Consider the following 64,579-nt stretch of genomic DNA (forward strand, 5'->3'; position numbering starts at 1 on the left):
ATCCTAGACCTAGTGTAAGATCCTAGTAATATCCTAGACCTAGTGTAAGATCCTAGTAATATCCTAGACCTAGTGTAAGATCCTAGTAATATCCTGGACCTAGTGTAAGATCCTAGTAATATCCTAGACCTAGTGTAAGATCCTAGTAATATCCTAGACCTAGTGTAAGATCCTAGTAATATCCTAGACCTAGTGTAAGATCCTAGTAATATCCTAGACCTAGTGTAAGATCCTAGTAATATCCTGGACCTAGTGTAAGATCCTAGTAATATCCTAGACCTCGTGTAAGATCCTAGTAATATCCTAGGCCTAGTGTAAGATCCTAGTAATATCCTAGGCCTAGTGTAAGATCCTAGTAAGATCCTAGACCTAGTGTAAGATCCTAGTAAGATCCTAGACCTAGTGTAAGATCCTAGTAATATCCTAGACCTAGTGTAAGATCCTAGTAATATCCTAGACCTAGTGTAAGATCCTAGTAATATCCTAGACCTAGTGTAAGATCCTAGTAATATCCTAGACCTAGTGTAAGATCCTAGTAAGATCCTAGACCTAGCGTAAGGGTAGCCTATGGAGGGCTCGATATGAAATGGAAAACAAGCTATCTGTTTTTTTAAAGCTATAATCCTTAGTTGCTACATCCATTTTTGGACTTATAAATTCATGATATATGCCCATAGACTTTTGAAGAATATAACTTACAAATGCCTAATGAGCTCAGTTCAACTTTCGCACACAGAAAACACTGAGTGTGCAAAACATGCTCTTTCCATGGCATAGACTGACCAGGTCAATCCAGGTGAAAGCTATGATCCTTTATTGATGTCACTTGTTAAATCCACTTCAATCAGAAGGGGAGGAGACAGGTTAAATACGTTTTTTTTAAGCCTTGAGACCATTGAGACATGGATTGTGTATGTGTGCCATTCAGAGGGCAAGACAAAAGATTTAAGTGCCTTTGAACGGAGCATGGTAGTAGGTGCTAGGCGCACCGGTTTGTGTTAAGAACTGCAACGCTGCTGGGTTTTTCACGGTCAACAGTTTCCCATGTGTGTCAAGAATGGTCCACCACCCAAAGGACATCCAGCCAACTTGAAAGAACTGTGGGAAGCATTGCCGTCAACATGGACCAGCATCCCTGTGGAACGCTTTCGACACCTTGTAGTCCATGCCTAACGAATTGAGGCTGTTCTGAGTGCAAAAGGAGGTGCAATATTAAGAAGGTGTTCGTAATGTGTTGTTTACTTAGTGCATAAGCTTGTTTTACTGTAAGCAATGTAGGCCTAAATGTAAACAAACGTTGTATAGCCTCAAAACATGTTTAAAACTATAATTTTGATATAATGGATGGTCAATCATTGCATCCATAGCTCTGTCTATGAATTTGAGAATGGTTAAATTTTTCCAGGCCCATCCCTCAGCTTAAAACCAAAACAATTTCAATTAAGGACTAACTTTAAAACAACAACAATATTTCTAAATAGTTAGAAAGATAAACACACAACACAGAGGACTAGATGGCAAGAAGGAATTAACGATCAATGGAAATAGTTATTTTTCTGTAATAGGGAATTAATGATTAATGGGTCAGAGACATAGGAGGAATTTCAGTCCGGGAGTCAAAGCTACATAGCAAGTTCTCATTGGTCAAAATGTTCTATACATTGAGCCTGAAATGGGATACTTGTTATCTGGCCACTGGCCAGGAATTATAATTGGTCAACCACAGGCTAGGGTTGGGGGTTTAAAAATAAATCTTGTCTCTTTGTTCTGTGGAGAGAATCACTGAGGACAGGGGAGAATGAACATCTACCTCTCAGCATATCATCTATGATTTGTCCTCTTTGAATAAACCTATTTTTCTCCCCATGATTTGCTTTGAGGTCTGTGTTATTGAAGAGTAACATCAAGTGCTAACACAGCTTAAAACCAAAACAATTTCAATTCAATTCAACTTTAAAATAACAACAATATTTCTAAACGGGATAGGGTCAGAAGCATGATATCATAAATCGCTTCTCTCATTCCATGGCACTGTGTGCAAATATAGGGCCAAATAAAATAAAATCTATTTTTATTTGTCACATGTGCCGAATACAATGGAATGCTAACTTACAAGCCCTCAACCAACAATGCAGATCAAGAAATAGAGTTAAGAAAATATTTACGAAATAAACGAAAGTAAAAAGTTAAATAAAAAGTAACACAAAATTACATAACAATAACGAGGCTATATACAGGGGGTACCGGTACCGAGTCAATGTGCGGGGCTACAGGATAGTCAAGGTAAGGTAGGGGTAATGTGACTATGCAAAGTTAATAAACAGCAAGTAGCAGCAGTGTAAAAACAAAAAAGTCCAGGTGGCCATTCGATAAATTGTTCAGCAGTCTTGTAGCTTGGGGGTAGAAGCTGTTAAGGAGCCTTTTGGACCTAGCCTTGGCACTCCGTTACCGGTTGCCATGCGGTAGAAGACAGAACAGTCTATGACTTGGATGACTGGAGTCTTTGACAATTTTTTGGGCCGTCCTAGCATATAGGCCCAGGATGGCAGGAAGCTTGGCCCCAGTGATGTATTGGGCCACACGCACTACCCTCTGTAGCACCTTACTATCGGATGCCGAGCAGTTGCCATACCAGGTGGTAATGGAACCCATCGGGATGCTCACAATGGTGCAGCTGTAGAACATTTTGAGTATATGGGGACACATGCCAAATCTTTTCAGTCTCCTGAGGGGGAAAAGGTGTTGTTCATGTCCTCTACACGACTGTCTTGGTGTGTTTGAACCATGATAGTTTGTTGGTGATGCGGACACCAAAGAACTTGAAATGTTTGACCCGCTCCACTACAGCCCCGTCGATGTTAATGGGGGCCTGTTCGGCCCTCTTTTTCCTGTAGTCCAAAATCATCTCCTTTGTCTTGCTCACATTGAGGGAAAGGTTGTTGTCCTGGCACCACACGGCCAGGTCTCTGACCTCCTCCCTATAGGCTGTCTCATTGTTGTCGGTGATCAGGCCAACCACTGTTGTGTTGTCAGCAAACATAATGATGGTGTTGGAGTCGTGCTTGGCCATGCAGTCATGGGTGAATAGGGAGTACAGGAGGGAACTAAGCACACACCCCTGAGGGGCCCCGGTGTTGAGGATCAGCGTGGCAGATCCGTCAGGAAGTCCAGGATCCAGTTGCAGAGGAAGGTGTTTAGACCGAGGGTCCTTAGCTTAGTGATGAGCTTTGTGGGCACTATGGTGTTGAACGCTGAGCTGTAGTCAATGAACAGCATTCTCACATAGGTGTTCCTTTTGTCCAGGTGGGAAATGGCAGTGTGGAATGCAATTACGATTGCATCATCTGTGGATCTGATGGGGCGGTATGCGAATTAGAGTTGGTCTAGGGTTTCCGGGATGATGGTGTTGATGTGAGCCATGACCAGCCTTTCAAAGCACTTCATAGCTACCGAAGTGAGTGCTACGGGGCGGTAGTCATTTAGACAGGTTACCTTCGCATTCTTGGGCACAGGGACTATGGTCGTCTGCTTGAAACGTGGGTATTACGGACTCGGTCAGGGAGAGGTTGAAAATGTCAGTGAAAACACTTGCTAGTTGGTCCGTGCAAGCTCTGAGTGTACAACCTGGTAATCCATCTGGCCCTGCGGCCTTGTGAATGTTGACCTGTTATAATGTCTAACTCGCATCAGCTACAGAGAGCGTGATCACACAGTCGTCCGGAACAGCTGGTGCTCTCATGCATGCTTCAGTGTTGCTTGCCTCGAAGCGAGCATAGAAGGCATTTAGCTTGTCTGGTAGGCCTCGTCACTGGGCAGCTCGTGGCTGGGTTTCCCTTTGTAGTCCGTAATAGTTTGCAAGCCCTACCTCATCTGACGAGCTTCAGAGCCGGTGTAGTAGGATTCAATCTTAGTCCTGTATTGACGCTTTGCCTGTTTGATGGTTCGTCTGAGGGCATAGTGGGATTTCTTATAAGCATCCGGATTAGTGTCCCACTCCTTGAAAGGCGCAGCTCTAGCCTTTAGCTGAGTGTGGATGTTGCCTGTAATCCATGGCTTCTGGTTGGGATATGTACAGTTGAAGTTGGAAGTTTACAAACACTTAGGTTGGAGTCATTAAAACTCATTTTTCAACCACTCCACAAATTTCTTGTTAACAAACTATAGTTTTGGCATGTCTGTCAGGTTTTGGCCAGGACTGTTCAGGTTTTGTTCACTAGATGTCCCCCTTGCACCTTTGTACCTTTTGTTTTTCTTGCCCTAATTATTGTTTGCACCTGTAAGTAATTCCCTTGTTAGTATTTAAACCCTGTGTGTTCCTTAGTTCCTTGCTCAGTGTTTGTATGTTAGCACCCAGCCCCAGCCCAAGCCTTGTTGTGATCTTATATTTTCTCTTGTTGGATTTTCCAGAGGTTCTCTGGTTTTGTTCTCGTGTATTTTTGGATTAGTCTTTTGAGGTTTGTTTTTTCCCTTGCTGTTTTTACCACTTTGTGGATTTTCTTTGTATTTTGGAAGATATCTATTTTTATTAAACCACCATCTCTAGTACTGCTGTGTCTGCCTCATCTTCTGGGTTCTGCCAATTATTAGTGACTGTTTCTCGCACCGGGTCCTGACAGAAACACTGAGCCATTAATATGAACCCAGAGGCAGCCAGTACCCAGGACTTTTTTCCCATGCTGTCCCACCACGAGGGGACTGTCCAACGTCACGAAGCTGCTCTGGTTCAGCAAGAGGCCTTACTGGCTGGACATTCTCAACTTCTGTCGGAGATGATGACTTCCATAAAGCAGATTTCTGATCAACTTTCTCCTGCAACCGCTTCTGCTCCAGTTCATCAGATTCAAGTGCCCGTGGCAGTTAACCCCCTGGCTGAACCTCGTCTGCCGCCTCCCCAACGGTTCTCAGGTGATCCGAGTGTTTGTAAGGGGTTTTTCACCCAATGTTCTCTCTCCTTCGAGCTGCAACCCTCGTCGTTTCCCACCGACCGGTCCAAGATAGCATATATCATCACCCTGCTGTCGGAAAAAGCCCTAGCCTGGGCTACTGCTGTGTGGGATGCCCAAAGTCCCTGCTGTGCCAGCTACTCTACCTTTGCTGAAGAGTTCAAGCGAGTGTTTCAAGGTCCTATCAGCGGTCCTGACTCAGCCAAACAGCTCCTGACTCTTCGCCAAGGTCGGCGCAGCGTGATGGACTATGCCATCCAGTTCCACACGGTGGCAGCAGCGAGTGGCTGGAACGACGAGGCGCTCATAGTGTGCTTTTTGAAGGGTCTTTCCGACACCATCCAAGATGAACTGGCCACTCGGGAACCACCAGACAACCTCGAGTCCCTGATCAAGTTGGCTTCACGCATAGACCAGCGTCTGAGAGAGAGAGAGCTCAACCGTAGATCTCTCACCCTAGCTCCTATCGGTCCCAGCTCCGAGTCTCCACCTTTATCCTCGCTGACTCCACCGGAACCCATGCAGGTTGGACGCATCTCCCAGGCTGAGAGAGACCGCCGGATGAGGGAGCGATGCTGTCTATATTGCGGCAAACCGGGCCATTTCCTCTCCACATGTCCCGGGCTCCAGGGAAAACGCACTCTCCCGTGCAGGCCTGGGAGGACTGTAACGGGAAACATAACCTCCTCCCATCCATCCAATTCCCGCCTGCTCATTCCAGTTACCCTTTCCTGGGACAACCACGAGCTTCCCCTTCAAGCCTTGGTAGACTCTGGAGCCGCAGGTAACTTCATGGATGGTGTCTGGGCGAAGGAGAATGGCGTTCCCTCTGAACCTCTAAGTGACCCCATAAGGGTTACTACGTTGGATGGAAGCCCTTTGGGATCTGGACTTGTCACTCGTGTCACTACCCCCTTGCGACTTTCAGTTTCCCAACACCAGGAAGTGATGAACTTTCATCTGACCTCGTGTTCCGAGTTCCCTCTCGTCCTTGGATACCCCTGGCTTCACAGCCATAACCCTCACATCGACTGGTCTGTGGGCACTATCAAGCAGTGGGGTCCTACGTGCCAAGCCACTTGTATCTTCCCAAGTTCCCCGAGTTCCCCTCCCGAGTCTCTAGAATCCATCGACCTGTCCCGAGTTCCCGAGTGTTACCATGACCTCAAACCAGTATTTAGCAAACAGAGGGCCACCAAACTACCACCCCATAGACCTTACGATTGCCCCATCGACCTGTTTCCGGGCACCTGCCCCCCCAGGGGTCGGATCTTTTCCCTATCTCCTCCCGAACGAGCTGCTATGGATACCTACATCAAGGACGCTCTGGCAGCAGGCCTCATGCGTCCATCCACCTCGCCGGCGGGAGCAGGGTTTTTCTTTGTGGCCAAAAAAGACGGGGGATTACGTCCTTGCATCGACTACCGGGGACTTAATGCCATAACCGTCCGTAACCGCTACCCGCTACCCCTTATGGCCACAGCCTTTGAGCTGCTCCAGGAAGCAGTTGTCTTCACTAAGCTTGACCTGCGGAACGCATACCATCTTGTGCGGATCAAACCCGGTGACGAGTGGAAGACCGCTTTCAACACGCCTACTGGTCACTACGAATACTTGGTGATGCCCTTCGGCCTGACCAACGCCCCGGCTGTGTTCCAAGCGCTCATAAACGATGTGCTTAGGGATATGCTTAACATCTTCGTGTTTGTTTACTTGGATGACATCCTCATCTTTTCGAGCTCCCTTCAAGAACACACTAAGCATGTCAGACAAGTACTCAAACGCCTCCTTGACAGCCATTTGTACGTTAAGCCGGAAAAATGTGAATTCCATTCCTCCCGAGTACAATTCCTGGGATTTGTAGTGGAACCCGGTCGAGTCCAGATGGACCCCAAGAAGGTAGGGGCGGTAGCGGATTGGCCCACCCCCAAGTCCGTTAAGGAAGTTCAGCGTTTCCTGGGCTTCACCAACTTTTACCGCAAGTTCATCAAGAACTTCAGCTCGGTGGCAGCCCCTCTCTCAGCTGTAACCAAGGGTGGCAACACAAGGTTTCTGTGGGGAAGAGAAGCGGAGACGGCCTTCCAAGGACTCAAGCAGCGCATCCTCTCTGCTCCCATTCTGACACTACCAACGGCGGATGAACCTTTTGTGGTGGAGGTAGACGCATCAGAGGTTGGGGTTGGAGCTGTCCTGTCTCAGAGGGGTGAAGACAAGAAGCTTCATCCTTGCGCCTTCTTCTCTCACCGGCTTACCCCGGCCGAGAGGAATTACGATGTGGGGGATCGTGAACTCCTAGCGGTTAAGATGGCATTGAAGGAATGGAGACACTGGCTCGAGGGGGCTTCTCAACCGTTTCAAGTGCTTACGGACCACAAAAATCTGGAGTATATCCAGCAGGCGAAGCGGTTGAACTCCAGACAAGCTCGATGGTCTCTTTTCTTCAGCCGATTTCAGTTTATCCTCACCTATAGACCCGGGTCGAAGAATCTCAAACCGGACGCCTTGTCACGAATCTACTCTCCTGCCATTCGAGAAGATACTGACATGACTGTCCTTCCGGCCGCTAAGATCGTGGCTCCGATCTCGTGGCAAGTGGAGGATACCGTGAAACAAGCCCAAGCCATCGAACCGGGCCCTGGAGGAGGTCCTGCCAATCGGTTGTTTGTTCCCAAGGCAGCAAGGTCCCAAGTCCTTCTGTGGGGGCACTCCTCTCGCCTCACCTGTCACCCGGGCGTAGGTCGCACCTTGGAGGTCATCCAGCGTAAGTTCTGGTGGCCCACCATAAAAGAAGACGTTGCCACTTTCGTCAAGGCCTGTTCCGTGTGCTGCCAGGGCAAATCTTCTCACCTCCGCCCTCAAGGACTCCTTCACCCTCTATCTATTCCCCACCGACCCTGGTCCCATATCTCATTGGACTTTATTACTGGCCTTCCTCCGTCCCATGGTAATACTACTATCCTAGTCATCATCGACAGGTTTTCTAAGGCGGCCAGGTTCGTTCCCTTGACTAAGTTACCTTCTGCCAAGGAAACGGCTGAGTTGGTGATTAACCATGTGTTCCGAGTCTTCGGCATTCCGCAAGATATGGTTTCCGACAGAGGTCCCCAGTTCGCCTCAAGGTTTTGGAAGGCCTTCTGCCAACTCATAGGGGCCACTGCCAGTCTATCTTCAGGGTACCATCCGGAGTCCAATGGCCAAACCGAGAGGATGAATCAAGAGCTGGAAACCACCCTCAGATGTATGGTCTCCAACAACCCGTCCACATGGTCATCCTTCATGGTTTGGGCCGAGTACGCGCACAACACCTTGTGCTCCTCCTCCACTGGTATGTCCCCGCACGAGTGTCAGTTTGGCTATGCTCCTCCATTGTTCCCGGACCAGGAGGCAGAAGTCAGTGTGCCTTCAGCCTCGAGGTTCATCAGACGCTGTCGGCTTACGTGGAAGAAGGCCCGTCTTAATCTTCTGCGTTCCTCACAGAGGTACCAACAACAAGCCAACAGACGTCGCCGTCCCGGGCCTACCCTGCGCCTCGGTCAGAGAGTATGGCTCTCAACCAAGAATTTACCGCTACGGGTGGAGTCTCGCAAACTGTCCCAGAAATTCATCGGTCCCTTTAAGGTTGCCAGAAGAGTGAACCCCGTTACTTTTCGCCTGCACTTACCCAGATCCCTTAAAATTAATCCCACGTTTCACATTTCTTTATTAAAACCTGTTGTTTTTTCTCCCCTTATCCCGGCAGGCAGACCTCCCCCTCCGCCCCGTATCATCGGAGGCCAGTCGGCTTATACCGTCCATCGGATACTGGATTCCCGCCGGGTGTAGCGGTCCTGGCAGTATCTGGTGGACTGGGAAGGCTACGGTCCCGAGGAGCGCTCCTGGGTTCCTGCCAAGGACATACTGGACCCTGACCTCATTCGTCAGTTCAGGGTCCTCCACCCTGAGAAGGCTGGTAGGAACGTCAGGAGCCGTTCCTAGGGGGGAGATTCTGTCAGGTTTTGGCCAGGACTGTTCAGGTTTTGTTCACTAGATGTCCCCCTTGCACCTTTGTACCTTTTGTTTTTCTTGCCCTAATTATTGTTTGCACCTGTAAGTCATTCCCTTGTTAGTATTTAAACCCTGTGTGTTCCTTAGTTCCTTGCTCAGTGTTTGTATGTTAGCACCCAGCCCCAGCCCAAGCCTTGTTGTGATCTTATATTTTCTCTTGTTGGATTTTCCAGAGGTTCTCTGGTTTTGTTCTCGTGTATTTTTGGATTAGTCTTTTGAGGTTTGTTTTTTCCCTTGCTGTTTTTACCACTTTGTGGATTTTCTTTGTATTTTGGAAGATATCTATTTTTATTAAACCACCATCTCTAGTACTGCTGTGTCTGCCTCATCTTCTGGGTTCTGCCAATTATTAGTGACTGTTTCTCGCACCAGGTCCTGACAATGTCGGTTAGGACATCTACTTTGTGCATGACACAAGTAAATTTTCCAACAATTGTTTACAGACAGATTATTTCACTTATAATTCACAGTATCACAATTCCAGTGGGTCAGAATTTTACATACACTAAGTTGACTGTGCCTTAAAACAGCTTTGAAAATTCCAGAAAATTATGTTATGGCTTTAGAAGCTTCTGATAGGCTAATTGACATCATTTGAGTCAATTGGAGGTGTACATGTGGATGTATTTCAAGGTCTACCTTCAAACTCAGTTCCTCTTTGCTTGACATCATAGGAAAAATAAAAAGAAGAAAAAAAATCAGCCAAGACCTCAGAAAAAAAATTGTAGACCTCCACAAGTCTGGTTCATCCTTAGGAGCAATTTCCAAATGCCTGAAGGTACCATGTTCATCTGTACAAACAATAGTACACAAGTATAAACACCATGGGACCACGCAGCCGTCATACCGCTCAGGAAGGAGACGTGTTCTGTGTCCTAGAGATGAACGTACTTTGGTGCGAAAAGTGCAAATCAATCCAGAACAGCAAAGGACCTTGTGAAGATGCAAAAAAACTAAAATAGAACTGTTTGGCCATAATGACCATCGTTGTGTTTGGAGAAAAATTGTGAGTCTTGCAAACCGAAGAACACCATCCCAACCGTGAAGCACGGGGGTGGCAGCATCATGCTGTGGGGGTACTTTGCTGCAGGAGGGACTGGTGCACTTCACAAAATAGATGACATAATGAGGCAGGAAAATTATGTGGATATATTGAAGCAACATCTCAAGACATCAGTCAGGAAGTTAAAGCTGGGTCACAAATGGGTCTTCCAAATGGACAATGACCCCAAGCACACTCCCAAAGTTGTGGCAAAATGGCTTAAGGTGAACAAAGTCAAGGTATTGGAGTGGCTATCACTAAGCCCTGACCTCAATCCCATAGACAATTTGTGGGCAGAACTGAAAAAGCATGTCTGAGCAAGAAGGCCTACAAACATGACTCAGTTACAACAGCTCTGTCTGGAGGAATGTGCCAAAATTCACCCAACTTATTGTGGGAAGCTTGTGGAAGGCTACCCGAAACGTTTGACCCAAGTTAAACAATTTAAAGGCAGTGCTATCAAATACTAATTGAGTGTATGTAAACTTCTGACCCACTGGGAATGTGATGAAAAAAAGAAAAAGAAAAGCTGAAATAAATCATTCTCTCTACTATTATTCTGACATTCCACATTCTTAAAATGAAGTGGTGATCCTAACTGACCAAGACAGGGAATTTTTACTATGATTAAATGTCAGGAATTGTGAAAAACTGAGTTTAAATGTATTTGGCTAAGGTGTATGTAAACTTCCGACTTCAACTGTACGGTTACTGTGGTGAGGACGTTGTCGAAGCACTTATTGATGAAGCCGGTGACTGAGGTGGTACACTCCTCAATGCCATTGGATGAATCATGAAACATATTCCAGTCTGTGCTTGCAAAACAGTCCTGTAGCGTAGCATCCGCGTCATCTGACCACTTCAGTATTGAGCGAGTCACTGGTACTACCTGCTTAAGTTTTTGCTTGTAAGCAGGAATCAGAAGGATAGAATTATGGTCAGATTTGCCAACTGGAGGGAGAGCTTTGTATGCGTCTCTGTGTGTGGAGTAAAGGTGGTCTAGAGTTTCTTTTCCCTCTGGTTGCACATGTGACATGTTGGTAGAAATGAGGTAAAACAGATTTCAGTTTTCCTGCATTAAAGTCCCCGGCCACTAGTAGCGCCACTTTTGGATGAGCATTTTCTTGTTTGCTTATGGCCTTCATATAGCTCGTTGAGTTTGGTCTTTGTGCCAGCATCGGTTTGGGGTGGTAAATAGATGGCTACAAATAATGTAGACGAGAACTCTCTTGGTAGATAGTGTGGTCTACAGCCTATCATGAGGTACTCTACCTCGGGTGAGCAATACCTCGAGACTTCTTTAATATTAGACGTCACGACTTCCGCCGATGTCGGTCCCTCTCCTTGTTCGGGCGGCTTTCGGCGGTCGACGTCACCGGTCTTCTAGCCAACACTGATCCACCTTTCATTTTCCATTTGTTTTGTCTTTGTTTTCTACACACCTGGTTTCATTCCCCAATGACATGTTCATGTATTTAACCCTCTGTTTCCCCCATGTTTTTGTGCGTGATTGTTTCTATGTTCATTCGGTACGTTATGGCTGGTTTTTGACTGGTGCTGTTTTCACCCGTGCGTAATTGATTAGCGTTTATTGTTGGTCTAGTATATTGTTACCTTGTGCCTTTATTTTGAGTAAAGTACGATGCTCACTCATTCTGATCTCCTGCGCCTGACTTCATGCACCAGCTACACCCATCTTCTGACACACGCACCTTTAGTTAATGACAAATAGACACACACTCCTGCTCCTCGTCTTACCAGACGCAGCTGCTCTGTCCTGCCGATGCACAGAAAACCCAGCCAGCTCTATGTTATCCGTATCGTTGTTCAGCCACGACTCGGTGAATAAGATATTTTAATGTCCTGTTGATAGGATAGTCTCGGCCGTAGATCAAAACAATCGCACATCAATACAATATACTAGGTTCCTGTCAATTGATATGTAATTATAGGAGGTTTAGTTTGGAGGAGCATCTTTGTAATCGGACGAGGGATGCTCTATGAAAATGGGGATGGATAGCCCGCTCGAACAAGTGAAATAAGGTATGCAGGTATGTGAATTGTGAATAATGAAAAAGCATGACGCCAAAAACCAAATACTTCGAAGCACTCTTAGTATTAAAACCCCTTAATTCATAGGCTACTTGGCTAATGGCCGAGATAATAAGACGAACCTATGCAATGCTGTTAAACCAGCCTCGATTAAGGGAAGGGTAGGCTATGCTTGGTTTGTAATCAAATAAAAAAAATCAGGGCAAACTATACTCTTTTTAATGTTTGTAAATATGAGATTCACCGGTACAAAAGGCACATCTATCTTCCATGGGCACTGTGCATCATGGCTGGTTCGGCTGCACTTCCGCTCTCAAAATCCATGCCATAATCAACTGCGTTACCCTATAAGACCAGCGTTTTTTTTGTGGAACTTCCCATTAGTGCTGCATCAAATTGTCACTTTAGCTCTTGTTTTACCTCAAATATTGTCACCCCTCCCACCTTAGCGTAAGCGAGCTGATTAGAAAGATATATTGCCGAACCTGGCGTTAGGGCTGGAAAATGCCCGTGCGCAGGTTTTTACATGACGAAATTGTCACTTGTGCCTCAGCGTCAGCCGAAAATGGAGCCCTGAGATTGATCAGATCTTCTGGAGTCAGTGATTTTTTTTTTTTTTTAAGAATGTGTTTTCAGAATACCTCTTTAAATTCCTTCTTATAGGCTACTCTAGCATCCATTTTAGGTAGGCCTACCCCATCTGCAGAATTCCTGCCATACTCACTGTATCCATGGAAACTATGATCAGTGCGTGGGAGGAGAGACTTGCCCAGAGTGTGTGGCCTAGCCCTCATCTGGTGTGTGTGTGTGTGTGTGTGTGTGTGTGTGTGTGTGTGTGTGTGTGTGTGTGTGTGTGTGTGTGTGTGTGTGTGTGTGTGTGTGTGTGTGTGTGTGTGTGTGTGTGTGTGTGTGTGTGTGTGTGTGTGTGTGTGTGTGTGTGTGTGTGTGTGTGTGTGTGATGGAACAATGGCAGGAAGACATTTGGTTTGTTTTACTGGCCTCAGTGCTCACATACAACACTAGGTCTGACTGACTGAAGTGTCTGCAGAGAAATCTAAAGGGAAACGAAAACAAAAACAGGATGCTGGACAGAATTCTATCTGTCCAGTTGAAAAGATAGATTATTCTATAGGCCAACTGTACAGTGGCGTTCAGAGTTATTGTAGGCCCATATAGCACAATCTGTTTTGTGTTGTATCTGACCTTCAGATAATGGTACTTTTTAATTAATAAAAGTGTGTTTATGATATATAAAACAGAACATTGTATCATTTTATTATATTCTATGGTACAGTAGTATGCTACCCTCACAACAACAATGACATGGTATTGTAATCAATATTTCAAAATCAAATATCTATTCTATAGCCTATTAATATATGAATATGTTTAAAACGAATTGATATCATATTTCTTTACTTTGAGTTGAGATATGAAATTATCTTGGAGCTGATAGGCTGCGCCACTCTTGAGTATTTCATGATTCTGATTTTAAAAAATGTCATATCCATGGAATGCACAACCACAGCTGAAGAAATGCACGGAGAGGCAATCCTCCAGCAATCCTCAACTCTACAACAAATTGTCAGGGGGGGTTGTTTTTCACCCATACTGTAACTGTAGTGATGACATCGCAAGCAAGGTGAGTAGGATAACGTGGATGGCAGCAGCCTCATACCATCTGTTACATTCTACAGCATCATTTCATTGCTGTCAGATCCTGTCGCTTCTCCATTACTGACATACACTACCCATATTAACCAGAGACCGAGTCGCAGCATCACACAGGAGGTTTGAATGTTTCTTTAAAAGGTAAGAATGATACAGACTAGCCTATTTATTAGCCTATGTCTAATTCCACTTCATTCCAATAGTTTATCAATTCATCATTTCACAGCATGTTTTTAAGCGATGTGCATTCATTTTAGAGTTCAAATGTGTTTTAAATGTTGTTGGGCTTGCTTACATGCATTTTGCAGTTGTGTTTCTGTAATCCTGCGTCTTGTCGTGCAAGGGTTGCAGGTTGCTAGGGTGTTGAGACCTGTTGCTATGGGCGCATCATGCTCAAGTGCCTGTAGTATAGGCTGCTACACACTGCAGCAAACGTATTTGACTGTTACACTGCCATTCCATAATTGCTGCTGTGGCTACTGCTAGCTAGCATGAGGAAAACTGGCATTATTTCAATCTTCTCGATGTATCAGCGTGGATAAGGGTAAAATGTGGAGTATAGTGGCAGATCGCATCCCTGCATTGAGGTATGTTTTCCGACCCATATCACGCACCAGCTCCACGGTGTCTTGATGTAACCGTGACTGTGTTCAGACCCCAGTGCAGCCCAGTGTAAACAAGTGTAGCGGGTAGGGTCGGTTATCTTCTGGCGAATCTGTTGAATCAGCCTTTGTTATAGCCTATGTGCCTATTGTAAGGGTAGCCGGAGGGCTCGGTTTTTAATCCTATTTAACAGAAAACAAGCAATTCGTGAAGGAAAATAAGAGTTCTAAATACATTGGTCACCAGCATCATCTCATCTCTCGTTTCATGATGGGCGTATGGACACATGTAGCCTACATGGAGTTTTTTTTTACACACGTTCAAAACGGGAGCTGGCTCAAATAATGTATGCATATGCAACACACGGATAAAAAGGGATGTCCACTCACTGTTTTGCCGCGCCCAAACTTGATATTTTTAATGAAGCGATCTCAAAGGGAGATAGAGATATCCCAATTCCTGTGATTAGTTTTTAATGTTTCTAGTGTTGTTGATCCGGTCATCTGCTCAGTGGACAGAAGAAGATTCCCTGGTGACACTTTCTCACTCCTCTCTCTCTCTCTCTCTCTGATTGGATTGAAGAGATCAGCTACCTCAAACCCTGATCAGATCAACCTCAGGCCCTTCTGGCCTTTCAGGATCTCTTGCACACCTGGGAATCATGACCTGAATTAGAGTAGGCTACAATCCCATAGGCTACATTATGTTGTCACGCTCACAATTCAAATGACACACTTGGGGGTGCCCAACATCTACTGGGGGTGGCCAAAGTTTTTTAATCAATCTACATTGATATTTCAATTATTACAGGGGAGACCTGATTTGTTATGGGGGTGCCTATGATGTAAGGCTTCCTCTATGAACCCTGGAGACAATATGATATGCTCAACCTGCACTGCAAAAATTCCACATTGTGTGCGAGTGATGATGACCATTGTAATGCAGGGCAGTGGGTCTACTATACCTCTAATTACAGGTAGGCTATGGGTTGTGACAGTGGTGCGGCGTGATCCACTTGGCTCCGTATGGCGTGAAGGGCGGGAAGGTTTACAAGAAGGGCTTTCATTGCTCGTTGTCGTCAACTCGAGCCAGATTATCTGACCGACAGGGAGGGAATGTGGTTGGGTTGGGAGGAACGGCATGGCATAGACAGCAGGTGTTTACAATGGGACAGTGTTACTGTGTTTGATGCTTTGCTGCAGAACGTGTACGTCAGACGTGTGTGGTTGGTTATGTATTGTATTAATGCCAGGACAGGGATTGGGAGAGGATCTGATCACCTCAAGGGAACTGTTTAATACACTACACCCAGGAAACGAAAGATGTGGTGGTTGAAGCTACAGGTCTAGGACGCAGGGAAACTGATCACTGCAGGTGAACCAGTTAAAGCATTACAACCAGGAAATGAGTAGAGCACGTTTTTAAAAAATACCTCTAATGTTTAAAAAAAATAAATGTTTTTTGGGGGGTCCGATACCGATTCCGATTTTTGGGGACAACATTTGCAGATAGCGATATACAGCTCGGAAATTGAAAAAGTGGCATTTTCCCACACTGACTTCTCCTAAACGGCCATCCTAAAGAGCAATTATCCAAGAAATATGCTTAAAATGTTGATTTCTTACATTGTGACAATAAAGACAAATCATGAGAATAGCCAAACGTTTTCATCCTATTTATTGAATATTGGTAATGGTGGAATTCATTATTGGCCGATATTTTGGTAAAAGGCCAATATCAGCCGATAATATTGGTAAAATGACATATCGGTCGGCCTCTAGAAATTAGAACAGAAAGTTAAAGCTACACTGTCTGGGAGGAGAACTGATCAGTCAGGTGAACTGGATAATACACTACACACAGGAAATGATATGTGGTTGGTTGAAGCTATGGATCCGTCCAATGCTGAGCAATTATCTGATAGGCATTATCTGATAGGCATGTTAGGCATTGTGTCTCATGTGAGTAAGGGCCAAAAGGACCGTTTGAAACCAAAATAAACTCATCAAGGCCATTCCTTTTTCAGCTGTGGGAGATGAATGTTTTGTTTGGCATATTCTGGAATTTAGTTTACTGTACCAGTTATGATGTAATATTATGGCCCTAAATGTGTTGGATATGTTTTAAAAGAATACACAGGAATCTCTCTGTCTTGTCCACATCCCTTCCCACATGTATTTCCATGACACATAAAGAACTAACTGCAGCTGGGTGGGTACATAACCTACATCTCTATTACAATACCGTGGGAAGAAGATAATAAATCAATTTGCGCCATGTATAGCAACAACTATAACCTCTTGTCAACATTTGGAATTTGGAAACAGTGAAGGTAAATTCCATTTGACTTGCGTGACAAAGAAATGGAATGTAGATGACTCCGTGTGTTGTCATGCCCACTCAGTCAGTGAATGTAACTTGCCTTTGTTATAGGAATACCAACGGCTATACCTCACTCTGTCATGTTCCTGACCTGTTTTCCCTTGTTTTTGTATTTATTTAGTATGGTCAGGGCGTGAGTTGGGTGGGTTGTCTATGTGTGATTTTCTATGTTGGGATTTTGTGTTCGGCCTGGTATGATTCTCAATCAGAGGCAGCTGTCAATCGTTGTCCCTGATTGAGAATCATACTTAGGCAGCCTGGGTTTCACGTGTGTTTTGTGGGTGTTTGTCTACCGTGTTAGTGTTTTCACCACACGGTACTGTTTCGGTTTTCTGCACTTCGTTTATTGTTTTGTATTTCAGTGTTCAGTTTCGGTTTTAATAAATCATCATGAGCACGAACCACTCTGCATATTGGTCCGATCCTTCTCGCCTCTCCTCGTACGATGAGGAGGACGAAATAGACAATCGTTACACACTCTCTCTGTTTTATCTTTTCCTATATTTCCTTTAGATGTCTTGAACGTTTAATGTATGTGCTTAATACTTTAACGCACTTTTTTTCACACTAACATGCTGACCAATGTTCCCTCTGAAACAGCTTGCAGCTCACCTCGTACTGCCATGCAGAAATATGAGCCTGAGCAGAGAAGCACTAGATTGAACTTCACTCAACATTCTACAGTTAGTTATCACTATCAACGTTTCGCTCTACTGTAGCAGCTGTGATCGAATCAATGCAATAATAGCCACTTTCAATGGAATAACCAAAACAAAACGAACTATGCAATATTTTGTATGCAAAACTAATTATGGAAGAGATTTTCTTGCAGGCAGAGTGCATTGGATTAGGATTCTATTGCATTGTCAGGCACGACTCAGGCCCGTACTCTACACAGACCGGTGCGCCATAACCAATCAGAGCTGCAGTAGGCCTATATGCAAATAGGCCATTTACATATATGGATCTGTGCCATTTACTTTGAACTGGACTATGTATAGGCTACAGTATGAGCGGTTGCGAGTAGTTGCGCGTGTTTTGAGATCAAAGTGAGAGCTGCATGTAGCCATGTGTGCACATTTCGTCATATTCTTTGCTAGTTAGTGAGTTATTACCACCCGCCAACCCCTCTTTTACACTACTGCTACTCTCTGTTCATCATATATGCATAGCCACTTGAACCATATCTACATGTACATACTACCTCAATCAGCCTGACTAACCGGTGTAGGTATGTAGCCTCGCTGCTTTTTATAGCCTCGCTACTGTATATAGCCTGTCTATTTACTGTTGTTTTATTTCTTTACTTAGCTATTGTTCACCTAATACCTTTTTTGCACTATTGGTTAGAGCCTGTAAGTAAGCATTTCACTGTGAGGTCTACACCTGTTGTATTCGTCGCACGTGACAAATACACTTTGATTTGATTATTAGCCAGTTATAGCTCATTTCTAGTCAACAATGGAGGAGGGGTTGCTTCCAACAAGAGCACAAAATGAGAGAGAGAGAGAGAGAGACCTCAATGTCACCAGGGAACATTGGTGCAGAACCAAAGTGTTCTATGTCAGCCCAGATATTTTATTTTCATATTGTCTGGCTTTCCAGCACGGTTCCAGCCACCTGGCGTGGCTTGGCTCGACTCGGTTCAGTTTGGCTCGATTCAGTAGTGTGAAAAGGTCAAGTGTTTACCTCTGAGCCAGAGTGTGCCATGTGGCGCCCCCTCGGCTGAGCGTCATGGTTTCTACAGATTAGCATCATCTACTCGTCGCCATCAGGGCCTGGATGAATACACTGCTGCTTTTAAATCCTTTCAGAGAGAGACAAACAGGTCTCTCCTCCCTCTCTCTCTCTCCCTCGCTCTACATCTCTCTCCTCACTGGCCCTGGCCTGTCACTGACCCTTAGAGGTGAGGTGAGGTGGGGTGTGAGGTTCTTACCAAGCCAGGGGGCCAAGAGAAGATCAGATGGGCAGGGTGCAAAGCTCAACCAGATCTGTCTCCCTCGCTCAGATCACTGTCACATGCCAAGGTCACCGGGGTCGGGTCACCAAGCAACACAAGGCACTCATCATGTTCTGCTCTTCCATGGCTTAGCCTAGCTATCCATCTGTTGCTTTAAACAAGTTGGAACAAAAGCACCACACCTGACATCTCAGAATTTTCCCCACATCTCCTGACTAGCAATTTAGACCAATAAGAAAAGCAATTGTGAATGCAAACGAGGTGTGATACCAGGTAGGGGCGATGATATATTCAGATTCAGCTAGGGAAGACTGCTCAGAACTATGTAATCAGTCCCAAGTCGGTTGTATAGTGTAAATCTACTTTAAGGCTAAGGATGATTCCCAGGAGAGAAAGGGCTTGGTCTAGGCCTTGCAGGGAGACAATAGGAGGGAAAGGAGTGAGAAGGTGGGATGGAGGAGAAAGAAGAGAAATATGGAGTGAAATGAGGGAGGTATGGATGCCTTGGCCAGGAGGTGAAAGCCTCAGGGTGTCCTCATAATCGGGTGTGATCTGAGCTGGTTATACAATACATTCGGAAAGTATTCAGGCCCCTTGACTTTTTCCACATTTTGTTACGTTACAGGCTTATTCTAAAATGTATTGAATTGTTTGTTCCCCTCATCAATCTACACACAATACCCCATAATGACAAAGCAAAAACAGGTTTTTATATATTTTTGCAAATATATAAAAAAAAATATAACTGAAATATCACATTTATACTTTACTCAGTACTTTGTTGAAGCACTTTTGACAGCTTTGCGTCTTCTTGTGTATGACAAGCTTGGAACACCTACAATTAGGAGAGTTTCTCCCATTCCTTCTCTTCAAAACCTCTCAAGCGCTGTCCGGTTGGAAGGGGAGCGTCGCTGCACAGCTATTTTCAGGTCTCTCCAGAGATGTTCGATCAGGTTCATGTCTGGGGTCTGGCATGGCCACTCAAGGACATTCAGAGATTTGTCCTGAAGACACTCCTGTATTGTCTTGACTGTTTGCTTAGGGTCGTTGTCCAGTTGGAAGGTGAACCTTCGCCCCAGTCTGAGGTCCTGAGCACTCTGAAGGATCTTTCTGTACTTTGCTCCTTTCATCTTTCCCTCAATCCTGACTAGTCTCCCAGTCCCTGGCTCTGAAAAACATCCCCACAGTATGATGCTGCCACCACCATTCTTCACCGTAGGGATGGTGCCAGGTTTCCTCCAGACGTGACGCTTGGCATTCAGGACAAAGAGTTCAATCTCGGATAATTTTTTACAAATTTAACCTTTATTTAACTAGGCAAGTCAGTTAAGAACAAATTCTTATTTACAATGATGGCCTACCGCGGCCAAACCTGGACGATGCTGGGCCAATTGTGCGCCGCCCTATGGGACTCCCAATCACGGTGACGCCTCTTGCACTGAGATGCAGTGCCTTAGACCACTGTGCCACTAGGGAGCCCAGGTTTCATCGGACCAGAGAATCTTGTTTCTCATGGTCTGAGTCCTTTAGGTGCCTTTTGGCAAACTTCAAGCGGGCTGTCATGTGCCTTTTACTGAGGAGTGGCTTCCGTCTGGCCACTCTACCATAAAGGCCTGATTGGTGGAGTGCTGCAGAGATGGCTGTCCTTCTGGAAGATTCTTCCATCTCAACAGAGGAACTCTGGAGCTCTGTCAGAGGGACTATTGGGTTCTTGGTCACCTCCCTGACCAAGGCCCTTCTAACCCGATTGCTCAGTTTGACTGGGCGGCCAGCCCTAGGAAGAGTCTTGGTGGTTCCAAACTTCTTCCATTTAAGAATGATGGGGGCCACTGTGTTCCTGGGGACCTTCAATGCTGGAGACATTTTTGGTACCCTTCCTTAGATCTGTGCCTCGACACAATCCTGTCTCGGAGCTCAACGGACAATTCCTTTGACCTCATGACTTGGTTTTGGTCTGACATGCACTGTTAACTGTGGGACCTTATATAAACCATTGTGTTCCTTTCCAAATCATGTCCAGTCAATTGAATTTACCACAGGTGGACTCCAATCAAGTTGTAGAAACATCTCAATAATGATCAATGGAAACAGGATGCACCTGAGCTCAATTTCGAGTCTTATAGCAAAGGGTCTGAATAATTATGTAAATAAGGTATTTCTGTTTTAGATTTCTTATACATTTGCAAACATTTATAAAAAACTGTTTTTGCTTTATCATTATGGGGTATTGTGTGTGTGTGTACATTGATGAGGGAAAAAAACAATTGAATCAATTTTAGAATAACGTAACGTAACAAAATGTGGAAAAAGTGAAGAGGTCTGAATCCTTTACGAAAGCACTGTTGATGGACAAGTGACCGTTTAGGATCCAGGAGGCAGGAGGTTGCTGGGCCAGTTGCCCATGGGCGTTTACCTACACTGTACATGGAACCCAAAAGGGTTCGACCTGGACCAAAAGGGTTCCATCTGCAACCAAAAAGGGCTATTCAAAAGGTTATCCTATGGGGACAGCCGAAGAACCCGTTATGGTTCTTGATAACACCTTTTGTTGCAAAAGTGTATAGCCTAATTCCAACGCAATAGCAACGCAATAGCAACGTTCCACCTCCTACTTACAGCAGAATCATGAGCTGTGACTTTCTTTTCTTGTCTTGAACTCTGGTGGGTGGTGTGCTTGGACTGTGGGTGGTCTAACACATATAAGCCCAGTGGTTGTGTCTTTACCTTTTACTTTTAAATCAATTCAAAAAAGTTTTAAAAAAGAAAAACAACAAAGTCAATACAAAAGTCTATATTATAGTCATTTAGCTGATGCTCTTATCCAGAGCAATGACCTACAATAAATGCTCTCGATGTCGTACATCAGTGAAGGAACTGTCCTGCAGTAACCTTGAAGGCGTTTCACATGAGGAATGCATTCTTCCCATATACCGGTATACATAATCGTGTTTTCTGAGCTGGCCACAACATTACTTTTTGTCACAGTACTTTGCTACAACACATTTCATTAAGATGTCTAGTTCCTTAGAATGTGAGCTAAGAACAAGCTCGTAACTTTCACATGCATGTTCATGACTGTTGTGTCAAAACTGATTCCCATATATTAGCCTATAATACATTGGTTATGATGTCCGAGTATTATTGAGCAAATGGCCTCTTATACACATGTTTGGAGTACTGAGATTTCCCACCAAAAACCAGTGAAATTAATGGGAAGATCATGATGCCCATAAACAATGGAACTCAGTTAGACACCAACCCTTTTGTGGGGAAAGAATGAAAGGTGATGAAAATGGTGACACACTTGGGTGGGCAATAGTGGTCTAGACTTGAGCCTGGGTTCACTTGACCAGGTCTCAGAGCATTTCGTATTATTCTGTACGTAAATCTGAGACACTCATTTATGATTTATGAATGAAATGAAATTCAAATAGTCGAACCGACATTGGTCAATTAGTTATTTAAATAACTGACATTTCGGTTAATCGCTCAGCACTACTTTACGTTAGGATACATTACATTGGCCTACCAATGTAATAGCGGTCGTAGTACATATAGATCACATTTGACCTGTTCAGTATGATATATTATGTTCGACTGCTTTAATATGTATGATATGCTACATTTGACTGCTGTAGTATGATATGCTATGTTAGGTTAGGGGTTAAGGTTAGGGTTAGGGGAAGGGTTAGCTAGCATGCTAAGTAGTTGCAAAGTAGCTAAAATGTTGCTAATTATCTAAAATGCTAAAGTTATACGCCCACCCATACACCCCAGCTAACCATCCTCCTTTCCTCCAAAGAGCCCTCTCGTGGTCTCAGAGCTGTCCTTAGAGCTATGAGACAGGATTGTGTCGAGGCACAGATCTGAGGAAGGGTACCAAAAAATGTCTGCGGCTTTGAAGGTCGCCAAGAACACAGTGGCCTCCATCATTCCTTTTCACACATACCAACAAATGGCTGTGATCATTCTACAGTGGTCCCTGCAGCGTACGCTCAAACCGGTGTGATTAGAATGCTTATTTAGAATGTCCAGTTTCGATTGACGCAACAATCAGCATTAGAGCTGGCCACACTGTTTTTTTCACAGAAACATTTTGCACAAACGCAGTCCTTACAAAGTTATGTCCAGAATGTGACCAGTTTATTTTTGGATGCAATGTTCAGACATTCACAGAAGTTCAGACATAACACAATCATCCAAACCGGAAAATGTACGCTACATTTGTCCTAGCGTTAACTGAGGAAAGATTGATGTAACAAGCGGTCATATTTTTAAAACTCTCGGCTGACATAAACTACAATATGAATTAGCTAATAGCAATTACTATTTATAATTCATCACATCACGGGTGAGCTCACCATTTATCGAAATAATTGAGTAAAACACTTTCTAGAAATCGAAAGTAATCCGACAATTGGTTGTTTGTGCGCGCCGGAATGTTTGTTTTTTCGCATCAACCAAAGATAATAAGAGGAGACAAGATGAGTTTGATCTGTTTATAGTATGCATGTTGAAGGGGGAGTGTCATCTACGATCATCCACTTCCCTTCATTCACTTCCGGGAAGTTTACCTGAAAGATAAGTGAACCATAATTCCTTCACCTCATTTATAACATATTTGGTCTTTTATTTTTATTTTTTTTATTTAACCTTTATTTAACCAGGTAGGCAAGTTGAGAACACGTTCTCATTTACAATTGCGACCTGGCCAAGATAAAGCAAAGCAGTTCGACACATACAACAACACATAGTTACACATGGAGTAAAACAAACATATAGTCAATAATACAGATGAAAAAAAATAAGTCTATATACAATGTGAGCAAGTGAGGTGAGATAAGGGAGGTGAAGGCAAACAAATATATGTATAAATAAATAAAAATATAAAAAGGCTATGGAGGCGAAGTGAGTACAACACAGCAAGTAAAATAAAAACTAAAAAACACTGGAATGGTTGGTTTGCAGTGGAAGAAAGTGCAAAGTAGAGACAGAAATAATGGGGTGCAAAGGAGCAAAATAAATTAATAAATAAATACAGTAGGTAAAGAGGTAGTTGTTTGGGCTAAATTGTAGATGGGTTATGTACAGGTGCAGTAATCTATGAGCTGCTCTGACAGCTGGTGCTTAAAGCTAGTGAGGGAGATAGGTGTTTCCAGTTTCAGAGATTTTTGTAGTTCGTTCCAGTCATTGGCAGCAGAGAACTGGAAGGAGAGGCGTCCAAAGGAAGAATTGGTTTTGGGGGTGACTAGAGAGATATACCTGCTGGAGCGCGTGCTACAGGTAGGTGCTGCTATGGTGACCAGCGAGCTGAGATAAGGGGGGACTTTACCTAGCAGGGTCTTGTAGATGACCTGGAACCAGTGGGTTTGGCGACGAGTATGAAGCGAGGGCCAGCCAACGAGAGTGTACAGGTCGCAGTGGTGGGTAGTATATGGGGCTTTGGTGACAAAACGGATGGCACTGTAATAGACTGCATCCAATTTATTGATTAGGGTTTTGGAGGCTATTTTGTAAATGACATCACCGAAGTCGAGGATTGGTAGGATGGTCAGTTTTACAAGGGTATGTTTGGCAGCATGAGTAAAGGATGCTTTGTTGCGGAATAGGAAGCCAATTCTAGATTTGACTTTGGATTGGAGATGTTTGATGTGGGTCTGGAAGGAGAGTTTACAGTCTAACCAGACACCTAGGTATTTGTAGTTGTCCACATATTCTAAGTCAGAGCCGTCCAAAGTAGTGATGTTGGACAGGCGGGCAGGAGCAGGCAGCGATCGGTTGAAGAGCATGCATTTGGTTTTACTTGTATTTAAGAGCAGTTGGAGGCCACGGAAGGAGAGTTGTATGGCATTGAAGCTCGCCTGGAGGGTTGTTAACACAGTGTCAAGAGAAGGGCCAGAAGTATACAGAATAGTGTCGTCTGCGTAGAGGTGGATCAGAGAATCACCAGCAGCAAGAGCGACATCATTGATGTAAACAGAGAAGAGAGTCGGTCCAAGAATTGAACCCTGTGGCACCCCCATAGAGACTGCCAGAGGCCCGGACAACAGACCCTCCGATTTGACACACTGAACTCGATCAGAGAAGTAGTTGGTGAACCAGGCGAGGCAATCATTAGAGAAACCAAGGCTGTCGAGTCTGCCAATGAGGATGTGGTGATTGACAGAGTCAAAAGCCTTGGCCAGGTCAATGAATACGGCTGCACAGTATTGTTTCCTATCGATGGCGGTTACGATATCGTTTATGACCTTGAGCGTGGCTGAGGTGCACCCATGACCAGCTCTGAAACCAGATTGCATAGCGGAGAAGGTGTGGTGTGATTCGAAATGGTCGGAAATCTGTTTGTTGACTTGGCTTTCGAAGACCTTAGAAAGGCAGGGTAGGATAGATATAGGTCTGTAGCAGTTAGGGTCAAGGGTGTGTCCCCCTTTGAAGAGGGGGATAACCGCAGCTGCTTTCCAATCTTTGGGGATCTCAGACGACACGAAAGAGAGGTTGAAGAGGCTAGTAATAGGGGTGGCAACAATTTCAGCAGATAGTTTTAGAAAGAAAGGGTCCAGATTATCTAGCCCGGCTGATTTGTAAGGGTCCAGATTTTGCAGCTCATTAAGAACATCAGCTGACTGTATTTGGGAGAAAGAGAAATGGGGAAGGCTTGGGCGAGTAGCAGAGGGGAGGGCAGTGCTGTTGTCCGGGGTAGGGGTAGCCAGGTGGAAAGCATGGCCAGCCGTAGAAAAATGCTTATTGAAATTCTCAATTATAGTGGATTTGTCGGTGGTGACAGTGTTTCCTATCTTCAGAGCGGTTGGAAGCTGGGAGGAGGTGTTCTTATTCTCCATGGACTTTACGGTGTCCCAGAACTTTTTTGAATTTGTGTTGCAGGAAGCAAATTTCTGCTTGAAAAAGCTAGCCTTGGCTGTTCTAACTGCCTGTGTATATTGGTTTCTGGCTTCCCTGAAAAGTTGCATATCACGGGGGCTGTTCGATGCTAATGCAGAACGCCATAGGATGTTTTTCTGTTGGTTAAGGGCAGTCAGGTCAGGAGAGAACCAAGGGCTATATCTGTTCCTGGTTCTAAATTTCTTGAATGGGGCATGCTTATTCAAGATGGTGAGGAAGGCATTTAAAAAAAATGACCAGGCATCCTCTACTGACGGGATGAGATCAATATCCTTCCAGGATACCCCGGCCAGGTCGATTAGAAAGGCCTGCTCGCTGAAGTGTTTCAGGGAGCGTTTGACAGTGATGAGTGGAGGTCGTTTGACCGCTGACCCATTACGGATGCAGGCAATGAGGCAGTGATCGCTGAGATCTTGGTTGAAAACAGCAGAGGTGTATTTGGAGGGCAAGTTTGTTAGGATGATATCTATGAGGGTACCCGTGTTTACGGAATTGGGGTGGTACCTGGTAGGTTCATTGATAATTTGTGTGAGATTGAGGGCATCAAGCTTAGATTGTAGGGTGGCTGGGGTGTTGAGCATGTTCAAATTTAGGTCGCCTAGCAGCACGAGCTCTGAAGATAGATGGGGGGCAATCAGTTCACATATAGTGTCCAGAGCACAGCTGGGGGCAGAGGGTGGTCTATAGCAGGCGGCAACGGTGAGAGACTTGTTTTTAGAGAGGTGGATTTTTAAAAGTAGAAGTTCAAATTGTTTGGGAACAGACCTGGATAGTATAACAGAACTCTGCAGGCAGTCTTTGCAGTAGATTGCAACACCGCCCCCTTTGGCCGTTCTATCTTGTCTGAAAATCTTGTAATTGGGGATGAAAATGTCTGAATTTTTGGTGGTCTTTAAAATAAAATGCAAATGAATTACTTAAAAATCATACAATGTGATTTTCTGGATTTTTGTTTTAGATTCCGTCTCTCACAGTTGAAGTGTACCTATGATAAAAATTACAGACCTCTACATGCTTTGTAAGTAGGAAAACCTGCAAAATCGGCAGTGTATCAAATACTTGTTCTCCCCACTGTATATCTGACATGGTACAGGTGTCTTATTTTTTTAAGCCCATAATCATGTGTGAGAGGTGTACTTTTGTTTCAACGTATATTTGTTTAAGACTAAGAAACACTCTGTGTGACCCTGATTTAGCCCCCTGCAGTAAAAGTAACCTACTGTCCATACCAAACACAATTTATCATACTAATTTGAGTGTCCCGGATTTACATTTACTATGTTACGTCTATCATACTAAATGGATATTTTTGTCAAATATAATATGTTTTGCTCTGAGACCAGGCTGCATTGGTAGGTGGGAGTGTTGTAGACCCACTGGTTAGACTCAGCTAGGCATGCTGCCCACAACCCCCAGCCCCCTATCCCTGTAACCATCAGCCCGGCCTTCTCCTTTCCTGTCTCAGGATGCGACGGACAGCGTGACGTCCCACTAACACAGTGAGACCAATGAAACAGTCCCTGTCCTAACTTCCTTGCTGACTGTAATGTGTTTACGGCCTGAGGCGATTACAAGGAAGCAGCTTGCAGAGTGGAGCGAGTGGGGAAGGCCGGAGGCAGCTAGGCAGGAGGCAGCTGCTGTTTCCTATACTACTACGCTGCAGCAGGCAGCGTTAGCAGCAACAATCACAGCCTACCTGGGGTAGAAAGGGAGACGGGCAGGATGCCATTGTGGAGAAGTGGCTCCCGGGCCAGGCAGCAAGGCTCAGAAAAAGCCAATGGACCACCCACACCCAAGGCCAGGTAGGCTCATACTAGGCCCTAATAGGCCCTAACCTCAACTCAACTCTGGGTTCATGGGTCTGTGCTGCTGGATTATGTAAATGAACTCTCTTCCCTTCTTACTGGACATGTAATTGACTGAGTTACAGTGTTGTCATATAGAACTTAATTCTGAATGAATGGATTACTTCTACCAATGCTCTTGTTTTTACTCTGAAGCACAATACATTGTGTGCTGGGAATAGAGAAACATTTTTGAGTACTGATTGATTGATAATGAGCTGTGTTGTCAATTTACAACCGATCAGAGCACTGATCAGAGTACTTGCTTCACTGAGCCTTTCTTTCCTTCCTTCTTCCCTCCATGTACTGTGGTGATCACCCGTTGAAAGAAAGTCTCTGTCCCAGGTCTGCATTAGTCTGGGTACCGGTCTTTTTGACATTTGGGAAATGACAGGCGTGGTAAGGAGTGGAATGTTATAGCTGAACAGAGACTCCAACCAGGCGAGGTCTGCATGACTTAACTGTTGAATTCTCTAGTACATAAGAGGATTCCAAAGGAATTCAGCTGTTAGGATTAAGAATGTGGCCTAGTAGTCTCCAGTCTATCAGTGATGAGATGACCGAATAGATTACTTCATTACTTGACTTGTTACCCATTGGGTTACTCTGGGTTGTGACAGTCCATGTAGCAGATAATGGACCTTATCAGATATTTATGTAGTTGGTGCTGTACATTAACACATTTACATGGGTTCTAACTTGAACAATTATTTGTTAGTTTACGATTGTACAATTTATTTTCCGCACATATAAAAACCATGAAGACTGCCGGAAAGCCCCGAACGCAAGATCGTAATTTTCTATGACTCACACAGTATAGGAATATATTGCCTGTAGCCTAATGTACATGATAAACTGTAAGTGACACTTTTGGATTTTTCTACAATATTCACAACATATTGCTACAATTACAGTCTTTATAGAAAGTGAATTCTCTCCACTCTCTCCCCGGTTTTAGCTTGCGGCTATCACTGTCTAACTGGCTAGGTTTAGGATAGTTACTAGTCCATACCGGTGACAAACTTAGCGATGTTATCGACATATGGCAGTACACAAACAAAATCTCTCTCACTTACAGTGTACTGCAAGAAATAGCCACAAATTCATTCAGAAATGGAGGAAGAGGATAGCTAGCTCTAGCAAGCTGATGTTATCTGCTGCCTCTTCAACAAGAACATCCAAAAATAAACTTTCCCATTCCCATGGATCAAAATCCACAATCAAACCCCTCCAAAGAAAGCCGATCAGGGATTGGCGATCAGATCCATAGCCAAAGCATCGCATTTCAGTTTAGCCCCCACTCGGCAGGCCATATAGAAAACTCCCCCAGAGCCACAGAACAACCGAATTACCGCAACACGCAGTCGCCACAAACACCTTGAAAATGACTCTTTCCCATAGGCTTGTATTATCTATGACAGTGTCAGCAGTTAGCTACCAACAGCTGGCAGACATGTTTAAATTTGGTTAGTTTTATCGGTGTTATTTAGATGGAAGACATGAGCTAAATGCGGTAGCTCTATAGCTAACTAACATTAGCATAGAGGTAGCAAGCTCGCTACCGATCTCTTTCACTTACCCGGGTTCACTGAAATCTCAGGGGAATATTCCTGTGGTTGTAAACACCGTGTGGGACTTTCTACGGATAGTTCTGCTCTGAGCTGAATGTATTTAGTTTCAAATGCTTCAAGACGGGTTTTCTGACAACAACAAAAACAAAGCCTAATAATAGCCCTTTTCATACCTTTCAAGAAACTACTCTAATCGGTGACCTGATTATAAAAGCATATGTAATATGCTACTTGCTTCACCACTTTCCCGCTTCTATACAATAGGCTGTAAGGTTCATTAAATGTTGAATCAAAATGTAAGCATATCAGCCTCAAATCAGCCTGAACTGCTTATACTGCTGTAAGCATTTATCTGATATCAATATTGAAGATAATGTCCGACTTACATTTGACATACAATGAGGAGAATTTTGATATCAAGCTGGTCTGTTGTTGATAGTCTCAAAACAACATGATCTACCCCCCCCCCCCCCCCTTTCACCCGCTGTAGCCTGTCTGTTCTGTTTACATCGTCTCCTGAAAAAGTAGTGTTGTCGGGAGTGGAGAAAATGAAAGAGGGAGAGAGAGAGTGAAAGAGAGAGAGAGTAGATGAGATTGGAAGGATGAGGTTCATTGGCAGATAATGCTGGCAGGCCTGTTCACCTGGCTTTCTCAACCCCGTCACCTTCCACAGGTATGGAGACCATTAATAACCAGGTATTTACTTTCAGGGAACGACGACGTCACTACAGCTATCTTCCTCATTTAGGTTTATTGGATTGAGCTGATGGAGATTGTATTTAGCTGTAAAATGAAAAAAATAAATAAAAATAACAGTTTTGTGAATACGCAATACATTACGTTAACATTTTAGTCTTAGTAGTTTGCTACATCTGCTACAGCAAACCAACGTATGGTCTGTGTGAATGTGGATGGTAAAAAGGAATGATTCGATTTTTTGTGTGTGTCAGTTTAGTGGAATTAAAAGGGCCACTGGTTTTTGATCTTGGTAGGTCTAATCAGGGTGGGAAATTCACTTTTTGGTCCATCGGCCGCAGCCAAATGTTTTTCAGAAAATAAATAAAGAATGAAGATAAATCACACTAGCATCACCACTCTAGCATTGAGATTATCTCTTCCAGAGCTGACACTCACTCACACACACACACACACACACACACACACACACACACACACACACACACACACACACACACACACACACACACACACACACACACACACACACACACGTGTGCTTTGGATTTTTTTGCTCTGTGTGACCACCCACCAATGTGGCTGGTAAGAATATATATTATCCAAAATCTACCAGCATTTCCCACCCTGGGCCTAATTATCTTCTATATGTCAACATTTCTGTTATCAATAACCTATCAGCTTTGGTGCACTGACATTGTCTTAGTTGGAGTTGATTTGTGATGGGAGTTTGTTTTGGACTTGGACTGGAGGGAGCTGCAATGTGTGTTTCTGTGAAAGTTGTGTGTGCTTTGTGGGCGGGGGTGTTGCTAATCCACTTTGGCTCTAGATGTGTGGTAGTATAGGAGCCAGGACTACAGGGTTAGGGTGTGTCCCCAGAGGGAGGGAACAGCTAGCTAGGTGTTGATGACTGAAGTGGTGTGGAGGCGTAGCCACCATCACTCGCACATTCCTTCTTCAGTCACTCCACATACGTCTAACTCTACATGCACTTGGCCAGCAAAAGCCTTGGAGCACTGACCGATTTTTGATTCGAGCGGAAACTGAAGATAGATTGCTATCCTATTCGAAGACTGGTCAAAGCCAGTTGATTCTGCTGTTGGAGACATTTGTTGAGTGGGAGGACATGGGAGGCAGAAAGGAAGTAGTGTGCAGGCTCGCTCATATGTCCAACTCTTCCAGGCAGTTTCTACCTCACACGCCGCTAAACAGACTCAGGCTCCGACTGACCCGCAGCCCCCTCAGTAGTTTGCGATCCAAATCAAGCTACCGAGTTACCAACAGGTATGTATGCTTCTGGAGCTGCCGCCTGCTCAGTTAGGGTAGAATCTTAGCTTGAGATCACAGGCTTTACTCAGACTTTGATTAAATCATGATGTCAATTCTTGAGTAATGGGGCACTTATACATACTATACGCCCACTCCATGGCACAGTAGTCTCACTATCAACACGGGTTTCAATTAATCAACAGTAGTTTCCTTATGGTTGGCTGACTGACTGTGGAAGCAGAATGTGTTCATTGCTGATGCTGTTTGTTAGCAGATTTTGTCTGTAGGACTTAGTTCTGTGGGGCATCATGTGGTGTGCGCGTTCCACAGGTTGTGGCAGGTTCAGCCTATTTTAGGAGGGCACAGATGGATAGGGAATGGGCTGTGTGTGTACTGCAGATGTTCAGTGATAAAAGCAGGCCTGATTCTGTTCATATGATTTTGTCTGGAAGGTTATCTGAGCATTAATAGTCAGGCTTACAAAGTTGTGAGGGAAAATACCAGATACATTTTTTTCATTAATATTATTTGTTCTATGTTCTACGACTCTGTTGTGATTTGAGGAACTTAACCTTTTTATTGTATGCCAGAGAAATTGTGTAGGATGCAAAAAAAAAAAAAGAAGAATGATGGAATCAGAGATTGTCCACAAAATGAAAATTTGTATTTTTATCCATTATAGTTTTGGGACGGTTTTGGGTCTTTCTTTGGGACAACTTGCGAAATATCCTGTTGTAAGAACGGTGAGCCTGTTCTTGGATATCAAGGGATTATCTGTTTATTTCAAAATGATTCTAAGAAGCTTTTTAAAACAGGGTCACAGAAACTGGCAAAACCAGTCAATTCTCCCCTGTCCCCTCCCCTTTATACAGGGCCGGGTTAATGCAGGGGCTTACCGGGGCTGAAACGCCTTGGAACAGGCCCGTGGAGGGCCCAAGAGGCAGCAATAAAATAATAAAATAATAATAATAATCGTTAAAAAAGGGTGATCGTCATCAATGCAAAGGGTGGCTACTTTGAAGAATTTTAAATATAAAATACATTTTGATTTGTTATTTCATAGTTTTGACATCTTCACTATTATTCTAAAAGGTAAAAATAAAGAAAGAAAAACCCTGGAATGAGTAGGTATGTCCAAACTTTTGACTGGTACTATGTCTCAATGAATGTAGACAGCTCAATGAATGTAGACAGCCTGCTCCTGATGCTGTGGAGAGGAGGTAGGGGGCACAAGTGGGTAACTGGGGGGGGGGGGGGGGATGCCTTGTCTGGGTAACTGATTTAATAAATAAATTAGATTAAAACAGCATAATAATTTGACTGGTCAATTGTGTGAGTCAGAGGCTGCGTCCAAGAGGCCCCAAAAGTATTTACATAATTTTTAAAATGATATACATATTTCTTTATCTCAATGTTCAAAATACACCAAAGAGCAAAATTTAGCCACAGAGGACCAATAGTTGCAAAAAAATAAATGTTATCAATAGCGCATACAGGTAACTGAAGAAATAAAGGAAACCAACTTCAAATCAAATTGTATTTGTCACATGTGCCGAACACAACAGGTGTAGTAGACTTTACCATGTCTTTAAAAGGTTCAGCCTAGGCTGAACCATGAATCTAGTTTAGCATGTCATAGGGCTGAGTTAGATGGTTGTATCAATAGTCCCCATTGAGTATCAAGAGGAGAAACCAAGCTGTTTGGTATTTGGACCCACTTGACAAATCCAAACAGCAGGACATGGCTATTAGGACGATGCCAGTACTGTCTGTAAATTACTTGCACACTCCTCAAAACGACTCAAGTGAAAGTCCTAATCCCTTTAAGAATGTACACACACAGTATGCTATTAGTAAGCCATCAAACAGACATGATATCATGCATAGGAATCTCCGAGATACTTCTTTGCTGACTGGGAAAGTGAGTTTTGACAGAACTGAAATTACACTTCAGTTCTGTGAGTCAACAGCTTACTTACAGTGGAGACACAGGTAGACATTCAATGCAGTCATTATGAAGTCGCCTTGGGCCTTGTCCCTGTTACTCAGTTGACTAGTAATAAGCAATAATAACTACCTGTCAGCTACATTACACTGTACACATGAACAGCAGCCTGGAACTACTATCACTATTATTAGTCAAGGGATTTCCCTCTGAAACCTATCTAAAGAAAGCTAGGTGAGACAACCACATATCACAGTCGTAGCAAGTACATTTTCCCTGAATAAGTCGGTGCCGGTAGGAAAAGCAAAAGTTTTTTTAAGGGGGGGGGGTATAAGACTGATATGTCTTATTGTCTAGGCATTAATTATATCAACCATGCTTAGAACACTATGCAACTCTTGTATCTATATCTGGAATTCATGTCGATACACATTATGCCAACACAATCAGTGGATGATTCCATCTCATTTTGACTAAATTGATCTAAATGAGAGAAAAGCTTGGTGGAAAGAGCGCCACAGCGACATCTAGGGGTCACACACAGTATCACGCCTGCGGGACTATTCATGAGAACAATGGAAATCTGAAGTCTTTGTGTGCAGTCCACGCTCTCTCTTCTACTTCCTTCCCTCCCTCCATGCATCCCTCCTCCAGCTTTTATCTCTCTGGAATCTGGATCCTCCTTGTCTCTCTCTCACATTTTAATTCTCCTCTCTCTGTTTACCATCTGATATGTTATTATTGTTTCTTCCTGTCTATCTGGTTGTCAGGAGCCCCAGTCCCTCCGAGATGAACGGTAAGCCCTGGGCCAGGCCAAGCTACCAGGACCAAGCTGCAGCGGAACACACACAGGACAAATGTACAGCGTCCCACCAGGAACCACAACAGCAGCACCCTGACAAACTGTGTCTGGACTCCTTCTGGAGTGAGGTGGAGACCATACGCAGCCAAGATAGCGGTTACATTGACCTTGACACTGACAGCGCCAGTCGAGACTCCAGACACTCTGAAGGTAAGCACAGAGACACAGGACTAGTGTCAGTCGGGTCAATTACCTCCATAGGCCTATTGTTACAATGTAAACAGTGAAAATCGGTTGTTATTTGGTTGCCTGTTTTTTTTTTATCGAATTGTGTTGTGTTGAACCATGCGTATCTGCTATACATGGAACGACAATATTATGTGCAATATTGCAATGTACTCTCCCTCTAAAATATACAGTTGATTCATTCCTCAGACGGTACATGTGTTATGCATGGAGCTGCAAGTTATAGTATAATATGGACAGTCACATAAGCATGCATGCAAGCGCGTATGCACACACAGATGCATGCAGGCAAGCACACACACACGTACAGAAGCATGCCGTATGTATAGTCTCTGTAATGAAGCTGTTATGTGTTTCAGAGGGAGAGCGATAGCTAATAGGTGTATTTAATACAATCCTATTGTATGATGTTTCAGAGGGGGAGCAAGAGGAGCAGTGGCTCCAGGATGCAGGTCTGTCCACTCTGATAAGACAGCAGCAGCAGAGACCAGACAGAGACAGAGACCGGGAACAGGACAGGGAAGACCAGGATGTTGACCAGGCCATCCTACTGTCCACTCTGACCCGTACGCAGGCCGCAGCCGTCCAGAGGAGGCTCGATTCCTACACCCTGTCCCTGAGGAAGAGGAACAAACCCCCGCCGCGCGACGTCAGGGATGTCTTTAGGTCGTCACCCTCCTCCATCGCTCAGGTCAGACTGACCACTTGCTTTCACACTGATATGGTACAGCCAGGAGGCTGTGTGACTATGTGACACATTTTTTTGGTACTGGCTCTGTTCAATCAAGGTGCAATCAAACCGTAGCTTTTCTGTTTCCTGTGATGACATGTTTCTGTTTCCTGTGATAACATGATGGATTTCCTGTACAAGCAGCTGAAACAAAACAAATAGACACACATAAAATTCGCTGTATTCTTTCAAATCAAATTGTATTTGTCAAATACAACAGGTGAAATGCTTACTTACAAGCCCGTAACCAATGATGCAGTTTAAAGAAAAATAAGTGTTAAGTAAAAAAAAATCAAAAAATGTAAACAACAAATAGTTAAAGAACAGCAGTAAAATAACACTAGCGAGGCTATCTACAGGGGGTACCGGTACAGGGTCAATGTGCGGGGGCACCGGTTAGTTGAAGTAATTGAGGTAATATGTACATGGAGGTAGAGTTAAAGTGAATATGCATAGATAATAATCAGAGAGTAGCAGCAGCGTAAAATAGGGGGTTGGCGGGGACATGCAAATAGTCTGGGAAGCCATTTGATTAGCTGTTCAGGAGTCTTATGGCTTGGGGGTAGAAGCTGTTAAGAAGCCTTTTGGATCTAGACTTGGCGCTTCGGTACCACCATGCGGAAGCAGAGAGAACAGTCTATGACTTGGGTGGCTGGAGTCTTTGTCAGGGCCTTCCTCTGACACCACCTGGTATAGAGGTCCTGGATGGCAGGAAGCTTAGCCCCAGTGATGTACAGGGCCGTACGCATTACCCTCTATAGTGCCTTGCGGTCGGAACCCGAGCAGTTGCCATACCAGGCAGTGATGCAACCCGTCAGGATGCTGTAAATGGTGCAGCTGTAGAACCTTTTGAGGATCTGAGGACCCATGCCAAATCTTTTCAGTCTCCTGAGGGGGAATAGGTTTTGTCGTGCCCTCTTCATGACTATCCTGGTATGCTTGGACCAGAGGTGGGACCAAGTCATTGTTTTACAAGTCACAAGTAAGTCTCAAGTCTTAGCACTCAAGTCCCAAGTCAAGACCCAAGTCAAGACAGGCAAGTCCGAGTCAAGTCTCAAGTCAAGACCGTCAAGTATCAAGTCAAGTCTCAAGTCCTAAACTTTGAGGTTCGGGTCCTGAACAAGTCATAATGTGCTCTTCACCAAATGTAATACCATTTCATATGTTTAACAAGAGTAATAGTTAGTATATTACATTTACGCAAATCATGAATGCTTTTTAAAATATCTCTATATTTATTACTTTCCAAATAAACGTTATATTTCCATGGAAATACATGGGTAGCCATGAGAAAGACCCCCCCCCCCCTCTCTCTGTGACAGCGGGAGGGGCGTGGTAGGCTGGGTCGGGTCGTGTGGGGTGGTTGTATAGAAATACATCACCTACAACAGCCTTTGCCGTGTAGAATAGAGAATCGAGTACAGATCTATATATTGCATTTCTATCTGGAAAACTGAATCTGAATGCGGTGCCTCAGATGAAATAAGCCGCCGTTCTTCATTCATTATCAATGGAGAAAGCTCAAAACTGTGGAGGCCACAGAGAGGGGAATGGTGGGATTTGTGTGAAGCATAAACACAATCAGAGGTTCAAGCACTCGCCGTAATCAGCAGGTTAGGAAGAGTACACAACCATTCTAGGAGGCACTCTGCCACAAATGTGCTCATTTGATCTTTTCCAGCTCCAAACAGCGTGGTGGCGAGTCAATCTGCAAGTCTGATCTAGGCAAGCAGTGAGGAGCGCACATAACAATACAGGCTCCAGACATCACAAGCCAGCAAAAATAAACTCATGAAACAATTTACACACACTCATAAACACACAACCTCGTGTGATGGATAGCTGTCGGCTATATTAGCCACGACTTACCGTTCTTTGTGCAGCTTCAAATGTCGAACGAAGTTGGAAATTGTTGCGCCTCCGTCTGTAATTTTGTTCCCGCATGTTTTGCAAGTTGCAATCCGTTTTTTGTTGATACAGCGTCGTCTTTATATCCGAAAATAATAATTTTGGGTATCATCATGTTCCTCTGCACTGCCACGCACAATTTGATTGGCTGCTGTCCGATTCAAACTGTAATCAGTTAAATGAAGAGTTGATGCGCTGCACACTTTTTTTAATAGCATTTTTAATATTTGGGCTTGGGGAGGGTATCAAGTCAGTTCTAGTCATAAGGCTCAAGTCCAAGTCAAGTCACGAGTCATTGGTGTTAAAGTCGAGTTGCAAGACATTATATTTGTGACACACCTCTGGCTTGGACCATGTTAGTTGTTGGTGATGTGGACGCCAAGGAACTTGAAGTTCTAAACCTGTTCCACTACAGCTCTGTCGATCAGAATGGGGGCGTGCTCGGTCCTCCTTTTCCTGTAGTCCAAAATCCTCTCCTTTGTCTTGATCACATTGAGGGAGAGGTTGTTGTCCTTGCACCACATGGTCAGGTCTCTGACCTCCTCCCTATAGGCTGTCTCGTCGTTGTCGGTGATCAGGCCTACCACTGTTGTGTCATCTGAAAACTTAATGATGGTGTTGGCGTCGTGCCTGGCCATGCAGTCATGGATGAACAGGGAGTACAGGAGGGGACTGAGCACGCACCCCTGAGGGGCCCCCTTGTTGAGGATCAGCGTGGCAGATGTGTTGTTACCTACCCTTACCACCTGGGGGTGGCCCGTCAGGAAGTCCAGGATCCAGTTGCAGAGGGAGGTGTTTAGTCCCAGGGTCCTTCGTTTATTGATGAGCTTTGAGGACACTACTGTGTTGAACGCTGAGCTGTAGTCAATGAATAGCATTCTCACATAGGTGTTGCTTCTGTCCAGGTGAGAAAGGTCAGTGTGGAGTGCAATAGAGATTGCATCTGTAGATCTGTTGGGGCGTTATTCAAATTGGAGTGGGTCTAGAGTTTTGGGATAATGGTGTTGATGTGAGCCATAAACAGCCTTTCAAAGCACTTAACGGCTACAGACGTGCTACGGGTTGGTAGTCATTTAGGCAGGTTACCTTGGTGTTCTTGGGCACAGGGACTATGGTGGTCTGCTTGAAACATGTTGGTATTACAGACTCAGTCAGGGACAGGTTGAAAATGTTAGTGAAGAAACTTGCCAATTGGTCAGCGCATGCTCGGAGTACACGTCACGGTAATCCATCTGGCCCTGCGGCCTTGTGAATGTTGACCTGTTTTAAAGGTCTTTCTCACATTGGCTACGGAGAGCGTAACCACACAGTTGTCCGCATGCTTCAGTGGTGCTTGCCTCGAAGTGACCATAGAAGTAATTTAGCTCATCTGGTAGGCTTGTGTCACTGGGCAGCTCGCAGCTGTGCTTCCCTTTGTAGTCTGTAATAGTTTGCAAGCCCTGCCACATCCGACGAGCATCGTAGCCAGTGTAGCACGGTTCAATCTTAGTCCTGTATTGACGCTTTGCTGGTTCGTCTGAGGGCATAGTGGGATTTCTTTTAAGCCTCCGGGTTAGAGTCCCGCTCCTTGAAAGCGGCAGCTCTACCCTTTAGCTCGGTGCGGATGTTGCCTGTAATCCATGGCTTCTGGTTGGGGTATGTACGTACGGTCACTGTGGGGACGGCATCATCGATTCACTTATTGATGAAGCCAGTGACTGATGTGATGTACTCCTCAATGCCATCGGAAGAATGCTAGAACATATTCCACTCTGTGCTAGCAAAACATTCTTGTAGCTTAGCATCTTTGTCATCTGACCACTTCTTTATTGACCGAGTCACTGGTGCTTCCTGCTTTGGTTTTTGCTTGTAAGCAGGAATCAGGAGAATAGAATTGTGGTCAGATCTGCCAGATGGAGGGTGAGGGAGAGCTTTGTACGCGTCTCTCTAGAGTTTTTTCCCTCTGGTTGCACGTTTTACATGCTGGTGGAAATGAGGTAAAACGGATTAAGTTTCCCTGCATTAAAGTCCCCGGCCACTAGGAGCGCCGCCTCTGGGTGAGCATTTTCCTTTTTGCTTATGGCCTTATACAGCTCAGTGAGTGAGGACTTAGTGCCAGCATTGGTTTGGGGTGGTAAATAGACAGCTACGAAAAATATATAGGAAAACTTTCTTGGTAAATAGTGTGGTCTACAGCTTATCATGAGATACTCTACCTCAGGCGAGCAAAACCTTGAGACTTCCTTAATATTAGATTTTGTTTACCAGCTGTTGTTTACAAATATACACAGACCGCCACCCCTTGTCCTACCGGATGCAGCTGTTCTATCTTGTCAATACAGCGTAAAACCGGCCAGCTGTATTTTATCCATGTCGTCGTTCATCCACGACTCGGTGAAAAATAAGATATTACAGTTTTTAATGTCCCGTTGGTAGGATATTCGTGATCGTAGCTCGTCTATTTTATTTTCCAATGGTTGTACGTTGGCTAATAGGACTGATGGTAGATTACCCACTAGCCGTTGGATCCTTACAAGGCACCCCGACCTACGTCCCTGATATCTCCGTCTCTTTCTCCTGCGAATGACGGGGATGTTGGCCTTGTCGGTTGTCTGAAGTAAATCCTTTGCGTCCGACTCGTTAAAGAAAAAATCTTTGTCCAGTACAAGGTGAGTAGTCGCTGTCCTGATAGCCAGAAGCTATTTTCGGTCATGAGAGACGGTGGCAGAAACATTATGTTCAAAATAAGTTACAAATAACGTGCAAACACACACACAATAGCACAATTGGTTAAGAGCCCGTAAAACAGCAGCCACCTGCGCCATTCAATCAGTCTGTTATTCTTTGATTTGGCACCAGCAGCCACTGCTGAGTCAAGTAGACATCAGCAAAGATGAAAAAATTACAAAACACCTTAGAGAATCTCTTTTGTTACATAGTCTAATTCATTCATTCCACTGGGTGTCCATTCTCAAAGGAGCAGAACAGTTGTAACTGACTCTATTAAGAGAGACAGTTGACCTATCAGAATAAAGGGAAATCACATCTCTGAGCAGCCCAGAGATGGGAAAAGAGCTGCTGTTCCTCTGATCATATCAGTTATTTAACACTAGAAAACACCTCTTCTCTCGCCCTGCTCCCATTCATCTGACAGTGAAATTATGCAAAAGGACAGCTAGGGCCACAATGGAAATAAGTGTTGTTTAATGCTTTCATGTGTTATCCTCTCTGGGATTTGTATTTTCTTAAGTGTAGGCCACAGTCGTATATAGAAACAACGACAACAAATCATTTCAACTGTTACGGTAGCTTTTCAGCCCCCTTGTTTCTGATTGATGCCTTCTATCCTCCCCGTGCAGACGCCTCTACCAGAGTCTCAAGACCCTGAGCCTATAGAACCTAGCGCATCTATATCATCTATACCAGAGGACAGCATGGAGACTATCACCAAGACCCTACTACAAGGTATCAGCTAGCTCCGCATTTCTACTCCACATCCTCTGTTCTAATTGGATCCTGAACTCTCTCTCCCCAGACCAGCTGGCCTTGCTAGCCGTAATGAACTCAACTTAATTTAAGATCCCCTTTGGGATCAGCATGCACTGAGCGAACATCTACTTGTGTTGTATTACCTCAGATGGCTCCATTATGCTAACCATTATGACTACTATTAGGGCGACAGGTAGTCCAGTGGTTAGAGCGTTGGGTCAGTAACTGAGAGGTTGCTGGTTCGAATACCCGAGCTGACAAGGTGAGAAATTTGTCAATGTACCCTTGAGCATGGCACTTAATCCTAATTTGCTCCAGAGACGTCGTACTATTATGGCCGACCCTGTAAAACAACACATTTCACTGTCATATTAAATCCAGTTTTATTGGTCACATGCACCGAATACAACAGACCTTTGCCTGAAATGCTTACTTACAAGCCCTTAACCAACAATGCAGTTTTAAGAAAAATAAGAGTTAAGGAAATATTTACTAAAGTAACATTTTTATAAATAACACAATAAAATAACGATAACGAGGCTATATACAGCGGGTACCGATACCGAGTCAATGTGGGGGTACAGGTTAGTTGAGGTAAAATGTACATGTAGGCAGGGGTAAAGTGACTATGCATAGATAATAAACAGCGAGTAGCAGCAGTGTACAAAAGAAAAGGGGGGGGTCAATGCAAATAGTCTGTGTAGCCATTTGATTAACTGTTCAGCAGTCTTATGGGTAGGGGATAGAAGCTGTCAAGGAGCCTTTTGGACCTAGACTTGGCGCTCTGGTACCTCTCCCCGTGTAGTAGCAGAGAGAACAGTCTGTGACAATAAACATCATTTTTCATATATTTTTGTACACATTCATTAACACATCAACATGTGTATGTTTGCCAGAGGTCAGCTTGGAGCAGCAGCATGGAGAAGATCCTAAAGAGGATACCTTCATCACAGACGTGGCGTACTGTGAACAGGCGGCCATCTTGTTGAAACAGGCCATGCTGCCACAGATACAGAACAACGGCCGGAAGAGGAAGGAGGACGGAACACTGCCTGTAAGAGACGCTCTCTCTCTCTCTCTCTCTCTCTCTCTCTCTCTCTCTCTCTCTCTCTCTCTCTCTCTCTCTCTCTCTCTCTCTCTCTCTCTCTCTCTCTCTCTCTCTCTCTCTCTCTCTCTCTCTCTCTCTCTCTCTCTGTCTCTGTCTCTCTGTCTCTCTCTCTGTCTCTCTTTCGATTTCTCTGGGCAACTTCATTGCACTTTCTCTATCTTCACACACTGGTGTCGACTTACATTGCTGAGAGCACTGAAACTCACACCGAAAAACACTTATTGGGTTAATCCCCCTGTACAGTATGTTAGATAACAGTGTTAGGAACGGTTAGAACAAATTATTTAGTATAAGACAAAAAAAGTATGGTTTTATGTACATCTTCACTTCTAAGTACATATTCGTCTTTCTCACGCAGAGCTTGAAGGGAAACACAGTGAGACACCTCCCTCATAATATCATAGAACCGGGGTTGCATTAAGTAATCTTAAATTCTATTTAAATTACTTGTTCGATGTCTCACTATATAACCAACTCCCTTAGTGCTAATGTACTCTCCGAAGCCAAGTCTAGACAGGATCAACCCTCAGAAGTTCCAACACTAAGCTCCATGTGCGTTAACGAGGGCGCAGTGACGTTGTCGGTAGAACCTCATGAAGTTCCCCAACATGCCTCATTACAGACCTTTTTGAACAGAGACACCTTTGAACAATGCCCATGATGCAGCCATTCCTCTGGTGGAGTGAGCCCTCAGGATCTCCGGAGGTGGTAAACCCTTGCTATTCTATGCCACTATAATAGCCTCCACTATCTAATTGGATAAACGCCGCTGAGAAATGGGTCTCCCTGCGTGGGGAGGTGCCCAAGAGACAGAGCTGATCGCTCTTTTGTAGGGCTCTTGTCATGTCCATTTACAGTTGAAGTCGAAAGTTTACATACACCTTAGCCAAATAGATTTAAACTCAGTTTTTCACAATTCCTGAAATTAAATCATTTTAATCCTAGTAAAAATTCCCTGTCATAGGTCAGTAAGGATCACCACTTCATTTTAAGAATGTGAAATGTCAGAATAATAGTAGTGAGAATTATTTATTTCAGCTTTTATTTCTTTCATCACATTCCCAGTGGGTCAGAAGTTTACATACACTCAATTAGTATTTGGTAGCATTGCCTTTAAATTGTTTCACTTGGGTCAAACATTTCGGGTAGCTTTCCACAGGCTTCCCACAATAAGATGGGTGAATTTTGGCCCATTCCTCCTGACAGAGCTGGTGTAACTGAGTCAGGTTTGTAGGCCTCCTTGCTCGCACACGCTTTTTCAGTTCTGCCCACACATTTTCCATAGGAATGAGGTCAGGGCTTTGTGATGGCCACTCCAATACCTTGACTTTCTTGTCCTTAAGCCATGTTGCCACAACTTTGGAAGTATGCTTCCAAAGTTGTCCATTTGGAAGACCCATTTGGGGTCCCTGTCCATTTGGAAGACCCATTTGCCCATTTCTCCAAAAAGTACGATCTTTGTCCCCATGTGCAGTTGCTAACCGTAGTCTGGCTTTTTTATGGCGGTTTTGGAGCAGTGGCTTCTTCCTTGCTGCGCGGCCTTTCAGGTTATGGCGATACAGGATTCGTTTTACTGTGGATATAGATACTTTTGTACCTGTTTCCTCCAGCATCTTCACAAAGTCCTTTGCTGTTGTTCTGGGATTGATTTGCACTTTTCGCACCAAAGTACGTTCATCTCTAGGAGACAGAACACGTCTCCTTCCTGAGCGGTATGAAGGCTGCGTGGTCCCATTGTGTTTATACTTGTGTACTATTGTTTGTACAGATGAACGTGGTACCTTCAGGCGTTTGGAAATTGCTCCCAAGGATGAACCAGACTTGTGGAGGTCTACAATTATTTTTCTGGGGTCTTGAAATCAAGTCAAGAAATTTGTGGAGTGGTTGAAAAACGAGTTTTAAAGACACCAACCTACGTGTATGTAAACTTCCGACTTCAACTGTAGATGTGCAACGCATGCACTGGACACAAGAGGTGGAAATGATCTTCCTCCATGGAGGAGAAGAGTGTTGGATGAAAGGCCAACAGCTCTGAAGTGAGGCGATTATAAGCACGACTGACTTTAGGCACAAAAGCGAGGTTAGGTTGTAATGTAACCTTGGATAAGCCTGGGGCAAAGCACAGACACGAGTGGGGGTCTACAATGCGTGCAGCTCTCCTACCCGCTTGTAATGGCTAATAGTAATGTGGATTTAAACGAGATAAATCATTCCAGCGGCTCGAACGGCGGCTGTGAAATGGCATCAAGCATAACAGAAAGATACCAGGATGGATACCAGCTGTTGTGTATTAGACGTAGGCGACACCTGACCTTCATAAAACGACAGATCAGGAAGAGATGGCAGCCAAATACACATTTACAATGGGAAAAAAAGGCTATTCCATTGTCCAAAAGGTCCTGTAGAAAGCAGAGTACCTCTGGAATGGAGCAAAGAAATGGAATTCTTTGTTTTTTCCCATGGGGCCTGGGTCTGCGGGGTAAACAGAAGTTCAAGGCTTCAACCTCCTTCTTACGGATGTCACATTTCTGATGCATGTAAGTGACAGATGGACCAAACAGTTAACAGCGGGCACAAAGGATTGGTCACTGCCTGGGGGATAGGACTCTAGAAAATCAGAAGCGGTCCTCTTCTGATAGTGGGCGAGGGAAAAATCTGTCTTCTGCATGAGAGGGGGCAGGGCCAGGCACCATGTGAGCTGTGCCCTGATCCTCTCTGCCGCTGTGGACAGGCCCCTTAGCCGGTCTGGTTGCACCCTCTGGCGGCTTTTATAGAGAGTCGCTCCCTATAGAAATCACAAGGCTCTGTACCCCTTGGCAAGGGGGAAAAATAGCATTATATTTCTGGAGGTAAAGTGCTGTAAGCATGGTGTGGGAACAGTGCTTGGTGGCGACTGAATTTTATCTGTCCAGCCTTGGCTTGAACCTAAAGTGGTACAGAGGGGAGAGCTTTAGCTTGGGGGCTACTTGTGTCCAGTTACAACTAGCGTCATCTAGCCTGTCTCAATGCCATCTCGTGGACCAGATCATAGAATTGGGACAAAGAAACTGGTTGCTAGATAAACTATGTATGAGGGTAGGAAAATGGGAACCGGCGTTTTGCACCCCGACAGCACAAGCACAGGCGTCGTGACCACCCTTACATGAAGCGGCACACGGCTAAGAAGGATGGGCCCTGAAAGTCCTCCTGAGGTGCTCGCGATCTGCTTTGGCTGTCTCTTCCAGGCCCAAAGGGCAAACTGGGAGAGGCAGGTGGAGTCTCCCTGGGTACTGGGCACAGTCCTGGGGGGATACAAACTCCAGTTCCAATGCCGACCACAGTCCTACAGAGGCATCGGGGTCACCTCGGTGGCAAATGGGGTGAGGAAGGATGCGCTCCGGTTGGAGATAGCCTCGCTCCTGAGCAAGGATGCAATCAGAAAGGTAGAGCTGCTAGAACAGCTAAGTGGGTTCTACTCCACGTATTTCATAGTTCCAAAAAAGGATGACAGTTTTTGGCTGATCCTGGTCCTGCACGGCCTCAACAAATGTTTAAAGGAGCTCAAGTTTAAGATGCTCACGCCAGCGCGGGTATCAGGCAGTCTAGAGCGGCCGATGGTTCACCACGCTTGACCTGAAGGATGCGTAATTCACGATCCTGTTCTTCGAGATCAATGAAAGTACCTCCGGTTTGCCTTCAAAGGAGTGTCTTACGAATTTAAAGCCCTCCCGTTCGGCCTCTCACTGTTGCCGCGTCCGTTCACAAAGTGCATGGACTCAGTCATGCCCTAGGGCATTCTAGTGCTGAACTACCTGGACAACTGGCTGGTGTGTGCTCAATCAAGAGAGCAAGCTACAGCAGACGCGAAGATAATCTTGAAGCTCATTCAAGACCTGTGCCTCACCCTAAACAGGGAGAAGACCTGTTGATCGACTCAACTCTTATGAGAGCACGTCTACCTCAGGTGAGATTGGAGAAGATACATAGACAAGCCGTGTCCGTATTAGAGTGCCAGAAGTTACTTGGCCTACACGGCCAAGTAACTTCTGCTTCTCTGCGTCTGCTTCTCTGTTGATTCCGCTGGGCCTTCTTCACATCAGGCCACTCCAGCGATGGTTCCAATCTCACCATCTATACCAGAGACAACACAGACATTGTCAGCAACAAATGCATGTGTGAGGACTGTTGAAATGGCACTCTCGCTCCTTCCTACCTGTTGGAGGGAGTAACACTGAACAGAGTCCACCACAGAGAGCTAGTGTGCACCAATGACTTGCTAGCAGGTTGGGGTGCAGTCTTCAGAGGCATGGCAGCAAGCGGACTCTGGAGCTCCCCATGGAGTGGCAAGCACATCAATGTGCTGGAGCTCAGGACAGTTCGCCTGGCACCCCTGCCCTACTTGGAGAGGATTTTTTATTTTATCTTTATTTAACTAGGCAAGTCAGTTAAGAACAAATTATTATTTACAATGACAGCCTACACCGGCCAAACCCGTACGACGCTGGGCCAAATATGCGCCGTCCTATGGGACTCCCAATCACCGCCGGTTGCGATACAGCCTGGATTCGAACCAGGGTGTCTGTAGTGACGCCACAAGCATGGAGATGCAGTGCCTTAGACCACTGTGCCACTCGGGAGCCCATGTCCCGATCAGATCAGACAACACCACGGTAATGGCGTATATCAATCACCAGGGGGGGATCTTCCTGAGACTCCTCCCCTACGAGGCATTACCCGTAGTGAGACACAGGAGGAGCAATTGAAATGGAACACATTAAGTAAACACACAAGGCCAACAATATCTTTGTTTTCATTCTTTGAGTTATAGGCATTGCATACAGAGAGAGAGAGAGAGGAAAAATGTAGAGATGTTTAACAAAAACAAACTTTTGTTTCTGATCCCTTGCTTCTATTCTCCCCCCACACACGCATACAGAGGATGACCTGCCCTCAGTGTCGTCTGGGTGTGACCCGTATCCAGGACCTGTCCAATCAGGACATGAAGAAAGTTCGTCAGCTGGCCCTCATCGAAATGACAGCGCTCTGCGACCTGCTGGAGCTCGACGTGAAGAGACACAAAACCTGCAAGAGGAAGATACTAGGTATGTGAACTCCCTGTGACATGACATGAACTCATGCCCACCCCATGCCTCTCCTGTCTCTGCTGCTAAACGCATGTGTCAAGCCCTAGGAGAATGCAAAGTTGTATAGGATGGCTATGCTAACCTTTCTCTCGCTCTCTCATTCAAAGAGAGTGCCCTGTATGGGGTTCCCCTGGCCACGCTGTTGGAGAATGATCAGAAAGTCAGGCCCACGGCCACCACTCCTCTCATCCTGCAGGCGGTAAGCTAAACAGCTCTAGTTAACATCATCCCATTTCTAGTATCTACTGTATATTGAAAACCTATGCAAGAGCATGATGACCTGCATGACTGCTGTTGTTCTTAGGTTTATTTCTATTTCTCCCTCTCCTCTACAGCTGCTCTCTTTCCTGGAGAAGAGAGGAGTAGACTCAGAAGGCATTCTGCGGGTTCCAGGCTCTCAGTCCAGAATCAAGGTGAGTTCATTTCAGAATGAACAGACACTTTTTTTTCCCACAATCATTCATATCCTCCCTGCCCCTTTCTTGGCCATGGCGTATTCTGAGTATTCATATGGAAGGAAGGAATATGACTGAGAAACGAGCACACAGAACGATACGTATTGTTTAGTGAATCCTGTCTGTTTTGTCCCGTGTTTTTATTAGAAGTTGCAGCAGGATCTGGAGCAGAACTTCTACAGTGGAGGATTCAGTTGGGAAGAGGTCAGCCCTAACGACGCTGCCGCGTTGGTGAAGAAGTTTATTCGAGAGCTGCCTTCTCCACTGCTCACCACAGAGCTCCTCAACACATTCAGCGCCGTCAGGGGTGAGCCAGAGCAACAACAAACCATACACCAGCTTGTTCCTCTCGTGCAAGGAGGGGATTTTTTATTTTATCTTTATTTAACTAGGCAAGTCAGTTAAGAACAAATTATTATTTACAATGACAGCCTACAGTTACTGTATCGATAGCAGAATGTAACCCTGCATGCTCAGTCACGCAACCCGTAGTGTGTGTGTCATAACTATCTAAGTATGAAGCATAATTACCTAAGTCTTTATTACTGTACCGATAGCGGAATATAAAAACGCTTATCTCTTTTGTGCTTAGTACTTAAAGGTCTAAGAGAAGATAAACAACTTAATAGCCTTTTAAGCTGTTCTAATGGAATGTGCTAATAATGCAATCGCTTCCTGTTCCATTTAATGTCATTAATGTAATGATGGACTACCATAATGAATAACGATCTGATTGACGACGACTAGCTAGGCCTTTAGCTTGCGAGGTGAATCTTTATCATTTTTTAGACACCTCTTTATCTGCAGATCAGATCATTGTTGAGCTAAAGGAGAGGAAATTAGAGTTCAGATCTATTTATTTAAAAAAATATATATATATACAGTACCAGTCAAAAGTGTGGACACACCTGCTCATTCCAGGGTTTTTCTTAATTTTTTACTATTTTCTACATTGTATGAAATAACACATATGGAATCATGTAGTAACCAAAAAAGTGTTTAACCCTCTGTCAGGTGTTAGTTGTGCAGAGGTGGGAACGGAGTCAGGCGCAGGACACAGAACTGAGTAAAATAACAAACTTTACTCGGGAAAATAATCAGGAAAAATACATCCACGCAGGGATCACAAACCCTAACACAAAAGACTAACACAAACCAGGAACAATCACGCACAAAACATAATGGGAACCAGAGGGTTAAATAGGGAAGAAATAATAATAACTTAATGGGAACCAGGTGTGTACACTCAAGACATAACAAATGGAAAACAGAAACATGGATCGGTGGAAGCTAGAAAGCCGGTGACGACGAGCGCCGAACACCGCCCGAACAAGGAGAGGCACCAACTTCGGCGGAAGTCGTGACTTCTCTCCTGCTGTGTTCCGTTCGATTTGGACCGATTTACACATTTTCTCTCTGAAAAAATGTTGTTTATTTAATCTGATTGTCATAAGGTTCCATGACTTTGTCCACACAGAACATCTGAACACACAAAATACATTTAGATGATTTTCATTACATTTTCGGTGTTTTATTTAACTTGATTTATTTAACACCTGTGGTGTTCCCGGTCAAAAATGACTGGTCATTAGAAATTAATGGGTGAAACGACAATTAGTGTATAAAATTGAGTTCAGGCACATGCCCATTCATCAGATGGACACACTTCCTCTCCCAGACCACCACATGCATGTGTGTTTGAGCACACACATACCTCACTCCACTTCTTGGCTTCCATTGCAACCCCCACAGGAACCTTTCCCCAATAGAATCTTTCCCCCACGGGAACCACACCTGCTGGCATTCTCACAAACAATCTCAACATTGTTTCAATAATATATGGAACTTTTCTCACAGCTCTGGTATATAAAGCTTTTTTGAGGCCTTGCTCACAATTCATTCTGTGGCAGCACAATGACCAAACGATATATTGTATGTGAGGCTCTTGATCATATCTTTGATCATGACAATGGTGAGGAGGAAAGAGTCCTTGTTAAACTTTGACACAAAATAGTCTGTGATAAATGGCACAATATGTACTTGTTATAGTTAAAATAATCCAAACATTATGCTTTTTTACTCAAAAATGAGTTCTATGAGCTCAGGTCAATAAGGCCTACAGGCCAAAAATAGCAAATAGAAGTTCAAAACTTGTAATGTTCACAAGAACTTAAGTTGATAAAAAGATCTAACACAACATTAGGTGATAATATATTTATTATTATGGATTTATAATCAGCTATAATGGGGTGGTGATTTTGGACTGGGAACACAGAACTATTTAAACATGAAACGAACACAATAGGAGGGTTAACAAATCAAAAAATATTTTATATTTGAGATTCTTCAAAGTAGCCACCCTTTGCTTTGATGACAGCTTTGCACACTCTTTGCATTCTCTCAACCAGCTTCATGAGGTAGTCACCTGGAATGCATTTCAATTAACAGGTGTGCCTTGTTAAAAGTTAATTTGTGGAATTTCTTTCCTTCTTAATATGTGTTTGAGCGAATCAGTTGTGTTGTGACAAGGTAAGGGTGGTATACAGAAGATAACCCTATTTGATTAAAGGCCAAGTCCATATTATGGCAAGAACAGCTCAAATAAGCAAAGAGAAACGACCGTCCATCATTAAGACATTAAGGTCAGTCAATGTGGAACATTTCAAGAACTTGGAATGTTTCTTCAAGTTCAGTCGCAAAAACCATCAAGCGCTATGATGAAACTGGCTCTCATGAGGACCGTCACAGCAAAGAAAGACCCAGAGTTACCTCTGCTGCAGAGGATAAGTTCATTAGAGTTAACCGCACCTCAGATTGCAGCCCAAATAAATGCTTCACAGAGTTCAAGTGACAGACACATCTCAACACCAACTGTTCAGAGGAGACTGCGTGAATCAGGCCTTCATAGTTGAATTGCTGCAAAGCCAAGAAACACGAGCAATGGACATTAGACCGGTGCAAATCTGTCCTTTGGTCTGATGAGTCCAAATTTTTGGTTCCAACCGCCATGTCTTTGTGAGACGCAGAGTAGGTGATTGGATGATTTCTGCATGTGTGGTTCCCACTGTGAGGCACAGAGGAGGTGTGGGGGTGCTTTGCTGGTGACATTGTCTGTGATTTTTCTAGAATTCAAGGCACACTTAACCAGCATGGCTACAACAGCATTCTGCAGTGATACGCCATCCCATCTGGTTTGCGCTTAGTGGGACTATCATTTGTTTTTCAACAGGACAATTACCCAACACACCTCCAGGCTGTGTAAGGGCTATTTGACCAAGAATGAGAGTGATGGAGTGCTGCATCAGATGACCTGGCCTCCACAATCACCTGACCTCAACCCAATTGAGATTGTTTGGGATGAGTTGGACCACAGAGTGAAGGAAAAACAGCCAACAAGTGCTCAGCATATGTGGGAACTACTTCAAGACTGTTGGAAGAGCATTCCAGCTGAAGATGGTTGAGAGAATGCCAAGACTGTGCAAAGCTGTCATCAAGGCAAAGGGTGGCTACCTTGAAGAATCAAAAATATATTTTGATTTGTTTAACACTTTTTTGGCTACTACATGATTACATATGTGTTATTTCATAGTTTTGATGTCTTCACTATTATTCTACAATGTAGAAAATAGTAAAAAAAAATAAAGAAAAACCCTTGAATGAGTAAGTGTGTCCTAACTTTTGACTGGTACTGTATATGAAGGTGTATTCTGAGTTTTTTGAACAGATAGAGAGAGATTGTGTCAAAGGGCAGTAGGTCAGATTCAAACCTATGCTGACACTGCATGTGTGCCGGAAGCTGCGTCATTACCCCGAGACCAGCCAGGCCATAGTTCAGATGTACAGTATTATGGTTCATTCACACTCTGCCTTTCTGTTGATTGTGTTCTGTATTGTTTTATACATTTCTGTCCGTTCAGTTCATTCACACCTCATCCTCTGTTTGCTCTACAAAAATAGCATGCTGGTAGTAATTATCTGTCCTCTCCTATCCAGACATCCCTGAGCTGAAACAGAAGCTACATGTTCTGAACCTTCTCATTCTCCTTCTGCCTGAACCCAACAGAAACACACTAAAGGTATGTTGATGGATTTCAAACTGAGGAAGCGCAATAGCGATTTGTTCATACAGTCTACTCCTAATAAATACATTGGCTCGGGACTGTGATTGCATGCACTCAGCCAGAGAATGTATTTGAATTGGAAGTGGCTACTGAAGGATTTAGTAGGTAGTAGACTTAAGTTATTCCGTGAGGTACCCAGATGTCTATAGCGATGCACTTTAAATCTCATGCACATCTTGAACTTTCACACTTACAGTGCTTTCAGAAAGTATTCACACTTGTTGACTTAAAAACAAAAAAAATTGTGTTACAGCCTGAATTTAAAATTGATTAAATATATTTTTTCTGTCACTGGCCTACACACAATACCCCATAATGTCAAAGTGGAATTATGTTTGTAGAAATTTTAAAAAATGACTAAAAATGTAAAAGCTGAAATGTCCTGAGTCAATAAGTATTCACACCTTTTGTTATGGCAAGCCTAAATAAGTTCAGGAGTAAACATTTGCTTAACAAGTCACATATATAATTTTTTCATGACTACCTCATCTCTGTACCCCACACATACAATTATCTGTAAGGTCCCTCACCCGAGCTTTGAATTTCAAACACAGATTCAAGCACAAAGACCAGAGACATTTTCCAATGCCTTGCAAAGAATGGCACCTATTGGTAGATGGGTTAAAAAAAGACATTGAATATCCCTTTGAGCATGGTGAAGTTCTTAGTTACACTTTGGATAGTGGATCAATACACCCAGTCACTACAAAGATACAGGCGTCCTTCCTAACTCAGTTGCCGGAGAGGAAGGAAACCACTCAGGGATTTCAACATGAGGCCAATTGTGACTTTAAAACAGTTACAGAGTTTAATGGCTGTGATAGGAGAAAACTGAGGATGGATCAACAACATTGTAGTTACTGCACAATACTAAACTAATTGACAGAGTGAAAAGCAGGAAGCCTGTATAGAATAAAACATAATCCAAAACATGCATCCTGTTTGCAATAAGGCACTAAAGTAATACTGCAAGAAATGTGGCAAAGCAATTCACTTTTTGTCTTGAATACCAAGTGTTATGTTTGGGGCAAATCAATACAATACTTTACTGAGTACAACTATTCAGTAAAGTAATCACTGCCAAAGGTACTTCTACAAACTATTGACTCAGAGGTGTGAATACTTATGTAAATTAGATCTTTCTGTATTTCATTTAACACATTTGCATAAATGACTAAAAACATGTTTTCACTTTGTCATTATGGGGTATTGTGTGTAGATGGGTGAGAGAACACAACGTTTAATCCATTTGGAATTCAGGCTGAAACACAACAAAATGTGGAACGAGTCAATGGTTTAAAAAAATGTTTTAACATAGTTTTTAAAATTAGAATTATATTGCTCCCCAGAAGGGAAAATCCACAGTGTATATCAGACAAAACAACATCTCCCTATGGTTACCACCATTCAAATCAACCATATTAATCTCAACAACAACAACATATCAACGTTGACAGGCTCTGTTGGAGTTTCTGAGTAAGGTGGTGTCCAGAGAGAGGAGGAACCGCATGAACCTGTGGGCCGTGTCCACCATCATGGCCCCTAACCTGTTCCTCCACAAAGCCGTGCCCTCCCGCCTCACTGACGGGGGGCCAGGGGTGGAAAAGGGACAGGCCGAGAAGGCTGCTGACATCATGAGGCTCCTCATACGCTACCAGGACTTGCTCTGGACTGTAAGTTAAAGACCCCCAGGCTCTACCACCAACATCTAACAAAACACAACACAGCATTCAAGTATCTTTTTAATCTTCTTCCTCCTTAGCATCTAGGATGGGTGGTAGATTCACGTTATGCAACTCACACTTACTGTAAACAAAATGCCGTCGAACAGCTGAACCGGGTTGAATTCATGAAATTGCTTCTCCCTTATAGATCCCGAACTTCCTGATGAGCCAGGTGCGAAAACTGAATGAGAACCGGAACCGGAGGTACCAGTTCTACGACCGACGCATCAAGAACCTGTTGAGGAAAATACACCAGGACAGCAAGGACAAACCTGACAAGAACTCATCAGAGGTAGGCTCTCAACTGGCCAGGGCGTTTGTTGTGGAGTTGGTTGGGAGAAGAAGGCCCTGGGCCCTTGTCACTTGTAAATGAGATTTTGAATCTCAACGAAGGTCACCCATGTAAAGGATGTGAATGAAATAAGCCGAAGACTGCATGTCGCTCTGGATGACTGCTAAATGATGCAACTGTCAAATGTCAGAAAGATTGGATTGTTATATCCTCCCTCGTCTTCCCCCAGCAGCCGTGTCGTACAGTGAAGATCCAGGTGGGAGATCTGATGAGCAGCACCATGGAGGTGCAGGTTAACATCAGCTCTACGGCTTCAGACCTGCTGGCTGAGTTCCACAGGCACCTCTGCAGCTCCGACAACACCAAGAGGTACAGTACACTACAATCAATCAAATGCATTTAGTACAAAGCCCTATAGACCAGCACACAATTTTAGAAAAGGAATGCTTCAGAAATACTGCATTGCCTACTCACTGGGTAGAAATTGAGAATGTGGACGTTTTGACAGTGTTTTTAACAGAATCAATCGCATCTGTTTGTTCTTTATCATAGGAACGGTTCGGTATCCCACCCGGACTGTGCCATCTATGAAGTGGGAGGAAATATCGGTAGGTTCCACAACTCAAACCTTTGCTCCGTAGTGAGACTATTTACCAGACCTGGCTTCAAAAACGATTTGAATTCTTTCAAATACTTGTGAGTGTCTGCGTTCTTTCTATTGGTTAAATTTCAACAGGCAAGCTCAATCAAGCACCGCTAAATGCATGATTTAAAATAGCATTGAATCCAGGTTTGCTATCTTCTCAGGCTGAGAGCCACATTGGAAAATTACATGAGTGACTCTGACATTTGCATGTCTTTCTGCTCATTGAACTGATTACGCTGGCCAGGTCTTACGCAATGAACTGGATACAGAGAAGGGGCATAGAGAGGGGGAGAGACCGAGAGAGGGGGAGCAGGTGGGGGGAGAGCGAGCCATCTGTGTGCATCTGCAGTTATCGGAGCAGACACATTCTTACACATGTATCTACTGTGTGATACTGTGCTCTCACAAACCCGACCACTCATACACACTATTTCCTTTGTACGTGCGTTCACGGAACTCAACCATTCCCATTCACCTGATTGCGCCAGGGGCAAAGTTGGCACCTGCTTTGTCAGTAAAGCAGAAAACACTGTTTCAAACTGTTTTCAACATCTCTCTTGCAGAAGACATTTTATCTCAATGACAGTAACCTGTATGAATCAAATCAAATCAAATGTGTATTTGTCACATGCGCCGAAGACAACAGGTGTAGACCTTACAGTGAAATGCTTACTTACAAGCCCTTAACCAACAATGTAGTTTTAAGAAAATACCCCCAAAAAAGTAAGAGATAAGAATAACATATGATTAAAGAGCAGCGGTAAATAACAATAGCAGGGCTATTTACAGAGGGTACCGGTATAGAGTCAATGTGCGGGGGCACCGATGTCGAGGTAATTGAAGTAATATGTACATGTAGGTAGAGTTATTAAAGTGACTATGCACAGATATTAACAGAGAGTAGCAGCAGCGTTCCTGGGCAGTGCAAATAGTCTGAGTAGCCATTTGATTAGCTGTTCGGGAGTCTTATGGCTTGGGGGTAGAAGCTATTTAGGAGCCTCTTGGACCTAGACTTGGCGCTCCGGTACCACTTGCCGTGCAGTAGCAGAGAGAACAGTCTATGACTTGGGTGGCTGGAGTCTTTGAAATTTTTTAGGGCCTTCCTCTGACACCGCCTGATATAGAGGTCCTGGATGGCAGGAAGCTTGGCCCCAGTGATGTACTGGGCCGTACGCACTACCCTCTGTAGTGCCTTGTGGTCGGAGGCCGTGCAGTTGCCATACCAGGCAGTGATGCAACCCGTCAGGATGCTCTCGATGGTGCAGCTTTAAAACCTTTTGAGGATCTGAGGACCAACGCCAAATCTTTTCTCCTGAGGGGGAATAGGTTTTGTTGTGCCCTCTTCACGACTGTCTTGGTGTGCTTGGACCATGTTAGTTGTTGGTGATGTGGACGCCAAGGAACTTGAGGCTCTCAACCTGCTCCACTACAGCCCCGTCGATGAGAATGGAGGCGTGCTCGGTCCTCTTTTTCCTATATTCCACAATCATCTCTTTTGTCTTGATCATGTTGAGGGAGAGGTTGTTCTGGCACCACAGGGCCAGGTCTCTGACCTCCTTCCTATAGGCTGTCTCATTGTTGTCGGTGATCAGGCCTACCACTGTTGTGTCGTCGGCAAACTTAATGATGGTGTTGGAGTCGTGCCTGGCCATGCAGTCATGAGTGAACAGTGAGTACAGGAGGGGATTGAGCATGCACTCCTGAGGGGCCCCCTTGTTGAGGATCGGTGTGGCAGATGTGTTGTTACCTACCCTTACCACCTGGGATGGCCCGTCAGGAAGTCCAGGATCCAGTTGCAGAGGGAGGTGTTTAGTCCCAGGGTCCTTAGCTTAGTGATGAGTTTTGAGTGCACTGTGGTGTTGAAACGCTGTAGTCAATGAATAGCATTCTCACATAGGTGTTCCTTTTGTCCAGGTGTGAAAGGCAGTGTGGAGTGCAATATAAATTGCATAATCTGTGGATCTGTGGGTGTGGTATGCAAATTGGAGTGGGTCTAGGGTTTCTGGGATAATGGTGTTGATTTGAGACATGACCAGCCTTTCATGGCTACAGACGTGAGTGCTATGGGTCGGTAGTCATTTAGGCATGTTACCTTAGTGTTCTTGGGCACAGGGAGTATGGTGGTCTGCTTGAAACATGTTGGTATTACAGACTCAGACTGGGAGAGCTTGAAAATGTCAGTGAAGATACTTGCCAGTTGGTCAGCGCATGCTCGGACTAAATGTCCTGGTAATACGTCTGGCCCTGCGGCCTTGTGAATGTTGACCTGTTTAAAGGTCTTACTCACATCGGCTGCGGAGGCGTGATCATACAGTTGTCCGGAACAGCTGATGCTCTCATGCATGTTTCAGTGTTACTTGCCTTGAAGCGATCATAGAAGTTATTTAGCTCGTCTGGTAGGCTCGTGGTACTGGGCAGCTCTCGGCTGTGCATCCCTTTTGTAGTCTGTAATAGTTTGCAGGCCCACATCTGACGACTGTCGGAGCCAGTGTAGTATGATTCGATCTTAGTCCTGTAATGATGCTTTGCCTGTTTCATGGTTAAATTACAAAATCTGTCCCTCAGTATTGAATCAGCCTTGTGTTGTTCTGTTCTGTCCCATAGGTGAACACTGCCTAGACCCAGAGACCCATCTCCTGGACCTGTACAACACCAACCCCAATGGGGAGTGGGTCATCAAACTGAAACCACTGGTCACCGCCAGGGGGCTGCACCAATAAGAGACAGCCGCAGGCAAAGGGAGAGACCAGTAGGGATCTTCAAGAGCCAGCCAGAGGAGGAGGGAGACCAGGAGGAGGAAGCTGCTGCTGCTGTTAAAAAACAAACCACCTCAAGACTGAGCCCTCTCTCCCCCTTTCCTCTGCTCAATGCAGGGGAGACCAGACTAGGAGGTGCAAAGCAGAGAGAGAGACAGAACGGGAGAGCTACTGCTCAAAAACACTCCACCTCCACACCTTCAGATGGAAGAGAGGCTGAGGCTGCTTCTTGGCTTGTCAGCTCTCAGCCAATCACCTCCCAGCACCCGCAGGAACCCAGATGGGGATCTGATGCACCGCTGCTTACAACAACAGCCACAGAGTCTCTCTCACTCTCTCTTTCTTTTTCCTAGCTCTCCATTCCTTCTTCTCGGACATTTGATCACAAAAGGAATGGGAGTGGAACATGTACAGTATATCTGTTTTCCTTTTTTTTCCTCTTTCACAGGGGGACAGTCAGAGACTCTAATGAGCTGATAGCCCCATGTCCTGTCCCTTGTGTATGACTTTGGCTCTGTTCTTTCTGGGGCCTTTGGGCCCTGTCCCTGTAGACTCTCAATAAGAGCCCTAATCAGAGCAGAGGACAGAGATCCTTCTTCTCTTTTAAGGGATCAAAGGTCAGCCTTTAAGACATTACTACTGAACCTCTAAAGGGAACTGTTGTTTAATAACAGAGAGTGAAGCTGGACTTCGTTTCTGTTTTCTCATTTTTGTTTTTGATGAATGGAGGATTTTAAGTATTGAATCTAGCGATGGATTGATTGACTATTTATAATTGATTGGATGTGTCTATCTGTATGTACGTGTATGTAGTCATGAATGTTGTCCTTTGAAATGAATAGGTATGTTTGTTGCGGAAATAGTTAATAACATAAGTCATGTGAGCTCATCCAGTCTTTTGGGGGGCTTTTACAGTGTTCTTGCTCTTATACAGTACCTTTGTTGATGAGTTGTATTTTGATGCACCTCTGCATCCCTCCTTTTCTATTTCTATTACCCATTTGTCATCCGTTCCTCTTTAAAATACATTTCATACAGTTCCAGTCAAAAGTTTGGACACACCTACTCAAGTGTTAAACAAATCAAAATATATTTTATATTTGAGATTCTTCAAAGACTGTTGGAAAAGCATTCCAGGTGAAGCTGGTTGAGAGAATGCCAAAAAGTGTGCAAGCTGTCATCAAGGCAAAGGGTGGCTACTTTGAAGAATCTCAAATATGAAATATATTTGTATTTGTTTAACACTTTCTTTGGTTACTACGTGATTCCATATGTGTTATTTCATAGTTGTGACGTCTTCGCTATTATTCTACAATGTGGAAAATAGTAAAAATAAAGAAAACCCCTTGAATGAGTAGGTGTGTCCAAACTTTTGACTGGCACTGTATATGAAATCTATTAATAGTGTTTACACGTTTTTGATGACGCTCAGATGTTAGAATCAGTATGCACCACCATCAGTGGAGGCTGTTGATGAAAGGACGACTCATAGTAATAGCTGGAATGGAGATAATGGAATGCTATCAAACAAATGGAACCTATGTGTTTGATGTATTTGATACCATTCCAATGATTCCTATCCAGCCATTACCACGAGCCTGTCCTAAGGTGCCACCAACCTCCCGTGACCACCATGTACATTATCTTCCACGACATGACAACCTACCATGAATTTACAGTGGGGTCTGAAATGATTGACGCCCCTTGATAAAGATGAGCAAAAATGACTGTATGAAATAAATAATTCAAAATACTGAGCTATATTGTATACTAAAGAAATTGGGAAATGGTATTATTTTATACTAATAGAATTGTTCAGAGAACGAGATTTTGTGTAACAAATAATATTATAACCATTTATTTGTGGATTTTGATGTGTGCTTGAGGTTATTCTCTTGCTGGACGATCTACTTCCGGCCACGTTTCTGCCTCCTAGCAGAGGCAACCAAGTTTGGGCTAAAATGTCCTGGTATTGGGTAAAGTCCATGATTACGTTGACCTTAACTGGGGGCCTCAGGACCAGTGGAAGCAAATAACCCCATAACATCAAAGATCCACCACCATATTTTACAGTAGGTACAGTGCCTTCGGAAAGTATTCAACCACCTTGATTTTTCCACATTTTGTTGAGTTACAAAGTGGAATTAAAATGTATTTAATTTAATTTAAAAAAATGATCGACACAAAATATTCTAATGTCAAAGTGGAAGAAAAATTCTAACATTATTTTTTAAATCTATGAGAAATAAAACTAATATGTCTTCATTAGATAATTATTCAACCCTCTGAGTTAGAAACACCTTTAGCAGCAATTACAGATGTGAGTCTTTTTGGGAAATTACACATGTGTAAGAGCTTTGCACACCTGGATTGTACAACATTTGCCCATCATTCTTAAAAAATGATTCAACCTCTGTTAAGTTGGTTGCCCGATAACCATTTTCATGTCTAGCCATAGATTTTCAAGCAAATCTAATTCCAAACTGAAGCACGGCCACTCAGGAACATTCAATGTCATCTTGGTAAGCAACCAAACTGTAGATTTGGCCTTGTCATTTGTCTCCCAGTGTCTATTGGAAAGCAGACTGAACCAAGTTCTCCTTTAGGATTTTAACAGTGCTTAGCTCTATTCAATTTTTTTAAATCCCAAAAATAATTATCTTGTCCATGCCGATGACAAGCATACCCATAACATGATGCAGCCACCACTAATGCTTGAAAATATGAGTGGTACTCAGTGATGTGTTGTCTTGGATTTGACCCAAACATAATGCTCAGTATTCAGGACAAAATGTTAATTTCTTTGCCACATTTTTTGCAGTATGACTTTAGTGCCTTTTTGCAAACAGGATGCATGTTTTGGAATATTTTCGTTCTGTACAGGCTTCCTTCTTTTCACTTTGTAATTTAGGTTAGTATTGTGGAATAACTACAAAGTTGTCAATCCATCCTACATTTTTTCATTTCACAGCCATTAAACTCTGTTTTAAAATTACTATTGGCCTCATTGTGAAAGCAGGTTACTTCCTCTCTGGCAACTGAGTTAGGAAGGACGCCTGTATCTTTGTAGTGAATGGGTGTATTGATACACCATCCAAAGCCTAATTAAAAACACCATACTCAAAGGAATATTCAGTGTTTTTTCTTTTACCCATTTATCAATCGGTGCCCTTCTTTGCGAGGATTGGACAACCTCCCAGGTATTTTGGGGGCCCTAAGCAAGATTTTTACCAATCTAAAAATTGTTAGATGACATGGCTAATTGAGCGACTGTCAGTGACTGATAAAACAACAGAAAAACTGCTGATGCACAACCAAATGTCAAACTTACACCGTGTGCCTTCTACTATTCTAACTCTCAACAGTAAGTTTAGACTGAGTTCCTAAAATATATTTATTATTTTTTGGTTGAGGCCTCCTCAGCGGCCGGGGCCCTAAGCGACCGTTTATGTCGCTTATGCCTGGAGCCGGCCCTGCTCCCTGGTCTTTCTGGGGAGATTCTCTACTCACTGAGGGACCTTACAGATATTTGTATGTGTGGGGTACAGAGATGAGGTAGTCATTCATAAATCATGCACACAGAGTGAGTCCATGCAACTTATGTGATTTTTAAAGCAAGTTTGTCCTCCTGAACTTATTTAGGCTTGCCATAACAAAGGGGTTGACTACTTACTTACTCAAGACATTTCAGCTTTTCATTTTCTATTAATTTGTGAAAATAATATTCTAAAAACCTAATTCCACTGACATTGTAGGTTATTGTGTGTTGAGTGACAAATTATGAATCTCAATTGAATCAATTTTAAATTCAGGCTGTAACACAATAGAATGATGACAAAGTCAAGGGGGTTGAATACTTTCTGACGACACTGTATGGGATTATTTTCTGTTTATGCATTCTCATTTGAACGCTAAACTCACCGCTGGTGTGCATGGCCAAAGAGCTTTATTTTCATGTCATCCAACAAATGTAAACGTCTGGAGTTTTCTAAACGGCATTCGCACTTGGATTGTATCCGGTGCTTTGGTCAGATGACATGAAAATAGAGCTCTTTGGCCACACACACAAGTGGTGGGTTTGGTGTCAAAATGAGAATGCATGAGCAGAATAGAATTTGGGCCGAAGTGGATCTTCCAGGAAGACAATAACATTTACACATCAACATCCACAAAGAAAGGGTTCATTTGCCACAAAAGGAACATTTTGCAATGGCCGTCTCAGTCTCCACCCTTGAAACCCTTTGAAAACCTTTGGTTTGAATGGAAGAGGGGAGTCCATAAGTGCAGATTAAGGATATCAAGGATCTGGAAGGATTCTGTATGGAGGAATGGTCTAAGATCCCTCCCAATGTGTTCTCCAATCTCATAAAACATTTTATAAAAAGGCTCGGTGCTGTTATCCTCGCAAGGTGAGGTATTCAAAGGTATTGAAAACAGGGGTGTCAATCATTTTTACCCCTACCTTTTTCTCTGAGCAATTGTATTAGTATAAAATAATATAATTTCCCTTTTTGAGCTATCTTTATCAATGGTGTTAATAATTTCGGACCCCACTGTATATGCTACTCTTCTCAGACATTATTCACCGCCACACACAGTTTAAAAATGCTTACGCATGCTCAAACACACACACACGCTCAAACAAACTGTATAGATCTCATCTCAGTCACGGAAAGTCCTTGTTCTGTACAGCGCCAGAGCCACAGAGGAGTCACTACTTCTGTTTGATAAAGAGAAGGCTAGTGTGTGTGTGTGTGTTTTGAGCTTCATTACACAAGCCCAATTGGGCTGTGGCTGAGTCCGTGGCACAGTTCATTGCCCCAGTACAAAGCACTGATGGAATACACACACAAAGCGAAGCACTGATGGAGCAGGCCTTCTGCTGACATTAATCAGTGGAACTAGGTCACCTTTAAAGCTCTGTTTTTCTCAGGGGAACTAGTGACACTTTACACCCTAGATTACAGCCCAGGCCAGGCCAGAACACGTGTGGATGTAATGTGTGTTTACATACTGTACACGCTTGCATACTCCATGCACACACACACACACAAGCACACAAAATCAACTGAACAATAAACTGGGTCACATGTACTGTATTTGGAGTACGGATGCATGTTCTCTCTATATCGTACTGTTCAATGGCCAATTCTGTGTCCTTTCGTTAGGGGCGTAACGTAATTCAAGGCCTTAAAACAGTGTAATGCAAATGATATGATGAGCACTTGTGTGACAAGCACCTAAGAGATCGACATGAGAAGTAACACAAGAAAATAACAAAAATAGAAACAGTTATTTTACGGTAAAAAAACGGAGTCGATGCGTCTTGAGAATGTCTTCAATGAATGGACTTTGCTTTTGTAATAGTCTACTTACTGTCAAATGCTACCCGCAATGCTCTCAGTTGTACAGCTGGCAAAATCATTGAACCTACTGTAGGTTACAGTGGTAGTTGTGTACAGTGGGGTCCGACAGTATTGACACTCTTGATAGAAATGCCTGTATAAAATAAATCATTCAAATACTGAGCTTTATTGTGTGCAAAAAAAAGGGGGTAAATTGTATCATTTTATACTAATGCAATTTCTCAGAGAAAGAGATTTTGTCTAACAAGTTCTCTTTTTTTTATTAAAAAGGTAGGGGGGTACAAATGATTGACACCCCTGTTTTCAATACCTTTGAATACCTCACCTTGAGAGGATAACGGCACTGAGCCTTTTTATAAAACGTTTTATGAGATTGGAGAACACATTGGGAGGGATCTTAGACCATTCCTCCATACAGAATCTTTCCAGATCTTTGATATCCTTCGTCTGCGCTGATGGACTGCCCTCTTCCATTCAAACCACATGTTTATAATAGGTTTCAAGGGCGGAATCTGAGATGGACATTGCAAAATGTTGATTTTTGTGGCCAATTAACCATTTCTTTGTGGATTTTGATGTGTGCTTGGGGTTATAGTCTTTGACACTCCAGGTTTTTGGGCTAAAATGTCCACCACCATATTATATTTTACGGTACTGTAGGTAAGGGGTTATTTTCTGCTCATGGATTCTCATTTCGATGCCAAACCCACCACTGGTTTGCGTGGCCTAGGAGCTCTATGTTCATGTAACCTGACCAAAGCACTGGTTCCAGTCCAAGTGTCAATGCTGTTAGTAGGATTAGAACCTTTTTTTTCAATTTTCACCTAAAATGACATACCCAAATCTAACTGCCTGTAGCTCAGGCCCTGAAGCAAGGATATGCATATTCTTGGTAACATTTGAAAGGAAACACTTTGAAGTTTATGGAAATGTGAAAGGAATGTAGTAGAATATAACACAATATATCTGGTAAAAGATATCTGGGAAAAAAACAACCATGCAAGAGGAAGGCCATAACGCATTATTCCAGCCCAGGTGCAATTTAGATTTTGGCCACTAGATGGCGTCAGTGTATGTGCAAAGTTATAGACTGATCCAATGAACCATTGCGTTTCCGTTAAACATTTTGTATCAAGACTGCCCAAATGTGCCTAATTTCTTTATTAATAACTTTTCATGTTCAAAATTGTGCACTCTCCTCAAACAATAGCATGGTATTCTTTCACTGCAATAGCTACTGTAAATTGGACAGTGCAGTTAGATTAAAAAGAATTTAAGCTTTCTGCCAATATCAGATATGTCTATGTCCTGGGAAATTTTCTTGTTACTTACAACCTCATGCTAATCGCATTAGCCTATGTTAGCTCAACCATCCTGTGGAAGGGACACCATTCCTGAATAAGCAAACTCTAGGCGTATACATTTGTTGAATGACATGAAAATATAGCTGTTTGGCCACTCACATCAGTGGTGGGTTTGGCATCGAAATTAGTATGCATGAGCAGAAAATAACCCCATACCTACTGTAAAATATGGTGGTGGATCTTTGATGTTATGGGGCTATTTTGCTTCCACTGGTCCAGGGGCCCTTGTTAAGGTCAACGTCATCATGAGCTTTACCCAGTACCAGGATAATTTAGCACATTCAGAGGTTGATTTATAGCCATTAACTTAATGGACAAGATTAATATGAGATGAAAGGCGAGTTCCTAAGAAGTTCAGGAAGTCAAGCTAAAGCTCTGTGTGACATTCACACCGGTGGGGGTAGATGTTTTGATCAAGAGAGACCTTTAGGAAATATGCAAAAAAAAATCTAACACTAAACATACAAATATATAATTTTACAGTTCTAAGGAAGGTGAAATATTATAGTTATTGGTTTTATAATTTAGAAACGCATATAAGCCATTTCAAGCCTTAAATCATACAGTTTTGTATGATAGGAAATATTTCAATCATATTTGTACTGTGTACTTGAGCTTGTGTCCTCAAAAGTGACTACACCTCAGTAATTAATATTTTTTTAAATCAGAGAAAAGTGAGATTTTATCCTTCCTTGGAGTATGCAGCATTGCTAGTTATTGTTTATGGTCCTCTCGTGATAAATCATATTTGGGGGGGAATACTTAGATGACATTTTAGATTACATGTAGTTATATTTAAGAGGTTTTAAATATCTGCTACGAAATTAAGATTCAAAGATGTCTGCAAAAATAATGGGGTTTCAGCTATGACATTTTTTGGGGGGGGGTTATTGAACTACAGTTGGTGAAGTGGATTTACACCCGGTAACGGCATTACAGTAACGGAATTACATCATGGGTTCCTGATCTGTACTATACAGACATGCAGAATTATGTATCCTGAATAGGTACACAAAGGTAGAAATATTCAATATCCATTTTTTTTATTTTATTTTTTACATATTTGGGTACTATTCTACACACTGGCTATCATTGAAATGATCTCCTCCCCCAAACAAGACCACATATGGTTGGTCCAGACCAGACCAGATCTGAACCAATCATAGACATCTATGTTCCACAAGTTTGGACAACACAGTAGAGCACAGTAGAGTACAGCACAGCACAGTAGAGTAGAGTTTAGTAAAGTAAATATGTTCAGTACGGTACAGTAGAGCACAGTAGAGTACAGCACAGCACAGTAGAGTAGAGTTTAGTAAAGTAAATATGTTCAGTACGGTACAGTAGAGTACAGTATAATACAGTACATTATACTGTACTCTACTCTCGTGTACAGTTCTGTACTGTACAGTACTGTACTTAACTTTTCTTTGCTGTATTCTTCTGTACTGTACTCTATTGTGCTCTACTGTACAGTACTGTACTTAACTTTTCTTTGCTGTATTCTTCTGTACTGTACTCTACTGTGCTCTACTGTACAGTACTGTA

At 43.7% G+C, this 64,579-nt stretch overlaps 1 protein-coding gene across 6 annotated transcripts; it reads left to right on the plus strand.

Annotated features, from left to right (window-relative positions):
* Window positions 1-13,617: 13,617 nt before the first annotated feature.
* On the plus strand, window positions 13,618-59,296 carry LOC139535394 (rho GTPase-activating protein 40-like). Of its 6 annotated transcripts, none has more exons than XM_071334754.1 (15): window positions 13,618-13,723; window positions 33,693-33,934; window positions 34,387-34,661; window positions 39,947-40,052; window positions 40,973-41,130; window positions 46,100-46,265; window positions 46,415-46,506; window positions 46,643-46,720; window positions 46,910-47,069; window positions 50,756-50,838; window positions 52,341-52,556; window positions 52,756-52,899; window positions 53,129-53,268; window positions 53,452-53,507; window positions 56,150-59,296. In XM_071334754.1, exons 1-15 carry the CDS (start codon window positions 13,707-13,709, stop codon window positions 56,263-56,265), a joined length of 2,049 nt encoding a protein of 682 aa, XP_071190855.1. In that variant the 5' UTR covers window positions 13,618-13,706; the 3' UTR covers window positions 56,266-59,296. The 6 variants fall into 6 exon arrangements, with proteins under 6 accessions (XP_071190855.1, XP_071190856.1, XP_071190854.1 ...); XM_071334755.1 differs by lacking the exon at window positions 13,618-13,723 and adding an exon at window positions 13,743-13,893; XM_071334753.1 differs by lacking the exon at window positions 13,618-13,723 and adding an exon at window positions 14,163-14,339.
* The last annotated feature ends 5,283 nt before the right edge of the window (window positions 59,297-64,579 follow it).

This window comes from Salvelinus alpinus, chromosome 12, assembly GCF_045679555.1.
Source record: "Salvelinus alpinus chromosome 12, SLU_Salpinus.1, whole genome shotgun sequence".
In the NCBI taxonomy this organism is placed as follows: domain Eukaryota; kingdom Metazoa; phylum Chordata; class Actinopteri; order Salmoniformes; family Salmonidae; genus Salvelinus; species Salvelinus alpinus.

Coding starts and splice junctions, on each gene's coding strand:
- LOC139535394 (XM_071334749.1), top strand. CDS start 30,835: ATGGGAGGCAGAAAGGAAGTAGTGTGCAGGCTCGCTCATATGTCCAAC. Junction 30,993..33,692: donor AGCTACCGAGTTACCAACAG/GTATGTATGCTT, acceptor TCTGGTTGTCAG/GAGCCCCAGTCCCTCCGAGA. Junction 41,131..46,099: donor AGGAGGACGGAACACTGCCT/GTAAGAGACGCT, acceptor ACACGCATACAG/AGGATGACCTGCCCTCAGTG.